At 37.8% G+C, this 72,089-nt stretch overlaps 5 protein-coding genes across 6 annotated transcripts; 3 read left to right on the forward strand and 2 right to left on the reverse strand.

The window, feature by feature from the left end:
• Positions 1-39,970: 39,970 nt before the first annotated feature.
• Positions 39,971-41,123, reverse strand: LOC113279417 (uncharacterized mitochondrial protein AtMg00810-like). The gene is made up of 2 exons (XM_026528111.1): positions 40,850-41,123; positions 39,971-40,677 (listed from the first exon to the last, which is right to left on the reverse strand). The coding sequence occupies exons 1-2, from the start codon at positions 41,121-41,123 to the stop codon at positions 39,971-39,973; spliced, it is 981 nt and encodes a 326-aa protein (XP_026383896.1).
• Positions 41,124-46,612: 5,489 nt separating this feature from the next.
• On the forward strand, positions 46,613-48,734 carry LOC113282365 (L-type lectin-domain containing receptor kinase S.1-like). Its single transcript, XM_026531346.1, has one exon. The coding sequence runs from the start codon at positions 46,630-46,632 to the stop codon at positions 47,452-47,454; it is 825 nt and encodes a 274-aa protein (XP_026387131.1). The 5' UTR covers positions 46,613-46,629; the 3' UTR covers positions 47,455-48,734.
• On the forward strand, positions 47,809-48,576 carry LOC113279418 (L-type lectin-domain containing receptor kinase S.1-like). The gene has a single exon (XM_026528112.1). It carries the CDS (start codon positions 47,809-47,811, stop codon positions 48,574-48,576), a length of 768 nt encoding a protein of 255 aa, XP_026383897.1.
• A 379-nt stretch (positions 48,735-49,113) lies between the features above and the next one.
• On the forward strand, positions 49,114-51,296 carry LOC113282366 (inorganic phosphate transporter 2-1, chloroplastic-like). Its single transcript, XM_026531347.1, has 3 exons — positions 49,114-49,926; positions 50,032-50,223; positions 50,319-51,296. The coding sequence occupies exons 1-3, from the start codon at positions 49,183-49,185 to the stop codon at positions 51,138-51,140; spliced, it is 1,758 nt and encodes a 585-aa protein (XP_026387132.1). The 5' UTR covers positions 49,114-49,182; the 3' UTR covers positions 51,141-51,296.
• A 438-nt stretch (positions 51,297-51,734) lies between these two features.
• LOC113282367 (CDPK-related kinase 1-like) lies at positions 51,735-54,190 on the reverse strand. 2 transcript variants are annotated; one of them, XR_003326849.1, is made up of 4 exons: positions 53,776-54,190; positions 53,531-53,628; positions 53,204-53,338; positions 51,735-52,192 (listed from the first exon to the last, which is right to left on the reverse strand). XR_003326849.1 is itself a non-coding variant. In XM_026531348.1 (4 exons), the coding sequence occupies exons 2-4, from the start codon at positions 53,655-53,657 to the stop codon at positions 52,008-52,010; spliced, it is 447 nt and encodes a 148-aa protein (XP_026387133.1). In that variant the 5' UTR covers positions 53,658-53,671; positions 53,776-54,190; the 3' UTR covers positions 51,735-52,007. The 2 variants fall into 2 exon arrangements, 1 of the variants encoding a protein (XP_026387133.1); XM_026531348.1 differs by having other exon boundaries at positions 53,531-53,671.
• Positions 54,191-72,089: the final 17,899 nt, after the last annotated feature.

Raw genomic sequence — 72,089 nt, forward strand, 5'->3', positions numbered from 1 at the left:
CGAAGCCTTGGGAGAACATGAACATAATCATGTCGTCCGTCTCAAGGAATTCTCAAAATCTCTGAAAGGCAGGGCATACACCTGATATAACAACATTACACCAGGGACCATCAATAATTGGTTAACGCATTTTACAGGAAATACTTCTTCGTGTCAGAACATGTCACCCTCTCCGACCTTGGAAGAATGTTTCAAAGGGTCAGTGAAAATCCCAATGATTATGTGAAAAGGTTCAGAGTCCAAGCCCTGGATTGTCACGACCCAAACGTCACGGAACAACAACTGGTGGACTTGTGCATCAATGGCATGCTTCCGGTCTACAGGGCCTTGCTAGAAAACCTTCGATTCCAGACTTTCTCAGAGCTTCACGAAGCTGCGAAGAGGTCGGAAACCACTGCACCCGCTTTTTTGGAAAGAGCAAAGTCTACAAAGACTGAAGATTCAAAAGACACTCGAGGAAGCAGGCGTCTGATCAACAAGCAGTATAACCTGCAACCTTCAACAAATGCTGTCGCGGAAGGGAGTAAGCGAAAAGAAGAACCACAACACAAGCAGACTTCCTCCACCCCTTCAAAGACACACAAGAAAGAGAATTCGAAAATCCCTCCTCAGCATACGGAAGATCCAGAAGTACCTGATTTTCCCTGTTCAATGGAAGAAGTTAATGAACTACTCGATGCCTGGATTCAAGACGGTGCAATCAAATTGACTTATGTCCAGAAGGAACCAACTGAAGAGGCCATGGAAAATCCTCGGTATTGTCGCTTCCATAGATACGTCAGCCATCCCACGAGTGATTGCAAAATTTTGAAGCGTATATTCAAAGAAAAGGTCGAATCAGGAGAGCTCAACCTGGGGACTGATGGGGTGCAAAAAAAAACCCTCCCGGTCAGAACTTTTACCATCTCCGAACCTCTTGTCAAGGAAACGGTCCAATCTCTGATCGAACGTGTCTGCGAGTTGTTGTATCTTTCGAAGCTCAAAAGAAAGACATGTTTGCTGCACTGAACCACATCGTGTCCGGAAGACGTCCGCTGATCCAAGAGACTACCACCGGACCTTCAGCCACCGACACTGAAATGTATGACCGGGGACTGCTCACCACAGTGCACATTAAAGGAAATGAGTTCAAGAGGGCGTTCATCGATGTTGGTACCGCTGTCAACATTATCCCTTTGAAAACTCTCAGAGCTGCTGGTATTACTCGACAGGAAGCCACCCACGCTCCCATAGCAATCAGGGACCACGAAGGAATCTCCAGAAACGCATACGGCTTCATCACTCTCAAAGTTACGGAAAGATTGATCTGCACTGAGGCTAAGTTTTTCATAATCCGGGAAGACCCTGGATACGACATGATCATTGGGAGAACTTGGATTCATGTTGAAAGGACAACGATTCCTTCAACACATCTTGTCATCGACAAGGATTCCGAGACGGAAGACGAAGCAGAGGATGCACCACCGTTTGAGCATCTGGAAGAAGTAACAACTCTGATGGGGCTTACGCAAGAACTCGGAGAAAATCCGCACTCCTTTGTCAGAAGGTTTCGAGCTCAGGCAAGTCTTATTCCTCCTCTTGTTCCAATATTACCAATGTTTAAATACGCTACTATGGTCCAGGGACTTCTCCCCATGAATAATTTAGCAGTCATCAAAAGCTACGAGTGGGTAACTTCACCTCAGCAATATTACACGCAATGGTTGAGTTCAGTACTTCTTCAAGTCGGTCACTCCATCGAGAGGTTTATTGCTGAAGACTTGGCAAAGCATGATCAACACTATGCTGGATACTCTCTTCCGCGTGAGTGTCCATACGGGCCACAATCGTGGAATTCCATCAAACAGGGAATTCCGAATCAGCGGAAGATATTCAAGGTACGATCGACCAAGCCCAACAAGTTTCATGAAGGGGACCTGGTTCTCAAAGCAGTTCAGCGCGGTCTTCATTCTACAAGAACTCCAATTGGGAAGGACCATTCATGGTCGTTGATTCTGTGGCCGGAGGATACTACAAATTGACCAACACATATGGCAGAACCCTACCAGTAATTCACGAAAATTGGCTCAAGGCGTTTATCTGAAATTATTGGATATTTAAGGTATTGGGCGTTTGAAGCACTCATGGCGTTGGGATTTAACATTTAGGATTTTCTTTCATTTGTATTTCAATTCCTCCAAAACATTTGCAATACTTGCAATCAGTATTTGAATTCAGCAATTTATCAAAATTCAGTTCATATTTCGTAAAAGAAAATCTCTATCAAATCTACAAGAAAATCCTTAACCATCAGTCAATCCAAAACCATCTAAATATCAAAACCCAAGTATAAACCTCACATCTCTCAGAAGTTCAGAAGTTTAAGAGATCAGCAAGAAAAGGCTTTCGCTCATTAGCATCCTTCAAGATTTGCAAAGCCGCCCTCTCCTTGTTCAACTCCTCGGTCAGCTTGGCAATATTGTCCTCCTTCTCCTTCACAACATCGTTTGGAAAGGGTACGTTCTTCTCACATGAATCCTTGATAACGTTTATTTGCTTACGAAGCCATCTCACGTTGAGGCCAAGTCTTTCTGAATTCTCCAAGTTAAACTCCCAATCAAAGAGTATATCTGGAGTCACGGTATTCCTGGGTCTCTTATGCATATCACTCACGACACGCAAGATAACGCCTACTTGCATGGTTAAAGCATAAGTAAGCCCAGGGTTCCTGTCAACGATCATGTGGTCGAACTTCTTCCATATCATCTCGTACAAGTGTGCATATCCAATGGGAACGCTGAATCCACCGACCAGTTCATGATACGGGAGTGAAGTGTTAAAGGGAGGATCGAAAGCAACCCATGCAGTTGGATATTCATACACTATTATACAGTTCTCAATCACTGGAGCGGATTCCACGACCAAAGCAATAGTTCCTTCGGTATTCTCCGCTGCTATCTCGGTTTCTTCTATCACCGAGGCAACAACCATATGGTTTTTCATAACATCATCAGCGACCTTCTCATGGCCTCGAAGTGCATGGATAGCCGTCTCTTCATCAATAACTTCGGAAGGGTTAGAGTTATCATCATTGGCTCCAGTATCCTCAACTTCGGTATTTAGCACCTAATACGAAGATTACATGAGGTTAGATTCACGAATACAAAGGAAATTATGAATCATGATTGAAGCATCATCAGTATCATCAATCTCACGTCAAACTGACAACACGAGATCATCAACTCATCAATTGAGCAACTACTCTCAATTGAGCAATTTCAATCACTCAGAGCTTATTGCATTCAGAATTCACACACCCACAATATTTGATTACCATTGATTCCACACATTTCTCAGCTTCCCTCCTACAGATCAACACATCCTCTCTTGTGACCGAATTTACTCTGGAACGGTCATTGTCTTGATTTAGGCCGGAGTACTACAGATTGATCTCTCGAATCTAAAGCACCCCCTTTGCAGCGGTGCATCTTTGTGAGGTTTAACATTTTGCTCGGTCCGAGGAGTCTCCTCATTACGGTCGTCTCCTCAATTCCTTAAAAACCAGCAAATCGTTTTTCCCCATATATAGTATCTTTATTAACTCCTTGATGAATACACTAAGTTTCAACTATATGAAATCATCGAAACAAAGTTGATATGTTCTCTTTTAGTCATGAAGTATCTCTATGAGAATTTCATTATGATCATGTTAGTGTTATAGCATTGCTCGGTCGAACTCACAAGCGTTGCTATCTCAAGCTAGTTTGTCAAGTTTACTTGATCAAAACTATAGTCTTGATTTCTAGTTTACCTATAGGAGTTTCGGACTAGGATATATTGTATAGTTGAGCTTTAGACTTCACAATGCTTACAAATGAAGACAAAGATCTACTGAAGAACTCAGAGGAACTTCATCAACAAAAGGTATGTGGAGACTAAAACTTATCTATCCTCAGAAGTCTATTATATTCTTACTTATCTCCTATTGAGACAAAAGTCGTATACGATATAGTCTTTCGTATCATACACATTTGATATTTCGAGCAGAGCATAACTCGCTTATCCGTTTCTCGAAATACGTGATGGTAGCTTTCTGTCTTATCTATATTCATCATTGTTCTTGACTTTATGTCAAAAGATGATCATGTGGAAATTGCCTTGAAACATCTTACATGATTTGTGTGAGACAGTCATTTGATGTCGACTTGAAAAGTTTCTTATTGATCATTCGATCACTTGAAAATTACTTATTAGCTAATGGTGTGTGTGAGACATCCATTGTTGTCTTCTAAGAATGTTTCAATGATTGAAATGGGAGTTAAAAGCTAAAACCCATGTCTGGATACATTACGGTTTGTGTACTAAGTGTGTGAACTATATTGATATAATTCAGGACCGGAAACTAAGATTGCGTACCCGTTCGCAAACTGTTTCAAGTGTTATAAGTCAGGGTACTTAAGTTTGCATACCCGTTCGCAAACTGATTTAACTTTTGAAGTTCGGGAACTAAGTTTGCATACCCGTTTGCGAACTTATTCACCTGAGTTTGGTCTGTAACTAAAGTTTTCGTACCCGTTTACAAACTGTTAGTCCATGACCAATGTCCGGAACATAAGTTTGCGTACCCATTTGCAAACTTAAGTGGTTCAAGTTCTAAAATCGGCGAAGTATGGTTTCATACTCATGAACAAATACATTTATATAATAAAGAATGCAACCTTTGCAAACCGTGGCTTAAATGTTCATGAATTGATTCTTTTGAATCATTCCAATTTTACTTCAATTGGATCATATATACTTCTATGTGATTGTTAAAAATTGAAAAACTCTATGAAGAACACAATTAGATTATTTGATTATCATTCATGATTGATTGATCTTCATAGTTTATCTAGATGTGTTCGATGAATGTGGATTAGACAAAAGTGTTCATGTGGCTAACTTTGGTTAACTACTATTGAACCAACCTTATGTACACGTTTAGGTACGGTTACCCATATCTAAATAAAGTATATTTTATTTGTGTGCGACAAGATAAGTCCATCTAACGGTGGAGAGATATTTCTTTGGTTTCAAGCAAAACTTAGTTTGCATCTTAAATCAGGATTTCATCTAACGGTGAATAATGAATGCTTTATTTCTAAGCTAACTAAGTAAACCCTGATTTGAAATCTATATAAAGGAGAAATCTAGCAACTGGGAAACCCAATCCTCACACCTCTTGTGTGATACTAGTTGCGTACTAGAGTCTATTCTCCATTAACCTAGGTTTTTCCTGAAACCATTTAGGTTAACGACTTAAAGACTTCATTGGGATTATGAAGCCAGATCCAACTATTTTCTATGTAGTTGCGTATACTGATCTTACTTTTTCTACTGTATTGAGTACTATCTTCTCTAAGATTGGCTCGAGATTTATCTCCAATAGGTAAGATATAAAAAGTAATCACAAAGCTCTTTCTCTCATTCTTTGTGATTCCACAATAACTTGTTATACTACCATATAGTTAAGTTATTGTGAGATGATTGATATTTCTAGGTTGTTCTTCGGGAATATAAGACTGGATTATCAGTTGGTTCATGTGCACTTTGATTTATCATAAGACATAACAAAACTTCATAGGTATTTCTGTAGGATACAAATTTATCTATCTAAATAGACTTTTCTGTGGGAGAAAGATTGGTTTATAGTTTTCGACTTTGGGTCGTAGCAACTCTTGGTTGTGGGTGAGATCAGCTAAGGTAATAAAGTGCGTAGAGTCCTGCTGGGATTTAAAGGCGTAATGAACGCGATTGTACCTTGATCAGTGGGAGATTGGTTAGGCTCAACTACATTCCAGTCCGAAGTTAATCTTTTAGTAGGCTAGTGTCTGTAGCGGCTTAATACAGTGTGGTATTCAATCTGGACTAGGTCCCGGGGTTTTTCTGCATTTGCGGTTTCCTCGTTAACAAAATTTTTGGTGTCTGTGTTATTTCTTATCCGCATTATATTTGTCTATACAATTGAAATATCACAGATTGTGCGTAGTTCAATCAATTGGTAAATCCAATGTTTGGTTGTTGACTGAAATTGATTGACACTTGAACATTGGTCTTTGGTACCGTTCAAGTTGTTTCTCATAATAATCAGGCTCGTGGATTTTATCTGTTTGATTTGCTGATTACATTGAGCAATTGGGATATAACTCTTGGATACTTTTCCGTAATTGAGTCTGACTGTCTAGTTTATTCTCTTGGAATTGTATTGGAGTTGTCCATACAGATTGACGAACGAAATATTGGGTGTGGTTGTTAGACCCCCGCTTTTTCAATTGGTATCAGAGCAGGAAAACACGCTAACACCTCATAAGTCTGTATTTGTAGCAATCTGACTCTATGGACAAAAGTGTTATCTCCATAAACGTACCGCCAGTCTTTGATAGCTCTAATTACTTATGATGGAAAATTGCTATGCGTGCCTTTCTCCAAGCACGTGATTTTCAATCATGGGTTCGTGTAGTTAATGGCTATAATCCTCCGGTTGTTACAGAAGGCGGTGTAACTGTTCTAAAGGATATTGGTGCATATGATCCTGCCGGGATTCTCGCTGCAAAGCAAAATTCCTGACAGATTAAATGTTATCATCCATGCCTTTACCCCAGATCTTCAGCATCATGTCACTACATGCACTAAGTCTAAAGATGCTTGGGATATCTTAGGAACCGTATTTGAAGGGAATACTTCTGAAAAGGAAGCTAGGCTTCAAAACCTAAATTATGATTGGGAAAACCTTCGTATGGCTGATGAAGATTCGTTTGATAAGTTTAATCACAAAGTGTCTGAAATTGTTAATGCATCTTTTGCATAGGGTAAGACTATTCCTGAAAAGGACATTATGATGAAAATTCTCAGATCATTGCCAGCTAGATACGATTCTAAGAAGCATGCCATCGTTGAAGGAAATTATAACCTTGATACACTTTCCAGAAATACTCTTGTTGGGAAGGTAAAGATTTTTGATCTTGAACTGAGTAAAAGAGAGAAACTTCGCATATCTTGCAATCTTGTTGTTACATCTGAGGCAAAGTCTCTATGTCCTGAATTGATTGATACAAAGGATGAGAATTGCTTTAATTCAACTCTCTCATTGTTTGTACAACAGTTAAAGAAAACTCTAAGACGGAGAAAAAGAAAGTCTCAAAGAAAGAATTTGTCTTCAATCAATGGAAAGGATAGAAAAGTTCACAAAAACTATGATAATGGAAGTTGTTCTATGTGCTCTAGTTATTCTAATAAGGAGGTTAGTGAGTTAACCAAAGAATGTATGAAAACTCTTGAATATTGTCCTGAGGATGAAGTTTGTGAAGGTTCTCTCACCTACTTTGCTGCTAATCACACTTGTCCTTCTAACATCTCTGATTGTTCCATGATAAACGATCTAACTTCCCAAGAAAAGAAAATTGATCTTTTAACCAAAGATTTGTACTCAATGAAGAGTATGTTTCAATTGGAGAAGGACGCATGCATTAAAATTATTGAAAATCTGGGATGTCAACTGAAAAAATTAAGACAAGAAAAAGCGACATCTCGCAACCGTGATTTCAAAAAGAAGAATCGATTATCTTCGATAAACTCTTTTAAAGTCAATCAGCATATTACTCCTGAAAATATGTCATACTCAAATCCTTTTTGTAATGAGAAAGACATAAAATACAATGACACAACATGTCATTTGTGTCCCTTGTGTAACAACCAGGATCACCCAGAAACGGTGTGCACAAAGGTTCTTGAAAAATCTTTTTCCACTAATTTACGTTATCATAAGGAGAAAAGAAAATCTCATAAGAATTTTACATCACTTTCGAAAGAGATAGTCAGAACCATTCATAGTTTATAAAAATCGATAAACAGGGCTTTCGGAACATTGCAGGAAAAGAAAACATTTACCCTTGATCGTCTCCCCATAAAAAGAAATCAGAAACAAGGATTAACAAAATCTTCCTCTTCTCGTGAGAATCCTCCCGATCCTCCATTGAATGGGAGAAATTACAATCTGTAATAGGTTCTGAGATTTTTCTTATTTTTCCCTTGAACAAGGACTATAATCTTCAAGAGGGTTGTGAAAAGATTTCCATTATTTTCTGATGACTTTTCTCTGTATCTCGTTCTGGAACTCTATTTTTCTGAGCCAAGAACCGTTTCTGTGCTTAAACGGTTTTCCTAATAAAGTCCTTTTGGGGATATCCAAAATTCTGTTAGGGGTTTTGGTCAAAGGTTCCTTTAGGAATTTATTCCATATCTTCTTCCCTTTAAATTGGAAGATTTCATTCCTCTAAGCAAGCATTTCATTTATAATTTTCTATCATGTCCTCATCAAGTCTTTCCAGTAAAGAAGATGATGTCTGGACTGTTCTCTTTCCCTCTAAAAAAGTTCGTTTTGGTTCCTCCGATAATGAGATGTGTCAAGACAAACGTCATTCCGCGTACGATGTGAATCCCACTGTCTCTCATTTTGAAAAACTCTCATTAACCATGAATATTGTCTTGGAACAAGTACGTGCCTTGAAGAGCGAACTCGAATCTTCAAACAAAAGACTTGGGGACAAGATGGATAATCTTGAATCCAGGATTGATCTAATCGAAGATGAGCTTGATGATTATGGGGAATATGAGAAGAGTCTTCAAAGTAAGTGAAATACTTTTTTGCTTGCTTAAACAATGTCTAGGAAACTTCCTATGAGAATTTATTCTTGTGTTTTTTAAGAAGGATAACTAGGGTTTGGAATAGCAATTATTGTGATTACACATATCTATTTTCAACATTTTTCATCTTGCAATGTTTTTAGATTTATTTATTTAAATCCTAAGTTATTTAGAAGATGATTTTGCAGTATTAATCTTTATTGGTTTTATATATTGCAAAAAATAATTTTGTATGGGATATGTGGTTTACGTCCGTGAACTATGATTATTCCATATAAGCTCAAAAGTTAAGTCTATTGCGTGATTATGCAAATATTAATGGAAAATAGAATGGATTTTTGGATTATATGTCAAAGGTTAAGTCTATGGTATCATTATGCAAATTTTGATGAAAAATAGAATGAATCTTTGAATATTCCGCAGTATGATCTTTCCCTGATCCACTTTATGTGAAACTACTGTATGGCTCTGTAAGTTTCTTATGATGAGCATTTCCGATTGAATTAATCTATAAGTTTTTCTTGTGGATTAATTTATTCGAGTTTTCTGGATACTAATTCATGTTTCACGTGATTTGTTAATGCCCAAAGAAATCCTTCTTTTCTTATGAAAGTAAGGTCGCTCTTGTTGTTCCTTTTGGGAATGACATTTTATGGGGGAGAGTTCTTAGTTGAACTTGTGCTTAATTGCCAAATCTTTGTAGGGAGTGCGGTTGTGGAATATTATAGGAGTTATCTTGTATATTTATTAACTCCTTGGTGAATACACTAAGTTTCGACTATGTGAAATCATTGAAACAAAGTTGATATGTTCTCTTTTAGTCATGAATTATCTCTATGAGAATTTCATTATGATCCCGTAATTTTTTGTACCTTTGCCAATTTATATTGACAAAAGGGGGAGAATTATTTTGTAGTTTACACTACATATATATGGTATACGGATCATTATGTAAGGGGGAGTGGTTTTCATTGTGAGATGAAGTATTGACTAAGGGGGAGTAATACATATCACCATAGTATTATTGTCAAAGTTATGGTACAATTGAACTTTGGTATTGTGTAATAATACTATGACACTGTATAAAAATATGAAAACAATCTTGTTATAGCTACGGATTTTCAACAACAATGATGATGGGTCGAACACATTCAGAGTCACTGGAATACTTGGAGCGGCAAAGAATTCAAGTAATGTTGAAGAACCAAGGAAATTAATAAGCATGATGGATGAGAAGCTACAAAGTCTTATTTATTTTGTAATCCATATGTATTGATAGTTTTGTCACTAAAATTGACAAAGAGGGAGATTGTTAAGTTTAGTTGATCAAAACTATAGTCTTGATTTCTAGTCTACCTATAAAATTTTTGGACTATGATAGATTGTATAGTTGAGCTTTAGACTTCACGACGCTTACAACTGAAGACGAAGATCTATTGAAGAACTCGTAGGAACTTCATCAACAAAAGGTATGTGGAGACTAAACTTATCTATGCTCAGAAGTTTATTCTATTCTTACTTATCTCTTATTGAGACAAAAGTCGTATCCCACATAGTCTTTCGTATCATACACATTTGATACTTCGAGCTGAGTAAAACTCGCTTATTTGTTTCTCGAAATACGTGTTGGTAGCTTTCTGTCTTAGCTACATTCATCATTATTCTTGACTTTATGTCAAAAGATGATCTTGTGGAAATTGCCTTGAAACGTCTTACATGATTTGTGTGAGACAGTCATTTGATGTCAACTTGGAAAGTTTTGTATTGATCACTCGATCACTTGAAAATTGCTTATTAGCAAATGGTGTGTGTGAGACATCCATTTTCGTCTTCTAAGAATGTTTCAATGATTTAAATGGGAGTTAAGTGCTAAAACCCATGTCTGGATACATTACTGTTTGTGTACTAAGTGTGCGAACTGTTTGATATAATTCAATACTGGAAACCAAGTTTGCATACCCGTTCGCAAACTGTTTCAATTGTTAAGTCATGGTACTTAAGTTTGCATACCCGTTCGCAAACTGAATTAATTGTTGAAGTCCGAGAACTAAATTTGCATACCCGTTTGCGAACTTATTCACCTGAGTTTGGTCCATAACTAAAGTTTGCGTACCCGTTTGCAAACTTAAGTGGTTCAAGTTCTAAAATCGGCAAAGTATCATTTCATACTCATGACAAAATACATTTATATAATAAGGAATGCAATCTTTGCAAACCGTGGCTTAAATGTTCATGAATTGATTCTTTTGAATCATTCTGATTTTGCTTCAATTGGATAATATATACTTCTATGTGATTGTTAACAATTGAACAACTCTATGAAGAACACAATTAGATTCTATGGTTATCATTCATGATTGATTGATCTTCATAGTTGATCTAGATGTGTTAGATGAATGTGGATTAGACAAAAGTGTTCATATGGCTAACTTTGGTTAATTACTATTGAACCAACCTTATGTAAACGTTTAGGTACGGTTACCCATATCTAAATGAAGTATATTTCATTTGTGTGTGACAAGCTAAGTCTGTCTAATGGTGGAGAGATATTTCTTTGGTTTCAAGCAAAACTTAGTTTGTAACTTAAATTAGGATTTCATCTAACGGTGAATAATGAATGATTTGTTTTTAAGCTAACTAAGCAAACCCTAATTTGACAGTTATATAAAGGAGAACTAGATTTGGCTTTCACATCCACTTGAGTAGCTTTCCCATTCTGATTCAGATTTGCTCGTAATGCATGAGTTTCATGGACAGCTTGAGCATCTTTACACTTTATCAATTTTTCTTGAGCTGCACGATACTCAACTTCTGAACTGGCAAGCTCCTTCTCCAACTGTGTAGCAATGTCATCACATCTATTGCTTGTTTCAGCTGGAACATCATTTATGTTATCCTTCTTAGACCCCACGTTCAAAGAATTTGCCTCTTTCTCATCAGTTTTTCCGGTTTTAGCCTGCCAAACTTGTTTTGTGGGATGATTAACCGCGGGAACAATCTGTTTTTCCTTACCAGCAGGCTTCTTGTTAATCTTCTTTTTACATTCAGTTTCATCATGACCAACAATGGAACAATGTAAACAAAACTTTGGGCACTTAGAAATATCTACGTATTGCCAAAAAATTCTTACCACCGACGTTAATTTAATTTAATTGTTGGATGTTTAAATACTTTTGATGTATGTTGCTGCTTTTAATGATTAATGAAGTAAAATAAGATGTGATTGTAAAAAAGTTTAAATAGAGCTTATGAATTATAGAGAAAAGTGGTATGATCAAAACAATGTTTTTTTTTTTTGAAACAAAAGAATGATTATATTAAACATAAAGCAATATAAAGGATAGCAGTCTACAACATTTAGTATCCCTTAACATGTCCGAGTATACTTCTGGGATATTATCAAAATACTGAAACGAAGTTTTAGATCTTCTATCCTTATTTGCTAGCTTATGAGCAGCAATGTTCGTTGTTCTTTTAATATAGTTGATAGAGCTACTATTTACATTGTCTAAGAGGTGCTTTATTTCTATAAGTAGACCCTGATTTTACCACTGTACATACAGGGTTGCACCTTTGAAAGAGTTAACTACATTTATACAGTCTAGTTCGAAAACAACATTTTGAAGCTTTAAAGTGTTTGCCTAGATGATTGCTTCTTTGAGTGCAAGGCATTCAGTGAATTCCGCGTTCAGTCCTCCATTGCCATGGATGCCTCTGATTCCCCTGCAGGTACCTGTGGAATCTCTTATTATTATCCCAATACCATATGCATTATTCTCAGTATCAAAAGAAGCATCAACATTGATTTTAAGATGATTAGTCGGTGGTGGTTGCCATATTGGAGTCTGATTAATTGCTTAAGACTAAGCTGATGCAGAACTGATTCCATAGAGTTAAGACTTTGATTGACTAAGTAGTTTATGTTTTGTAGCGATCTCAAGACATTTGGTTTCTTGTTTCGAAACACTTTGTTGCATCTATTCTTCCATATCTCCCAAGTAATAATCATTACTCTAATAATCCAGTTGTTCCAAGAATTGGATTCCATATTGGTTGATTTAGAGAACCAATCCAATATGTAACTGTGATATTAGATGATTGTATGCTGCTGACATTTATATTCATAGAAAACCAAATTGCTCTAGCAGTGTCACAACCTAAGATGAGATGCTCTAGGGTTTTTGGAAAGTTGTTACACATCGGGACAGGTTGTAGTTATGTCTTTGAAAAAGTGGGGGTACAACAACCACACCCAACAATTCGATTAGCAATCTGTATGGACAAACTCCAATATACTTTCTAGAGAATCAACTAGACAGTCAGACTCAATCTAGATAAAAGTATATCAAAGAGTTTATATCTCAATTTCTCGATTTGATCTTTACTCAAGCAAATAGAAATCTGCGAGTCTTTATCAAAGAGATATAACTTGGATGGTACCAAAGACCAATATCCAAGTGTTAATCAATTTAAATCAACAACCAAAAGGTCGGATATTCTAATTGATTGAACAACGCACAACCTGTGATATTTCAATTATATAACAAAATATAATGCGGAAAAGAAATAACACAGACACCAGAATTTTGTTAACGAGGAAACCGCAAATGCAGAAAAACCTCGGGACCTAGTCCAGATTGAACATACACTGTATTAAGCCGCTATAGACACTAGCCTACTCCAAATTAACTTCGGTCTGGACTGTAGTTGAACCCCAATCAATCTCACACTGATCCAAGGTACAGTGATGCTCCTACGCATCTGATCCCAGCAAGATGCTACGTACTTGATTCCCTTAGCTGATCTCACCCACAACTAAGAGTTGCTACAACCCAAAGTCGAAGACTTTGATAAACAAATCTGTATCACACAGAAAAGTCTACGGTAATAGATAAATCCGTCTCCCACAAATATACCTACGATTTTTGTTCCGTCTTTTGATAAATCAAGGTGAACAGGAACCAATCAATAAACCGGTCTTATATTCCCGAAGAACAACCTAGTATTATTGATCACCTCACAATAATCTTAATCGACTCTAGCTATGCAACTAGTATCACACATAAGGTGTGGGGATTAGGTTTCCCAGTTACTAGATTTCTCCCTTATATAGTTTTCAAATCAGGGTTTCAATGTTAGCTTGGTAACAAAGCATTCAATATTCACCATTAGATGAAAACCTGATTAGATTCAAGATAATATTTCTCAACCGTTGGATCGAAAACTTAGCTTGTTACACACAAATGAAATGTCCAATTTTGGGTTTACGAACCGTTCCCAAACATTAACATTTGTTGGTTCAACAATAGTTAACCAAATGGTTAGCCATGTGATTATTTTCATATCAACCATATTCTTCTTCACCATAACTAGTTCAAATGACTCAAATGAACTAGTTAGAGAGTTGTTCAATTGCTTAGATCTTATGTAACTACACAAGACACAATCGAAGCAAAAACGGTTTGATTCACTCGAATCGGTTCATGAACTTTATAGCCACGGTTTGCAAAAGTATTCCTTAGTTTAAATAAACATGAGTTCAAGAACAACCGATTTTAGATATAACCTGCTCAAGTTCGCGGATTGGGTTCGTGGACTTAAGCTCATGGAAGGAGTTCACAAACTCCAGCAGAAATTCTCGGGTCGAGAACTTCCGCCAGTTCGCGGACTTGGCTCACGCCACTTCCATTTCTCTTGATCAACAAAGTTCGCAAACTTTGCTTCAAGGAATAAGGACTTATACATATATGTGTTTCCACAATAATGCTTATATCCTACCAATGGTTATGTAATCTAAACTCTCATTTTAATCATTGAAACATTCTCAGAGGACGGATATAGCCGTTATTCACAGACCATTTTTCGTCAGAGCAATTTTCAAAGTGATTGAAACATAACATGACTTTCTTCACTAGGTAAAGATGAATTAGGCTAAAGCGGAAGCTTACCAACACATATTTCTAGAAATAGATAGGCGAGATAAACTTGGCTCGAAATATCAAATGTGCATAATGAAAGTCTATATATCAAAACGACTTTTGTCTCAAGAGTAGGAGATAGAATAGATAGACTTTTGAGTGACATATAAGTTCAAGTCTCCACATACCTTTTAGTAGATGAAGATCCACCAGTTCCTTGAGTAGTCCTTCATCTTGTATGATGATTTCCATGGAGTTCTTGAGTTCAACTGCACTTTCTATCCTAGTCCGATACCTTTAGCTATATAGGATAGAAATCAAGACTTATAGTTTTGAGCACTAACATTGACAAACATGCTTGAGATAGCAACGCATGCGAGTTCGACCGAGCAATGCTCTAACAATCTCCCCATTTGTCATTTTTAGTGGCAAAACTATTAATACATATGGAATACAAAAAATAAATAAATTAACTTTTGTAGCTCCTATTCCACATGCCTAATCTTCAACATTACTCGAAATCTTCGTCACTTCCAAGTACTCCAATGATCCCAAAGGTTGTAAGTTTAGGATCATCGTTGTTGAAAATCCATATCTATAACAATAAGAAAACAATAGTTCTCAATCATTGTTATACAGTGTCATAGTATCATTACACAACGTCAAAGTCCAATTGTATCACAACTTCAACAACAATACTATGGTGATATGTATCACCTCCCCTTAGTCAATACCCCATCTCACATGGAAACCACTCCCCCTTACATAATGACCCGAAAACCATATGTATTTGTAGTGTGAACTACATATTAATTCTCCCCCTTTTTGTTAATAAAATTGGCAAAGGTACAAGAACGAGATCCTAATAAAATTTCCGAAAGAGACATTTCTTGACCAAAAGAAAGCAAAAAATATCAACTTGTTCTTTAGATGCAATCATAAAGCCAAATCTAAATGCATTCATCAAGGAGTTTATAGAGATACAAGATAACCCCTATAATATTCCACAACCGCACTCCCCACAAAGATATGGCAATTAAGCACAATTTCAAAAGAACTCTCCCCCATTAAATGTCATTCCCGAAAGAACAACAAGAGCGACCTTAATTTCGAAAGAAAAGAAGGATTTCTTTGGACATAACAAATCACATACAAGTATGAATTTGAATCCAACAAGTTCAATTAAATTAACCACATGAGAACCCATGATTAATTTAATCGACAAGTGCTCAAACATAAGTGAACTTATGGAGACTTAAAAGATACAATTAGATTAATCACAAGAGAACCCATAATTAATCTAATTGAAATACACAACCAAATTAATCACACTTCATGGAATCATGGTGTCTACAATTCCAGCAATATAAATAAGTCTCTGAATCATGATTTCATCATCATCAGTATCATCAATCTCAGTCTCATCGACAACACGAGATCATAAACTCATCAATTGAGCAACTACTCTCAATTGAGCAATTTCAATCACTCAGAGCTTATCGTATTCGGAATTCACACACCCATAATCTTTGATTACCATTGATTCCACACATTTCTCAGCTTCCCTCCTACAGATCAACCCATCCTCTATTGTGACCGAATTTACTCTGGAACGGTCATTGTCTTGATTTAGGCCAGAGTACTACAGATTGATCTCTCTAATCTAAAGCACCCCCTTTTCAGCGGTGCATCTGTGTGAGTTTTCACATTTCGCTCAGTTCGAGGAGTCTCCTCTGTACGGTCGTCTCCTCAATTCCTTAAAAACCAGCGAATCATTTTTCCCAATCTACAGTTGTATAAACTTTTAGAGAATCATACAGTTGTTTATCTTTCTTACAAAGATTACTTGCAACGTTAAGACTCTTTTGAAAAGACATACATGCTTGATGTATATGATCGTATGGATCACAACATGAGCCTATGCTTTTAAGATTGTATGACTGGTTCCTTGTCATATCAGTTTTCTCAACATCCTGCCATTGATTACTATCTGACTTATGACTTTTCTTGAGAGAGGAACAACTGAGATTTTCCAAATTCTCAAAGGGAGTATTTCCAGATATCAAATCCTTAAGAATTTCAATTTCTGCAACATGGAGCACCTCTTAGAGAACCATGGAAAAGGCAAGACATCGCATGGCCATCGTCATCAACCTCCTTATCCTGCTGCTATGCAGAGGATTCCACTCCCCAAAGGTTACGTTTCTCCAACTTTCACCTTGTATGATGGAACTGGCAATGCTCGGGAACATGTCTCTCTTTTTCTCGAAGCCTTGGGAGAACATGAACATAATCATGTCGTCCGTCTCAAGGAATTCTCAAAATCTCTGAAAGGCAGGGCATACACCTGGTATAACAGCATCACACCAGGGACCATCAACAATTGGGGAGAAATGGTTAACGCATTTTACAGGAAATACTTGTTCGTGTCAGAACAAGTCACCCTCTCCGACCTTGGAAGAATGTTTCAGAGGGTCAGTGAAAATCCCAATGATTATGTGAAAAGGTTCAGAGTCCAAGCCCTGGATTGTCATGACCCAAACGTCACGGAGCAACAACTGGTGGACTTGTGCATCAATGGCATGCTCCCGGTATACATGACCTTGCTAGAAAACCTTCTATTCCAGACTTTCTCAGAGCTTCACGAAGCTACGAAGAGGTCGGCAACCACTGCACCCGCTCTTTTGGAAAGAGCAAAGTCTACAAAGACTGAAGATTCAAAATACACTCGAGGAAGCAGGCGTCTGATCAACAAGCAGTATAACCTGTAACCTTCAACAAATGTTGTCGCGGAAGGGAGTAAGCGAAAAGCAGAACCACAACACAAGCATACTTCCTCCACCCCTTCAAAGACACACAAGAAGGAGAATTCGAAAATCCCTCCTCAACATACGGAAGATCCAGAAGCACCTGATTTTCCCTGTTCAATGGAAGAAGTTAATGAACTACTCGATGCCTGGATTCAAGACGGCGCAATCAAATTGCCTTATGTCAAGAAGGAACCAACTGAAGAGGCCATGGAAAATCCTCGGTATTGTCGCTTCCATAGATACGTCAGCCATCCCACGAGTGATTGCAAAATTTTGAAGCGCATATTCAAAGAAAAGGTCGAATCAGGAGAGCTCAACCTGGGGAAGGGGGTGCACAAAAACCCCCTCCCAGTCAGAACTTTTACCATCTCCGAACCTCCTGTCAAGGAAACGGTCCAATCTCTGATCGAACATGTCTGCGAGCTGTTGCTTTCGAAAGCTCAAAGGAAAGACATGTTTGCTGCACTGAACCACATCGTGTCCGGAAGACGTCCGCTGATCCAAGAGACACCGGACCTTCAGCCACGACACAGAAATGTATGACTGGGGACTGCTCACCACAGTGCACATTAAAGGAAATGAGTTCAAGAGGGCGTTCATCGATGTTGGTACCGCCGTCAACATCATCCCTTTGAAAACTCTCAGAGCTGCTGGTATTACTCGACGGGAAGCCACCCACGCTCCCATAGCAATCAGGGACCACGAAGGAATCTCCAGAAACGCATACGGCTTCATCACTCTCAAAGTTACGGAAAGATCGATCTGCACTGAGGCCAAGTTTTTCATAATCCGGGAAGACCCTGGATACGACATGGTCCTTGGGAGAACTTGGATTCATGCTGAAAGGACAACGATGCCTTCAACACATCCTGTCATCGACAAGGATTCCGAGTCGGAAGACGAAGCAGAGGACGCACCACCGTTTGAGCATCTGGAAGAAGTAAAAACTCTGATGGGACACAGGAACTTGGAGATAATCCGCACACCTTTGTCAGAAGGTTTCGAGCTCAGGCAAGTCTTATTCCTCCTCTTGCTCCAATATTACCAATGTTCAAATACGCTACTATGGTCCAGGACTTCTCCCCATGAATAATTTAGCAGTCATCAAAAGCTACGAGTGGGTAACTTCACCTCAGCAATATTACACTCAATGGTTGGGTTCAGAACTTCTTCAAATCGGTCACTCCATCGAGAGGTTTATTGCTGAAGACTTGGCTAAGCATGATCAACACTATGCTGGATACTCTCTTCCGCGCGAGTGTCCATACGGGCCACAATCGAGGAATTCCATCAAACAGGGAATTCCGAATCAGCGGAAGATATTCAAGGCACGATCGACCAAGCCTAACAAGTTTCATGAAGGGGACCTGGTTCTCAAAGCAGTTCAGCGCGGTCTTCATTCTACAAGGAACTCCAATTGGGAAGGACCATTCATGGTCGCTGAATCCGTGGCCGGAGGATACTACAAATTGACCAACACAGATGGCAGAACCCTACCAGTAATTCACGAAAATTGGCTCAAGGCGTTTATCTGAAATTATTGGATTTAAGGTATTGGGCGTTTGAAGCACTCATGGTGTTGGGATTTAACATTTAGGATTTTCTTTCATTTGTATTTCAATTCCTCCAAAACATTTGCAATACTTGCAATCAGTATTTGAATTCAGCAATTTATCAAAATTCAGTTCATATTTCGTAAAAGAAAATCTCTATCAAATCTACAAGAAAATCCTCAACCATCAGTCAATCCAAAACCATCTAAATATCAAAACCCAAGTATAAACCTCACATCTCTCAGAAGTTCAGAAGTTCAAGAGATCAGCAAGAAAAGGCTTTCGCTCATCAGCATCCTTCAAGATTTGCAAAGCCGCCCTCTCCTTGTTCAACTCCTCGGTCAGCTTGGCAATCTTGTCCTCCTTCTCCTTCACAGCATCGTTTGGAAAGGGTATGTTCTTCTCACATGAATCCTTGATAACGTTTATTTGCTTACGAAGCCATTTCACGTTGAGGCCAAGTCTTTCTGAATTCTCCAAGTTAAACTCCCAATCAAAGAGTATATCTGGAGTCACGGTATTCCTGGGTCTCGTATGCATATCACTCACGACACGCAAGATAACGCCTACTTGCATGGTTAAAGCATAAGCACGCCCAGGGATCCTGTCAACGGTCATGTGGCCAAACTTCTTCCATACCGTCTCATACAAGCGTGCATATCCAATGGGAACGCTGAATTCACCGATCAATTCATGACACGGGAGTGAAGTGTTAAAGGGAGGATCGAAAGAGACCCTGCAGTTGGATATTCATACACTATTATACGGTTCTCGGTCACTGGAGTGGCTCCCACGACTAAAGCAACAGTTCCTTCAGTATTCTCCGTTGCTGTCTCGGTTTCTTCTATCACTGAGGAAACAACCATCTGGGTTTCCATAACAGCAGTAGCGACCTTCTCATGGCCTTGAAATGCAGGGATGGTTGTCTCTTCATCAATAACTCCGGAATGGTTAGAGTTATCATCGTTGGATCCAGTATCCTCAACTTCGGTATTTAGCACCTAATACGAAGATTACATGAGGTCAGAGTCACGAATCCAAAGGAAATTATGAAACACAGTATACCAGCAAGGAAACATCATCAAGGTTCATCATACTACATTCAAGGCACGAGCAAATAACATGGAAGTCATGAAAACACATTTTACGATGAGTCCGTCGGAAGAAACTGAACTCTGCCCTGTACTAGGAGACTAACTGGGAGAAATCTACAAGGAATACGAGGATGAGTCATATTCCATTCTCTTTGTATGGATGTCCTCTATGACATGTAAAAATTTCATGACAATCCGATGAACTAGCGAGTAGATGTGGCCAAAATATCAAGTGACGCGCAATCTGAAAAAGTTCTGGAAGTCTCCTAGAAGTTTACTATTTCGCCTTTTTCAGGCTCTGAACGTGCTCAAAACTTAAAAAGCTTCTTTGCTAAAGCTTGGAATTTTTTCGGGATTGAATTTTCACATGTAGATCATCAAAATCCGACTCCAGTCGAAGATTCTACAGCGTTTCTATTAAAAAGCTGGGTTCTGAATTTTCTGACGACAAAATTCGACTAAGTTTTCACATATTCACATGGGTTCTCATTCATTCATTTACAAGTCAGCACTTTTATACTTATATGAAGAATGTACAGGATATATACTTACTTTAGGAGTCTCCAAAGTGTCCAAGGGGTTGGAATTGTCCACATCAACGACAAGAGGAACATCACTTCCACCCGGTTCCGAATCTTGGGAATTACCTCCATTCCTATTCCCAGAGGATGATTGAGTTCCAGAATTCTCCATCTCCATGAATACATCCTCCTGTACACGTCCTTTAAAATCAATATTTTCATCTATGAAGCACCCCATTTGAACATGTGAAGAAATACTTACAGTTTCTTCGTCACTCAAATCAGCGATTGCTTGTTCAGTAACAGAAAATTGAAGACCTTCAAGACTTGATGGAGTAAAATTCTGCAACAAAATTAACAACGTTGGCTTCATGATTCTAATGCTAATAGCAATCAAAGTCTCGGTGAGAAATATTGGGAACTCACCAAAGCACCAACTGGGGACTTTACGGTATTAGGTAACAACTTATAACCTTTATGCTTGCCTTCTCCGCCATGAATAACCGCCTCAGTCTCTGAGAAATCTACACCGATTCGAGGTCGTATATTACGATTGCCCTGTGGTGAAATCCAGTAATATAATCAGAATACAGTTCTTATAATTTCGTGAAGATTATATGAAGAAACATACCTGAGAGCATCCTGGAGACGACTTTCGTTTATCACCAGAAAGATACTTCAATCTTGGTCGACTGGAAATCATCTCAGCCGAAGGAAGATCCTTGAATGGAGGTTTGGGAAATCTTACAAAGCCACGCAAACGCCCAAGTTGCTGGTCCCAGAATTCTACATAACCTGGGGTTACATAGGTGAATCTATCAGAACCAGGAAACCAGTAGCTACTCCCTTCCACGTGAGTATGATCCAAATGAGTCCTGAGTTGCTCAACTGATGGCTTCCTTCTCCGTATGGTTGGAACACACTGATCCATACCCATTTGTCGAGCTTCTCTATCAATATTATACTCCTCCACTGAAAGCTCTCCAAACGTGACTGATAGCAAATGACCAGGAGTGCAACTCAACATGAAAGATCTTTCGCCATCACTCAGATGCGCACCAGACGTCAAACTCGTGCCTTCTCCAGTATTGAAAGTCATCGGCTGAGAAACATAATCAGGGACTGACACCCACGGGAGAAAATTGAACTCTGATTCTTCATCTAACACATCAATAAAACGTATTTTAGAACGAGGCTGCTTGGTGGACCAACGCATGATCCTAGCATTATCTTTCTCAGGGAAATTATGGCGCGCATCAGTATTCGGTCCTTGCAGAACATTACGTGGAGTAGGTGCATAATTCTTAAAATGCTCCCACATCAAATCTTGAAGAAACATCGTGTTGGCATAACACTCAATCTTCATAGAGGCGTTCGACACACTGGAGTCTATAATCAAGGAGTACAGGTTGTAATACAAGGAGCCTAAGAATAAACTACCTATCGGAAGTTGCTCACCTTGATCCATCTTAATAGCAAAGGGAATCACAAAAGGCTTCAACAAGTTTCCACTGTCTTCAAAAACGTCTCTGGACAACCATAAACATAAGAAAGCATCAATGGGTAACATACCGTCGATGGGTTTATCAGAAACCTCGTCTTTGGGCCACCAGTGTGTCAACCAGGAAGCATAGCATCCTTTACTGCCAGCCTTATTCGCTTTCTCCATTGCAGCTGTCAAGACATGAGAAACGACGGTCTCCTCATCTGAAAGATCCCCAGGAAGATTGCCCGTGATCGGGAGATGCACCAGAGCCGCCACGTCTTCCAAAGTAATGGTAAACTCTCCCCATCTACATATGAAAGTGTGAGTGGGAATGCACCAGCGAGCAAACAGAGCCACAATACCACTTGCGTCATGATAAATGAACAACTCTCCAGAAGCTTGAATAGCTCTCGTCACCTGCGCTTGGTCGAGCATAGTCCTCACATGAGGAAAACCCAACATATGCCTCGCCCAGCCGGCAAATTTCTCCAAAGGTCGTCGAGAAAGCTTAAACTCTATGATTGATGAGGCGAAGACCCCTCGTTCAAGACAAAATCGAATCACTGTCTTAGGAGTCACCATTTTCTTCCGAGTAACAGTTCTGGGATTTATCAAAAGACGATACACTAATGTTGCTCAGCTCCTGGGATATCTTTTTCAAAGAATGCATCATCTATGTTCGGGACATTCTTAAGCCCAGGGATTTCTTCTTCGTCTCCCCCAACGGAAGTTTCATCCATGCATGTCTCATCTCTATAGATACCATCATCAACGCACATCTCTTCCCTCGAGGCGTCGTCAGCTTGGGAATTGGACATATTTGCTAAGCAGCTAAAAAGCGTCACACTACATTCTACTTCAGTATGCCGTCCAGGTATAAATCAAGGAAATACAAGCAAAAATGGTAACTCTTAACTCTTACCTTTTATACTTCCACTAACAATAGTGATAGTAATGCTAGAGTTAACACCCCAAAATCGTTCGTCTCTTCGAAAACTGCAAAAACGAACGAAACTGATTTTTCATGAAATCACGGACACAATTTTCATAATGTGAACATTCACACAACTGACCTATGAAGTTTACAACAATAAAATATTTCATCATAAATATATTGTCTATCTTCGAAGGTTCCTCAAAACCCACGCTTTGATTTTTCGAAAAAAGCAGCAATTAATGCAACTTGTATACATAAATTCTCAAGAATTTTATCTAATGAAAACAAATTCATGCAAATAAAATATACCATCATATTTTACACAATATCTGTCACGGCTGCATATATATAAAAAAAAACTTTATTTTCCTTCGTATCGTCGTTATTTGTCTTTAAAACGAAGGTTTATTTCAAAAAATGTTGTGAAAGCTCACATCTCATACATATGATAAAGTTTTGTATTTACATGAAAGCTCATAAGCAAAATTTTATCAATGGACACAAGTTCATCATACATATTTTCTTTCGTGTCATCGTTATTTGTCTTTAAAACGAAGGATTATTCCGATTTCATGAAAATTCACTTCTTTTATGATAGAACCTTGGTACACATGAAATCTCATAAACTAAGTTTATCACTGAACCTAGGTTCATATACTAAAAAAAAAATCTCTCCTAAATCAGGGATTATAGTTAGTTTACAAAACTAACTATCGAACGAACATACGTTTACAAAAACTAGGGTTTTTCATAAAACTCACACCAATTGCATACACGTGTACATGATATCAACATGATCACTTCATGAAATTCATGTAAACAACAGCAAAAAAAAAAAAAATTCTCACCTGGTCGGCGCCGGCCGGAAACTGGTCGGACGGTGGCGGCGCCGGTCGGTGCCGATCGGAGCTCCGGCAAAAACTCATGATGCTCGGACGTGATGAAAATGAAGGCGTGATGGAGCTCTGGGAGTGAAATAAAAAAAAAGGATTAATCCCTTTTATATCAATTTTATTTCCAAAACCTAATTTTCTAAGGATTTCCTTATTAGGCCCGACCCGCGAATCCTAACCGACCACGGACTCGTCGTCCAAACCAGCGGTTCAACACCAATTTATGTTCATCAAAATACATTCCAATCATGACATTGAATCCTTCATCAAGTCGTGGTTTTCCCATGCTCTTTAAATCCGGTAACGTCTCAACTTACAACTAAGTTCAATTACTGGTATTATTATTTATGGCCGGAAAATCACCATTTAATGCTGACTGAGGAACACAGATTTCCTCAGTAAGCAGGGGACTTAATGTAGATGGTGGATTTTCGACAAAGGCTAAATTCGTAAACTCATAATTATACGAATCTCTGATTCAACAATCAGACGTGAGTATCGAGACACGGGTCTCTCATCGAATTCTCAACGGAGAGTACTTTCTCTCAGAGTACATGTAGATATGTAGTCTCATGACTGGACAATGGCATATCTCATGAATACTGAATACTTTCAGTGATCATTTCTATATAGCATCACGAGATGGACGGCTCCTAGACAGCTTGCTCTGCTAGTATAGAGCGATAACGTCTTCAGGAACAAACAACAAGTTTACCCTGACTATATAAAGGATATGACTTACCGGCAAGCTCGTATCAGGATAATTAATGCTCTCTTGCTCTGCTAATATATAGCCACAAAGTTAATTATTCCTAATTACAATCGCTCCTATTCCATGGTCGAATCCACGACTGGTCCCATGGAATGACAATAAAAATTGTTCTGATTCTATGATCGAATCCACAGCTTGATCTCATAGAATATCAATAACTATATTATCTCATTACTCCGATTTCATGATCGAATCCACAACTGGTCTCATAAATGGTAATAGATAAATCTTAATTACTCCAATTCTATGGTCGAATCTACGATCCCATGGAATGGTAATGCTCACTTTATTATTCTGAATTCGTAGTCGAATCCTCAGCTGATCCTATGAATTAATAATAAACATCTTATTACTCAGTTTTGTGAATTATTCTCCACTGAATTCCACAATTAGTAATAAATAATCAACAACCGGGCGTCTGAGCTACCTCTAAGTAAGCCCCGATTCAAATGGTGAAGGTGTATTCAACGATGATACACTAACAGTCACCGCACGAACGAGTATTTCAAAAATACAACGAAACGATGAACCTATGCAAAATAGAGAAGAAAATAATAAATAATTAAAAATATTGACCAGTGAGCACAAACACACGACCGACCGACCGTGTCGTGGTCAATCCCACGCCAGTTTTATATTTTTAATGCATTTTTATTATTTTCCATGATTTGATGAAAATTCTCTCATTTTATCAAATCTCCTTCGTCTTGAGGAAGCTCCTCGGTTTCATGGTACTTCCATAAATCCATAAAAATAATATAAAATTAAGGAAAGAAGTGTGAGGCGTGACCATTGGCCAACCGACCATGCCTTGGTCCCAACCGGCCCCACACCCACGGTTCCTTATTATTTTATTATTATTATTTCTCTAATTTCATGAAAAAACTCCTTGATTTCATGGTATTTTTGCACAAATCATCAAATAATAATAAAATAAAATAAATTATGAAAACTTGTGGGACCGGGCCTTGGCCGGCCAGCCATGCCCTAGACGGTCCCACATGCCCCTTTGTTTTATTATTTTATTATTAGTTTTCCTTAAATTCATCAAATTCCTTGATTTCATGGTATTTCTCTCAAATTAGGAAAAAATCCCTCAAATCACCAAAATACCTAAAAATATTAAAAAAAATTAGAAAAACTCGTGGGACCGGGTCCTAGCCGGACGGCTAGGGGTGTAAATAATACCCGAAAATACTCGGCCTGCCTGTACCCGCCTGAGCCTGCCTGTACCCGAAGTAGCCCAAAGCCTGTTATGGCTCGTCGCGGGCCGCCTGACCTGGCCTAGATTAATTTATTGGGCGGGCTCGGGCTTTGCACTTAATTATGATGCTCGGCCTGATACCCGGCCTGAGAGCCTTCTTTATGCCATCAATCATTTAGTATCTTCTTAAAAAGACTTAAAAGTTACCATTTTATAATTGTCAATTAGTATCTAGAAAAATAAAATATATAGTTGTTTTTACTTATAATTAACCTTTTCAAAACATTAATGGTAATATATTTTCTTATTTAGAAAGTTTATTATACTCTAATTAATTATTTATTATAGGCTAAAATAAGAAATTTGTCATTGTAATTTAAATATAAAGTAATACTTTCACTTATGATATGCAATGTTAGAAAGAAAATGATATTGTATTAAAAATAAATAAATTTAATACCATCCATTTGAAAATTTAAATTTTTTTAACAAAAAAATATTCTCAAAATAATGGCCTGTCCGGCCCGATCTGGCCTGCCCGTATAAAAAACGGGCTTTGGGCGAACTTTGGGTAGCGAATTATCTACTTTTACTCGGCTTGCCCAGCCTGAATCTTTTTACGGGCTCGCAAATATTAAGCCTGGCCTGCCCCGGCCTGTCTTAGTTTTTGGGCCGGGCGGTCTGGCCTGCCCGAATTTACACCCCTACGGACGGCCATGCCTTCCACGGTCCCACACGCCCTTGTTTTTTATTATTTTAATATTTTTTGCTTCCTTGAACTCATGAAAACTCCTTCAATTCATGGAAACTCCCCAAATTCATCAAATTTCTCAAAATTCATGAATTTTCATAAAATCATTATAAAATTAGGAAAACTCGTGGGACCGGGCCCTCGCCGGCCGTTCATGCCTTCCAGGGTCCCACACGCCCTTGTTTTATTATTTTAATATTTTTTTCTTCCTTGAACTCATGAAAACTCCTTCAATTCATGGAAACTCCCAAAATTCATCAAATTTCTCAAAATTCATGAATTTTTCATGAAATCATCAAAATATTATAAAATTAAGGAAAAGGCACCACGGGACCGTGGTCACGACCGGCCGACCATGCCTTGACCACGGCGGTCCCACGCCTCCTCATTCTTTATTTTATAATTATTTTTCATCATCTCATGGTGTTTTCCTCAGTTTCGTCGAAACCCTAATTTTGGCATATTTTCTCGAATGGATGCTCAATTGCACGCCAGAAAATATCAAAATTCTCAGAACTGAGACGCGGACGCCTTGGGGACACGAGCACGCTATCTTGACCGAACAAGATTGGCTCTTTGGCTCACGGAAGCCGGTCCCATCAATTTTCACAGTTTTGACCTAATTTGCACAATTGCTCGTATTAGGTCCAAAACTCTCCCAGACACTTTGGATTTTCATGAAGTGATCGTCAGGCGGTCAAGGGACAACCCAAGGACGATTTCATGACTCCGTGATTGGTCCCTCGCCTCGTCATAATTAATTAGGTTTACTCACCTAAGGCTCAGACGAGCATTTTCGAATAAATGATTAAACCAGCATTTAATCATTCTTTCACCAACAAATCGTCCACAAACAGTGAGACGAAGATGTTTGTGACTTCTTTATCTTGCCTATCGGAGAACTCTCACGATCTCAAGCCAATCAATAAGATTGTACTTGTACGATAGAAGATGCAAAATCAGATCACACAACTACGATAAAAGTAGTATCGGTCTGGCTTCACAATCCCAATGAAGTATTTAAGTCGTTAACCTGGTTTTAGAGAAGAAAACCAAAGGTTAGAGGAGAATCGACTCTAGCGAGCGCACTAGTATCGCACAGACGTGTGGGGATTAGTTTTTCCCAATGCTAGATGTCTCCTTTATATAGTCTTCAAATCAGGGTTTTGCCTTAGGTACAAAGCAATCACTATTCACCGTTAGATGAAAACCTGATTTAGATTCAAACTAATATTTCTCAACCGTTAGATCGAAAACTTAGCTTGTCACACTCACTTGAGATATACGTTTACTGGGTTTGTGAAAACTGTGCCCAAACGTGTATGTATATGTTGGTTCAACATAGTAACCCAAAAGGTTAACCATATGAGCATTTCATATTAACCTTGTTCTTCTTCACCATAACTAGTTCAATTGACTCAAATGAACTAGTTAGAGAGTTGTTCAATTGCAATGAAATCTTATGTAACTACACAAGACACAATTGAAACAAAGATTATTCAACTCGATTTGAATCGACTCATTAACTTTATAGTCACGGTTTGCATACTGCATTCCTTAGTAATTTAAGTTTCACGTTCAGAGCACATCTTTATATCATAACTCACTCAAGTTCGCAAACAAGTTCGCGGACTTAAGGCAACCGGCAGAGTTTCCAAACTCAGCAGAAAATCTCGGCGAAGAGACTTCCGCAAGTTCGCGGACTAAGTTCGCGGACTGATTTCGCAGAATAAACACGCAAACGAGTTTTTGGAAATCCCAGAAGAAATTCTCGGTAAGAGAACTTCCGTCAGTTCGCGGACTGAGTTCGCAAACTGAGTTCGCGTACTTGGCAAAGCCAATTCCTCCGGTTTCTCTCAATCAACAAAGTTCGCAAATTTCGGATTAAGGAATAGGACTTATGCACATATGTGTTTCCACACAATGCTTATATCCATCATTGGTTATATAGACCTAAACTCTCATTCCAACCATTGAAACATTCTTAGAGGACGTTATATAGTTGTTACACTATTTCTCGTCAAAGAAATTTTCAAAGTGATTGGAACATTATGACTTTCGTCACTAGGTGAAGATAAACCTGATCAAAGCGAAACGCTTTACCAACACATGATTTCGAGATATAGATAGGTGAGATATACTCGCCTCGAAATATCAAATGTGTATGATCCAGTCTATATAGCGTACGACTTTTGTGTCATAAGAAGTATGAGATAGAGTAGATAGACTTTTGAGTGATTGATAAGTTCAAGTCTCCACGTACCTTTTTGTTAATGAAGTTCCACGGTTCCTTGAGTAAATCTTCGTCGTTGTATGATAAATCGCCATGAAGTCCTTGAGCTCAACTCCCCTCTTTATCCTAGTCCGAGACTTAGCTATGTAGACTAGAAGTCAAGACTCATAGTTTTGATCACTAACATTGACAAACATGCTTGATATAGCAACGCATGCGAGGTCGACCGAGCTATGCTCTAATAATCTCCCCCTTTGTCAATTTTAGTGACAAAACTATTAATGCATATGGAATACAAAAAAGATAAACTTTAGTGGCTCCTATTCCACAGTCTAATCTTCAACGTTCCCTGAAATCTTCGTCCTTCCAAGTACTCCAATGATCCCAAAGGTTGTAAGTTTAGCATCACCGTTGTTGAAGATCCGTAGCTATAACAATGAGAGAAATCGAGATTCTCGATCATCATTATACAGTGACATAATATTATTATGTAACATCAAAGTCCAATTGCATCACGACTTTAACAATAATACTATGGTGATATGTATCACTCCCCCTTAGTCAATACTCCATCTCACATGGAAACCACTCCCCCTTACACAATGATCCGAAATCCATATGTAAATGTAGTAGAACTACACATTAATTCTCCCTCTTTTTGTCAATAAAATTGGCAAAGCTACAAGAACGGGATCTTAATGAAATTTCCGAGAAGAGACGTTTCATAGACTAAAAGAAAAAAATACATACCAACTTAATTTAGATGCAATCATAAAGTCGAAGATAAATGCATTCATCAAGGAGTTTTAAGATACAAGATAACCCCTATAAAATTCCACAGCCGCACACCCCGCAAGATATTACCATTAAGCACAAGTTCAAAAGAACTCTCCCCCATTTGATGTCATTCCCGAAAGAACAACAAGAGCGACCTTAATTTCGAAGAAAAGAAGGATTTTGAAGCACTAAAGAGATACTAAAAAGAAAACAACAACAATCCTACCGAAACTTAACTGGAAAGTATCTACTGGAGTTTCAGACTCAATTGCCCAAAGATAAGGATAAACATAGGGGCAAGAGTCATCGAAACGGTTTAATGAACCAAAACAACACCAATAGACTGCCACAACTGTTGAAAAGTTGCAGTGTCTAAGGGTTTGGTGAGAATATAAGCCAATTGTTGTTCGGAAGGCACAAATTCCATACCAATGAACCATTTTCATAAAGATCACGAATAAAATGACACCGTATGTCAATGTGATTTGTTCTTGAGTGCTCAACAGGATTCTCAGTAATTCGAATCGCACTGGAGTTATCACAAAATATCTTCATTATTCCAACTCCATAATCAGCAAGCATTTGTTTCATCCGTAGGAGTTGAGTACAACATGATTCGGCAACAATATATTCTGCTTCACATGTAGACAGGTATTGAGAGTTTTGCTTCTTGCTATGCCACGCTACAAGATTGAAACCCACATAGTAGAAGCCCCCCGATGTACTTTTTCTGTCTTCTACACATCCTTCCCAATCAGCACCAGAATAAGCAGAAAGGTCAGTATTAGTATCAAAAGTGTACGAGAGACCATACCCAACAGTATGATTTATATATCGTATGATTCTTTTTGCAGCTGCAAGATGAGATTCTTTTGGATCCGCCTGAAACCTGGCACAACAACCAACGCTGAAAGAAATATCAGGTCTAGTAGTTGTAAGATACAAAAGACTACCTATAATGGATCGATATAGTTTTTGATCCACTTTTGCTCCTTTCTTATCCATGTGCAATTTACTAGTAGTAGGCATGGGAGTCAACTTAGGAGACGACTTATCCAGACCGAATCTTGACATAAGATTACGTGCGTACTTCTCTTGGGATAAGTAAATTCCCTCCTTATTTTGTTGAATCTGTAATCCTAAGAAGAATTTTAATTCGCCAACATTTCTCATTTCAAATTCTTTAGCAAGAGAGACTTGAAAGTCTTTTGCGAATTTTTCAGAAGTTGATCCATAGATGATATCATCTACATAGATTTGAGCAATGACAACATCTTTCCCACTCCATTTGGTAAACAATGTTATATCAGCTCCTCCTCTTGAAAATCCTTTTCTAATAAGAGAGGCAGTAAGTTTCTCAAACCAGGCTCTTGGTACTTTCTTCAATCCATATAACTTCTTTTTGAGCTTTAGCACATGATCTGGGAAATCAGGATTTTCGAATCCCTTAGGTTGAGCGACATAGACTTCCTCTTTTAAAATTCCATTCAGGTACGCTGATTTTATGTCCATCTGAAACAACTTAACCTTGAGGAAGCAGGCATGGGCCAATAAAATTAGAATGGACTCAAGACGTGCCACAGGTGCAAAGGTTTCGTCAAAATCGATTCCTTCAATCTGTGAATATCCTTGAGCGACAAGTCTGGCTTTATTTCTGACAATTATTCCAAATTCATCTGACTTGTTCTTGAATATCCATTTGGTACCGAAAATATTGACATTTGGAGGACAAGGTACACGATCCCAGACATCTCGTCTTTCAAATTGATTTAACTCTTCATGCATCGCATTTACCCAAAAGGGATCTTTCAGAGCTTCATCAATATTCCTTGGTTCCACTGCGAAAGATAACAACCAAAATTACATATATTTTGAAGTTGACCTCTTGTTTTGGTTGTAGAATCCCTTTCCCCAATGATATTGTTGGGGTCATGATTCCTTTGAACCCAGAGATGTCGTGGAGGGACACGTTCTTGTTCATCAGGAATGGCTTGATCAGTGCTCTTCTCCTCGTCACTAGAAATGTCAGGATCAGTAATAGTTGGGATAACTTCAACTGATTCTGGAATTTCTTTGGCTTTCTCAATTGTCTCTGTTGGAGGCAACTCAGCAGGAGAACTATCTTGACGAAAATTACTTCGTCGATGATAACATTAGAAGATTCCATCATGACTTGTGTTCTGATATTAAAAACTCGAAAACCACGACTATCAGAAGCATAGCCAAGAAAGATACCTTCGTCACTTTTGGTGTCGAATTTCCCTTTCTGTTCTCGAGCTTTCAGAATATAACACTTACTTCCAAACACCCTGAGATAGTGTAGGTTGGGTTTCCTTCCATACCATAACTCATAAAGAGTGTTAAAAGTTTTAGACCGCAAATACACACGGTTGATCAAGTAACATGCTGCAAAGACAGCTTCTCCCCAAAATCTTAATGGTAAGTTTTTGTTGTGGAGCATTACCCTGGCCATTTCCTGGATGTTCTTATTCTTTGTTTCAGCAAATCCATTAGCTTGAGGAGTAATCGGTGGTGAGTATTGTTGAATGATCCCCAGTTCGTCACATAAATCAAATACCTTGGTGTCTTTGAATTCAGTGCCACGATCGCTTCTAATTTTCTTTAGTTTGCGACCTTGTTCGTTCTGGATCCTTTTAACAATAATCTTGAATTCACCAAGGGTTTCATTCTTATGGGATAGGAATGCAACCCAAGTAAATATGGTGTAATCATCTACCATAACTAAAGCATACTTCTTACCGGCAACAGTGGGTTGTTGAATTGGTCCGAAGAGATCCATATGAATTAAATCAAGTGGAGCTTTAGTGAGAATATCTCGAGATGATTTGTGGTGAACTTTTGTTTGCTTACCCTTTTGACAGGAACCACATACACCTTCAATCTTTGCATTGATTTTGAGAATGCCTCTAACAAGTTCTTTGTTAATGATCTTAGTTAGAAGGCGATAATTGATGTGACCAAAACGCTCATGCCAAAGATGTGTAGATTCCACCTTAGTCAAATTGCAGTGGTTGCTAAACTGAGTATCAAGAAGATAACAACTGTTTTTACCACGAGTTCCTTGGAAGATCACTTTCCCAGATTTGTCAACAATGTCACATCCATTCGCATTGAAGATAACTCGATGGCCCTTGTCGCAAATTTGACTAATAGAAAGAAGATTAGCAGTCATACCTTTAACGTATACCACATCATGGATTTCTGGAACACCGTGTAGGTTTTGTTCCTGTTTTTCTAATGTAGCAACAACTTCCATCTCTGAACGTTACAGGACCTCCTTCATAGTCAACAGAAAAAATAAACCATGTGAGGTCTCCTGTCATATGTCGACTACATCCACTATCAAGAAACCATTGAAAGGGAGATGTAGATCTTAAAGCAAAGGCACCCATACTACTAATACTTCTCGATTTAGATTTTCCTGGTAGTGTTGTATGAAATTTTAGAGAATCATACAGTTGTTTAGCTTTCTTACAAAGATTACTTGCAACGTTGACTCTTTTGAAAAGACATACATGCTTGTTGTATATGATCGGATGGATCACAACATGAGCATATGCTTTGAAGATTGTCTGACTGGTTCCTTGTCATATCAGTTTTCTCAACATCCTGCCATTGATTACTATCTGACTTATGACTTTTCTTGAGAGAGGAACAACTGAGATTTTTCAAATTCTCAAAGGGAGTATTTCCAGATATCAAATCCTTAAGAATTGCAATTTATGCAACAAGACCATAATTGATCTGGATTTGTTCATCCAACCCTTTTTGAAGAGACATCAGTTTGTCAGACCTTTTCTTGCGGGTTTTTTTTAAACCTGGTGAAGCGTCAATTGAGACTTTATGGTCCATATAGTCAGATCGCTACAAACACAGACTTTTGAGGTCTTTAAACATGTTTGCCTGCTCTGATACCAATTGAAAAAGCGGGGGTCTAACAACACCACCCAATATTTCGCTTAGCAATCTGTATGGACTAACTCCAAAACACTTTCTAGAGAATCAACTAGACAATCAGACTCAATCTAGATAAAAAGTATCTCAAGGAGTTAATATCTCAATCTCTCGATTTGATCTTTACTCAAGCAAATAGAAATCTGCGAGTCTTTATCAAAGAGAGATAACTTGGACGGTACCAAAGACTAATGTCCAAGGATCAATCAATATCAATCAACAACCAAAGATCGGATTTCTAATTGATGATCTTTAACGCACAACCTGTATTATTTCAATTATATAACAAATATAATGCGGAAATAGAAATAACACAGACACCAGAATTTTGTTAACGAGGAAACCGCAAATACAGAAAAACCCCGGGACCTAGTCCAGATTGAATACACAATGTATTAAGCCGCTACAGACACTAGCCTACTCCAAGCTAACTTCGGAGTGGACTATAGTTGAACCCCAATCAGTCTCCCACTAATTCAAGGTACAGTTGTACTCCCTACGCCTCTGATCCCAGCAGGATACTACGCACTTGATTTAGCTGATCTCACCCACAACTAAGAGTTGCTGCAACCCAAAATCGCAGACTTGATAATAAAGAAATCTGTCTCACACAGAAAAGTCTATCAAAGGATAAATCTGTCTCCCACAGAAGAACCCTAGGTTTTTGTTCCGTCTTATGATATGAAATCAAGGTGAACAGAAACCAATTGATAATCCGTTCTTATATTCCCGAAGAACAACCTAGATTAATCAATCACCTCACAATAGTCTTACTTGTATAAACAAGAGGATGTCGAGGAATCACATACAATGAGACGAAGATGTTTGTGACTTCTTAATCTTGCCTATCGGAGAACTCTCATGATCTCAAGCCAATCAATAATATTGTACTCGTACGATAGAAGATGCAAGATCAGATCACACAACTACGATAAAAGTAGTATCGGTCTGGCTTCACAATCCCAATGAAGTATTTAAGTCGTTAACCTGGTTTTAGAGAAGAAAACCAAAGGTTAGAGGAGAATCGACTCTAGCGAGCGCACTAGTATCACACAAACGTGTGGGGATTAGTTTTTCCCAATGCTAGATGTCTCCTTTATATAGTCTTCAAATCAGGGTTTTGCCTTAGGTACAAAGCAATCACTATTCACCGTTGGATGAAAACCTGATTTAGATTCAAACTAATATTTCTCAACCGTTAGATCGAAAACTTATCTTGTCACACACATTTCAGATATACGTTTACTGGGTTTGTGAAAACCGTGCCCAAACGTGTACGTGTATGTTGGTTCAACATAGTAACCCAAAAGGTTAACCATATGAGCATTTCATATTAACCTTGTTCTTCTTCACCATAACTAGTTCAATTGACTCAAATGAACTAGTTAGAGAGTTGTTCAATTGCAATGAGATCTTATGTAACTATACAAGACACAATTGAAACAAAGATGATTCGATTCGATTTGAATCGGCTCATGAACTTTATAGCAACGGTTTGCATACTGCATTCCTTAGTAATTTAAGTTTCATGTTCAGAGCACATCTTTAGATCATAACCCACTCAAGTTCGCAAACAAGTTCGCGGACTTAAGGAAACCGGCAGAGTTTCCAAACTCAGCAGAAAATCTAGGCAAAGAGACTTCCGCCAGTTTGCAGACTAGGTTCGTGGACTGAGTTCGCGGACTAAACACGCAAACGAGTTTTTGGAAATCCCAGCAGAAATTCTTGGTAAGAGAACTTCCGTCAGTTCGCGGACTGGGTTTGCAAACTGAGTTCGCGGACTTGGCAAAGCCAATTCCTCCGGTTTCTCTCAAGCAACAAAGTTCGCAAACTTAGGATTAAGGAATAGGACTTATACACATATGTGTTTCCACATAATGCTTATATCCATCATTGGTTATATATACCTAAACTCTCATTCCAACCATTGAAACATTCTTAGAGGACGTTATGTAGTTGTTACCCTATTTCTCGTCAAAGCGATTTTCAAAGTGATTGAAACATTATGACTTTCGTCACTAGGTGAAGATAAACCTGATCAAAGCGAAACGCTTTACCAACATATGATTTCGATATATAGATAGGCGAGATATACTCGGCTCGAAATATCAAATGTGTATGATCCAGTCTATATAGCATACGACTTTTGTCTCATAAGAAGTAGGAGATAGAGTAGATATACTTTTGAGTGATAGATAAGTTCAAGTCTCCACATACCTTTTTGTTGATGAATTTCCACGGTTCCTTTATTAGATCTTCGTCGTTGTATGATGAATCTCCATGAAGTCCTTGAGCTCAACTACACTTTGTTATCCTAGTCCGAGACTTAGCTGTGTAGACTAGAAATCAAGACTCGTAGTTTTGATCACTAACATTAACAAACATGCTTGATATAGCAACGCATGCGAGGTCGACCGAGCTATGCTCTAACACACACAAATGAAATGTCCAATTTTGGGTTTACGAACCATTCCCAAACATTAACATTTGTTGGTTCAACAATAGTTAACCAAATGGTTAGCTATATGATTATTTTCATATCAACCATATTCTTCTTCACCATAACTAGTTCAAATGACTCAAATGAACTAGTTAGAGAGTTGTTCAATTGCTTAGATCTTATGTAACTACACAAGATACAATCGAAGCAAAAACGGTTTGATTCACTCGAATCGGTTCATGAACTTTATAGCCATGGTTTGCAAAAGCATTCCTTAGTTTAAATAAATATGAGTTCAAGAACAACCGGTTTTAGATATAACCTGCTCAAGTTCGCGGACTTAAGCTCATGGAAGGAGTTCACAAACTCCACCAGAAATTCTCGGTTGAGAAATTCCGCCAGTTCGCGGACTTGGCTCACGCCACTTCCATTTCTCTTGATCAACAAATTTCACAAACTTCGGTTCAAGGAATAAGGACTTATACATATATGTGTTTCCACAATAATGCTTATATCATCCAATGGTTATATAATCTAAACTCTCATTTCAATTATTGGAACATTCTTAGAGGACGTTGATATTCTATAGTTGTTATTCACAAACTATTTTTCGTCAAAGTAAGCAATTTCCAAAGTGATTGAAACTTGTCATGACTTTCGTCACTAGGTAAAGATGAACTTGGTTAAAGCGAAAGCTTACCAACACATATTTCGAGAAATAGATAGGCGAGATAAACTCGGCTCGAAATAGCAAATGTGCATAATGAAAGTCTATATATCAAAACGACTTTTATCTCAAGAGTGGGAGATAGAATAGATAGACTTTTGAGTGACAGATAAGTTCAAGTCTCCACATACCTTTTATTCGATGGAGATCCACCAGTTCCTTGAGTAGTCCTTCGTCTTGTATGATGATTGCCATGGAGTTATTGAGCTCAACTACACTTTCTATTCTAGTCCGAGACATTTAGCTGTATAAGCTAGAAATCAAGACTTATAGTTTTGATCACTAACATTGACAAACATGCTTGAGATAGCAACACATGCGAGTTCGACCGAGCAATGCTCTAACAGTCTTCCTTGTAAAAAATTAGCTTGACTAGTGTTGGTACTATGTTTCTTAGATATTTCCAAATGAAATGTTTGACCCTATGAGGGGTGTTTATCTTCCATAGTTGTTTCCACATTACTTTAGGCACTATCTGAGATTGTCGACTTCTTGGAGTTAGAGCATTGTATGTTGATTTTACAGTAAATGCACCTCTTCTATCTGGTTCCCAGATCAAAGTATCTTGACCATGCTGAACTAGCTGCATCTTCAGGATAAGATTTGCAGTATCTGCGTCGAACACAACTTTAACTAGATTATTGTTCCATCTTTTTGGATTTTGTAACACGAGATCACATACATAAACAAATCTAGCCGGCTCTGCAAAATAATTATTTGGAGTAGGTGGTTGATCTAACCCCTTAACCCATTTATCGTACCAAACTAGAATTTTAGTGCCACATCTAACATCCCACCTATGAAACTTTCTAACTATACGGAGGCACTGCTCTATCCCTTTCCAAATCCATGAAGAATTAGAGTGTTCTTCTTGAAGATGTAGGAAATCACAATAAGGTGAATATTTGGGCTTCAGAAGTTTAACCCACAGCTGTTCTGATTTTGTACATAGTCTCCAATCTAATTTTGCTAATAGAGCCATGTTAAATTGTTCTAAGTTTCTAAATCCTAAGCCACCTTCATGTTTTGAATTACATAGTGAATTCCAAGCAATTATGTTGATACCTTTATTTGATCTACGTCCCCACCAAAATTTTCTTTGTATAGCATCAAGTTGCTTCAAGGTATACTTAGGCAGTCTAAAATTACTCATATAATGCGATGAAATTGAGTTTAAAACTGATTTAACCATGGTAGTTCTGGATGGTTGGTTTAGGAGTTTAGAATTCCAGCCACTCAGTCTGCTGTTAAAAGCATCACTAATTGATTCAAAAGATGAAGTTTTAGATTTACCAAGCAGAATCGACAGACCCAAATACTTATCAGATTTACATAGTTGTCTGACTCCTAGTTTGTTGATTATTTCCAGTTTTTGTTGATGTGAAAGGTCTCATGTAATGAATGTTGTTGATTTAGAAAAGTTTATCATCTAACCTGATATAGCTCCGAAATTGCTTAATATATCAAGAACAGAAGAAATACTTCTTTGATCAACTTGAAAGAAGAGCAAACAATCATCTGCGAAAAGTAAATGATTAATTGGAGGAGATTCTTTTGCCACCTTGATACCCTTAATTAAGTTATTCTGCTCAGCTAGGAAGAGACTTCTTGAAAAATACTCCATAGCTATAATAAACAAATATGGGGATAATGGATCCCCCTACTAAAGACCATGTGAGGGATGATACTAATCACAAGAGCTACCGTTCAACTTTATAGAAATTTGAACTGTTGATATGCACTGCTGGATCAGTTCACGCCACTCTGTGCAAAAGCCTAAAGACTGAAGCATATGATCTATAAAAGACCATTCCAGTCGATCGAAGGCCTTTGACATATCTAATTTAAGAGCTATATACCCTTTCTTAGACTTTGATTTCTTCATTGAATTGACTAACTCAAGCGCTATGATGATGTTATCATTTATATATCTTTTAGGAACATATGCAACCTAAGTAGGGGATATGAATTTTTCCATCAGTGTCTTCATCCTATTAACAAACAGTTTTCATATAACTTTATAGGAGTTATTACACAGTCCTATTGGCCTATAGTCATTTGGTGTTGATGGGTATTGGGTTTTCGGAATAAGACAGATGGAAGTATGGTTTAGATGAGATGGTAATTTCCGAGTTTTAAAAAATTCCTGCACCATATTGGTAATGTCATCCCCTACTGTATTCTACTGGGTTTGAAAGAAACCTGCGGGAAAACCATCTGGTCCCGGAGAATTCCAACAAGGCATGCTTTTTACCACATTGTAGATTTCATCCTTGGTGGGAATTAACATGAGACTGTCATTATCTGAAGGAGTAATTAGCTTATGAATATGATCAAATGAAGAATCTGAAAACAAAGGATTGGTGGTGGTAGCTATTCTTGAAAAATGACTAGTAAGCAGGTTAACTAGGTCATTACTAGTATGATACCATCTACCATGTGAGTCTTTTAAAGAAACAATGTTGTTTCTGGCTCTCTTTCTGTTAGCAAAACCATGAAAATAAGAAGTATTATTGTCTGCTTTCCTGACCCAGTGATCACAGGATTTTTTCTGCCAGAATTCTGCCTGAATGCCTTTCCAATGATTTATTTTGTTGATGATGTCTTCAATGTGGTTGTTAGTTTGATCATCAAATGGCAATGATTGCAGATAAAAAGTTGACCTTTTAACCTCTGTAATTGATTCTCTAAGTCGAGTTTTGATATTGTTTGTGTTTAGAAAAGAGACATAAGAGTTTAGAGAAGAGGTACGTCTATTGATTTTCAATGTACAAAGTTAATACAACTGGAATACATATTTATACAATTCTCAATACTTGTTACGCAAGTATTTCCTAACTTTAGGTTTCCTAGAATACAAAAACTATTCCATGTATATCTCATTCTAGAACATTCTTGGTGGCTTGAGTATTACGTCACAAATGTATCTCTAACACCCTCCCGCAATCGAAATGGGTCATCTTGAACCGTAAGCTTGGTTCTTAGAGTTATAAAATGATCTTTAAACAAGGGTTTTGTGAATATATCTGCTACTTGATCCTTGGAGGAAATAAATCGAACATCCAGCTGTTTGGAAGCAACTTGATCACGAACAAAATGATAGTCTATCTCTATGTGTTTTGTTCGAGCATGAAATATAGGATTGACTGTAAGATAAGTAGCTCCAAGATTATCACACCACAAGACAGACGGAGATTTAGTTGTCACTTATAATTCTGTCAGAAGAGCTTGAATCCACATGATTTCTGCAGTGACAATTGCAAGACCTCGATACTCAGCTTCAGTACTGGTTTACGAGAAACAGTCTTTTGTTTTCGAGCACTCCAAGAAATGATATTACCACCTAAGAATATACAATAACCACTTGTAGATCTACGATCATCCAAAGAACCAGCCCAATCAGAGTCTGTATAAGCAGTGAAAGACAACTGTATGTTGGTTGCTAGTTTAAGACATATACCAAATATAGATGTGTGTTTTAAATAATGTAATATACGTTTGACTAAACCCCAGTGAAATTCAGTTGGATTATGCATGAACTGACATGCTTTGTTAACAGCATAAGCCAAATACGGACGAGTGAATGTCAAGTACTGTAAAGCTCCAACAATGCTTCTGTATTCGGTTGCATCAGTAAGTGAAACACTATGATCGGATGGCATATCTCCAGATGTGCTTAGTGGAGTTTGTATAGGTTTAACACCATCCATTTTGACTCTAACAAGAAGATCATGAATATATTTTCTTTGTGTAAGAAATAATCCAGAAGACGTACACGTTGCTTCAATTCCAAGAAAATAAGATAAAGGACCAAGATCTTTGATTGTAAGTTCATTCTGTAATGAATTGCGAATAGATGCCAAACCTGATGAACTTGAGCCAGTAAGAATGATATCATCGACATGGAAGAGTAAGAAAGCATTCCCTGTATCATCACGTCTAATAAATAAAGAAGAATCACACTTGGAAAGTGACAAAACCATTGTGCAACAAGAAATAACTAAGACGATGATACCAGGCACGTGGATCCTGTTTCAATCCATAAAGAGAACGATGCAATGTGCACATATATGCAAGAAAATTAGGATTGATATAACCTGGGGGTTGTTTCATATAAACTTCCTCTTCAAGATTTCCATGTAAAAATGCATCCTGAACATCAAATTGGTTAAGAGACCAATTATTTGAAATTTCCAAGGTAAGAATGATACGTATAATGCAAGGCTTCAGAACTGGACTATAAGTTATACCATAATCAACACCTTCTTTTTGATTGTATCCTTTAGCAACTAAACGAGCTTTATATCTTTCAATGGTTCCATCAGCTTTACGTTTAATGCGAAACACCCATTTACAGCCAATAAGATTCATTGATGGATGATAAGGTACCAAAGTCCACGTACCATTTTGAAGCAATGCATTGTATTATGTATCTGATGCATGATGCCACTTTGGATCTGCTTGAGCTTGTGAATAACAAGTTGGTTCAAAATCAACAACAAGAGCATACTTAGAATTTGGCTTGAAGATACCATCTTTAGATCTAGTTATCATTGGATGATTAATAGAAGTATCAGATGTATCAGGTGTTAGTGTTATAGATAAAGAAGAAGTAACATCATTGATAGAAGCATTGGGTGCAGCATTAGTTGAGACAGAAATATTAGCTGGAGAACTGGATGATAATTCCTCTTGAGATGTTGGATTAACAACAATTTGTGAAGAAAGTAATTCATCACCACTAGAACTTGGTTGTTGTTGTGCAACAACAGTAGGCATGCTCATAGAAAATGGAATGATGTTTAGTGGAGTAGAAATTACCTGATTAGTGGATGTAGGAGATGATGTGATCGACGCAGCAAAAGGAAAGACAGTCTCATTGAACACAACATGTCGACTAACATAAACACGACCAGTAGGAATATGAAGACATCTATACCCTTTATGTGAAGGACTATACCCTATGAAAACACAAGGAGAAGATAATGATTCCATCTTATGGGACCTATAGGGACGTAGATGAGGATAGCACAAACAACCAAACACACGCAGAGAGTTATAGTCTGGAGATGTACCAAAAAGAGCTTCATAAGGAGAAATCTTTTCAAGAGTAGAAGATGAAGAACGATTTATTAGATAACATGTGGTAAAAAATGCATCATACTAGTAAGAGGAAGGGACATATGCCATAGATAAAAGAGTAAGACCAGTTTCACGGATATGACGATGTCTTCTTTCTACTAAACCATTTTGTTCAGACGTATGTGGACAGGAGAATCGATGAAAAATACCTTGTTGTTGAAGGTAAGAAGTGAGTTTACGATACTCAGCAGCATTGTTTGACGGAAATTTTTTGATTTTTCTATTGAAAAGGTTTTCCACATGCTTTTGAAACACAAGAAAGATAGAAGATACTTCTGATTTATGAGACATAGGAAACATCCAAGTAAAACGACTGTGTGCATCAATAAAAATAATTAGGCCGACCGAGCGAAGCGAGGGAGGACTCTATATATGGTGACTTTGTGTCAAATGGGACATGACTTTTTTTTTCCAATTTCACAAAAAAGATTGGATTTGGTTCACGATGAAAAGACCTCACTGCCCCTCTTTGATTTTTTTCCTTCTTTAAATATACGTAAATAATTAATAATGTTGAGGACATTTCTGTAAAACGAAAAAAAGCAAAAACACGGAATACAGTTAGGGATCGTGGGGTCGAATCCCGGCCAGTTCCAATATTTCATTTTTCCTCCCTTTTTATTCTTCTCTTCTTCCTATCTATTCTTTCCCCCAAACAGGATTCGAACAGCAGCAGAAATCTCTCTCCAATCCTTTCTTCTTCGTCGAAATCAAAATCCAGTTTCATCTCCATCGATTCACACCCTAAATCTCCATTAATCTTTACTCAATTTCGACTTTAGAGTACAGAGTTTGGATTTGGTTGATTAAATATTCAATATTCTCTAACCTGTAACCCTTCAAAAATGGGTGAACTGTAATCACTTCTGCAGTCGATTATTTTACAGAGAAACGTCAACCTGATGTATTTGGTTGAATTAGGGTTTCTGCGATTTTGATGAGGTCCTAATTTTTTTTTCTAAGTTGAATATTGCAATCAGTTTGTTCGGTTTGAGGTAAGATTAATGCAAATGATAATTAGCAATCAATTTTTGAGTTTCATATTCTTTTGTCTTCTAATACTGTAGATTTTGTAATTTAGACAGTAAGTGGGAATTGGTGTGTATTTTTGCTAGTGATTTGTCTTTATTACGATTCATCTGCATTCATGGGTTTAAGCTACGTTATGTGATACTCGTCTCGTACCTACTGGTTCGACTTTAGCTGCAATTAAAAATGAAAGCAGTTATGGTGCAATGTAAAACAAGGATAAGGAATTTATGAAGCATCGGTAAAGAGAATAGAGTTGTGGGTGTTACATGGGCTAATAAGAGAGACTGTGTACATTGGTTCGCTCCATCTGAATGGACATAACGTAGATTTAGAACTCAATTGCTTCCATTGTTGCCAATTACTGAAATTTAGGATTTGAAAAATTGCAACAGAACTGGCAAGTAAAATGGTCTTTGCCTGCACTGCAATGGAAACTTAATTTGTAGTATGTATTTCTATAGTTCGGGATTCACTATGGAAGTGGATGTAGCTGGAGTAGGAACTAAAGGGTACTAGCCTGATGCTGTGAAGAAGCTGAGTGCAGCTGTTGCAGGGAGCTTGAACTGAGCTGTGGAGCTGGTGATTGTAACAGAATGTGTTGGGTCTGAAATGGTGTTGTTGATTGCTGCAAAGGGAAGTTGTATTTCAGTTGTTATTCAAGTGGTGGTGGCTGACCTGCAGGTGATGGCACTGATGGTGAAACTGAGGGCTGGGAGTTGGTTTGCAGGTGACAATGGCTTGTGGCAATGTTGGTGTTTCTGTTGCAGTGTATGGAATGTGGATGAACGCTGGGAGTGCAGGGAAAGATGAAATGGAGTGATACATATGAGAGTGTTGCCATGGGACTAAAGTTGTGATGCAAGTTTAAGAACTGAATGGTATTGCAATGAATTGAGCAATGTGCTTCTAAAATGCATTGATGAATTAGATGTATGTTAGGACTGTACAAGGAGGGAGATGTGGCTGGCAGAGTTCGTGCAGAAAAAATGCAAAAACAGCTAGAAAATGGTGGCTCGGTTGCATGGTTTCTGGGCTGCGATTGGTGGAGATTAAGATGTGAATGGCCGTGATTGATTGAATCATAAAGGGTGTGTGAGTTGGTTTCGAGGATTGGAAGCAAGGCAGTAGAGATATGAGTCGTAATCCGGGTGCATTTTTCGCAAGAATTCTGAAAACCACAGAAACTGTGCAAAACGCAGCAAGAATGGCGAGCTGGTGAGCCTAGCCTGGGATTCTGGACTTCAGAGATTAGAGTGTAGATTTTAAAGTTTCATTGAATTGCTAAGGAGGTATATGTTGGATGCAAGAGTTGGCCGTGGGATATATGAGCTGTTGCAAGGGTGTTGGTTGTCGAGTTCTAAGTCACGTTTTCAATTCGATTTCTTCGGTCGGCCGTCCCACCGTGGCAGCGGTCATCTAGTTTAATATCGATATCCTTCATCAGAAAAAAAAAATGAGACGGTCCCCATACATCAGAGACAATTAAATCCAAAGGATTCAAATATTTGGTTGTACTAGAAGGAAACGACAACTTATGACTACGATGCTCATGACAGGAAGAGCAAAAACTTATAGTATTACTAGAAACAGGAAGAGAAAACTTAGAAATAATATGATGCATAGTTTCATCATAGGATGACCTATCCAAGAGTGCCAATTATGTAGACTAGTGCGTTCACCAACACAAGCTTTTGGGGAGATTGCTGATGAATCAAGTTCATAGAGACCACCTTCCCTACAGCCGCGTAGAAGTACTTTCCGCGTACATCGATCCTTCACAAGGCAAAAATCAGGATGAAACTCAAATAGTACATTGTTATCAGTTGTCAAACGAGATACAAATAACAAATTATGAGAAATCTGAGGAGTATAGATTGTGTTTTTAAGATATAACTTACGATCAGGGGTTCCTAGAATAGAAGAACCAACATGAGAAATCGGAACAGAAGCACCATTACCCAATCTGATCTGGTCAGGACCATTGTATTCTGATGGAAGCTGTAATCGAGAGAAATCATTGGTAATATGATCAGTCGCTCCACTGTCAGGAGCCCAAGGAGCATAAGATGGTGACCTTGGTGCTTGAGCAAGATAGGCACGAGGAGCAGCAGCAGTCTGACCAGGCGTGTTTGATGGACGACGAGGAGGTTGTGGTCGAAAAGTGCGATCAAAACGCTTCCAGCAGAGATGAGCATCTTTATCACATAGTTGAAAAGGAATTTTATCACGAGTATTAGCAAATTGTTGTCCAGTACCACTTCTTTGTTGAGAGTTTGAGTTCAACATCGGTGTTCTTGCAGAAGCAACAATATTAGCAACAGGTTGAAAAAGCAGAGATTTGCTCTGTTGCTCCACACGTATCTCAAAGGTGAGAAGATAAGTGATAAAGTCTTCAAGCTTCATAGTATCCATGAAGGTAGTAAGGGAAGTAAAAATAGCATCATAAGAAGAACCCAAATCAGCCAGAATACAATGACGTAATTCAGTGTTGGTAACTATAGTATCAGCAACAGCTAAACTATTAACAATATCACGAGCACGATCAACATATTCTCTCATAGAAAGAGAACCCTTCTTCAAAGCACGTAGTTCACACTGAAGATGATGAATATGGGCATCAGACTTAGAAGCAAATAAAGACTCAAGAGAAGACCAAACTGCCTGTGAGGTGGTAAGACGATGAACTTTGCGTAAAACAACAGGAGTAAGAGACGAAAATATCCAACCAAGAAGAATTCTATCTTGTTTCATCCAAGTAGTATATTCGGGATTAGGGTTTGTTGTGTTTTCAAGAGTTGCAACAGAGCAGGGTTTTTCACCATTGAAAAAATCATCAAGTTCGTATCCTTGTAGATAAGGTAAGAACTGAGCACGCCAAAGAGAGTAATTTGTTTCATCAAGCTTAACAGTGATGATGTGATGTGGTTGTGAAAAACAGAAGAAGACATCATAGATTGAGAAGAATTCAGAACAGTTGAAATTGTGGAGATTGTAGAAGATACGAAAGTCATGGAGAATCAAACAAGGATGATACCAAGTCGAGTTTTGATATTGTTTGTGTTTAGAAAAGAGACAGAAGAGTTTAGAGAAGAGGTACTTCTATTGATTTTCAATGTACAAAGTTAATACAACTGGAATACATATTTATACAGTTCTCAATACTTGTTACGCAAGTATTTCCTAACTTTAAGTTTCCTAGAATACAAAAATTATTCCATGTATATCTCATTCTAGAACATTCTTGGTGGCTTGAGTATTACGTCACAGATATATCTCTAACACTCTATGTATCCATATTTTTGTTTTTTCCATTTGAACAAATTTTTCCTTGTAATGGTAAGTTTTTCCTTCAAATGGCAATGATCAAAACAATGTAATGCTTGAAATTATGGAGGTTTTATTGAAACTTTGATGAACAAGTGAGAAACAGGATTTTCGTTGAAAATCTCCTCGCATTTCCATTCTTATCCTTGACCTTGAAGGCGACTATACTAATTTGACTAATATGTATTATATGCATTGCGTTCAATGTTGAAACAAGACCAACGAAAAATCAACTAATTTGGTAGGTAACTAAAAGTCTAAAACCACACCCCATGCAGCAGTAAACTCTCTCTCTCTCTCTCTATATATATATATATATATATATATATATATATATATATATATATATATAAAAGAAACTCTGCTTCAATTTCATGAAATGTTACTCCAAATCCTTGTCTTTCTCATCCTTCTCACCACCTCCAGCTCCATTAATGCACTTGATTTCCTCTTCAACTCATTCAGCACATCTGATCTCACATTAATCCAGGATGCAAAAGTCGATTCTTCTGTTATTCGATTAAAAAATGATACTAACCAGTTCTCAATTGGTAGAGCCTTTTATCCAATTCCAATACCCGTAAAACCAAACACTAATAACAATACGCAAATCTCATCATTCTCGACTTCTTTCATATTCTCTATTCTTCCGCAAATTACATCAAGTCCTGGTTTTGGTTTAGCTTTTGTTCTCTCAAATTCAACTTCACCACCAGGTGCAATCTCAGGTCAATACTTCGGAAATTCAACAGTCCCTACAGTATCTCCATTATTGGCTATTGAATTTGATACAGGAAGAAACCCCGAATTCAATGATCCAGATGAAAATCATGTTGGTATTGATCTAAACAACATCGAATCAGCAAAAACCCAGACTGCTGGTTACTATAATTCATCAAATGGTGATAAATTTGTACCTGTGAATATGAGAAATGGACAAAATATTCGAGCTTGGATTGAATTTGATGGAACCCAGCTCGAGATTAATGTTACTATTGCTCCTGTTGGGGTTTCGAAGCCGTCGAAACCATTACTGACTTACAGAGATCCGATCATCGCTAATCATGTCTCAGATCAAATGTTTATTGGTTTTTCAGCTTCTAAAGTAACTTGGATTGAACCTCAAAGAATCCTAGCATGGAGTTTTAGCGATGCCGGATCGATCGCTAGAGATATTAATGTTACGGGGTTACCGGTTTTCTGACCGGATTCATCGAGCTCTTCTGCCATTTCAGCTGGAGCAATAGCCGGAATTGTAATTGGTTCTTTTCTTGGCACATCACTCTGTTTCCTCTGTTTGTATTGGATTTGGTTTCGAAAAAATGGGAAATTTCACAGTGGAGAAGAAGAAGATAATGAGATTGAGGAATGGGAGTTAGAATACTGGCCACATAGATTCTCATACGAAGAGTTAAACGAATCGACAAAAGGGTTTTCGAGTGACGGATTACTTGGGTTTGGTGGATTTGGTAAAGTATATAAAGGAACTCTACAAAATGGTACTGAAGTTGCAGTGAAATGTGTGTCTCATGATTCAAAACAAGGATTAAGAGAATTCATGGCAGAGATTTCGAGTATGGGTAGATTGCAGCATAAGAATTTAGTTCATATCAAGGGTTGGTGCCGCAAAGGAAGCCAGTTGATGTTAGTGTATGATTATTTACCTAATGGAAGTTTAAACGATTGGATATTCGATAAGCCGAAACAAGTTCTGAATTGGATTGGACGAAAACAGGTTATGATCGATGTTGCCGAAGGTCTGCATTATCTGCTCTATGGTTGGGATCAAGTTGTGTTGCATCGCGATATTAAGTCGAGTAATATACTACTGGACGCAGAAATGCGAGGACGATTAGGCGATTTCGGGTTGGCAAAGCTGTATCAACATGGCCAAGTTCCAGGTACTACAAGAGTAGTAGGTACATTGGGTTATTTAGCACCAGAGTTGGCAGTTTTAGCATCACCAACTCAAGCTAGTGATGTGTATAGTTTCGGTGTTGTGATTCTAGAGATTGTTTGTGGCAGAAGACCTATTGTTACTTGGACTGAAGATGAATTGTTATTGATAGATTTTGTTAGAGAATTATATGAACAAGGAGAATTGAGTAAATGTGTTGATGTAAGGATTGCAGGAGAATATAAAACTGATGAGATTGAAAATGTTTTGAAATTAGGATTAGCTTGTTGTCATCCTGTTCCTAAACAAAGACCTACTATGAAAGAAGTTGTTGCTGTTTTATTAGGTGAAGGTTCTTCATCAGTGGCTCAACCAGGACATTTGTTGTCACATCTTTCAAGAAGTGGTGGTAGTGGTGAAGATGTTTGATTTGCATTCATTCTTTAATGACTCCGGCCGGAGATTTTGGCTTCTATTCTTAATGTAACCATAAAATAATACCTATTTTTTCTTGATTCTAATGTGCTAATCTCAGTTATATGCAAACAATGAAGAATCTTGAATGGATTATTGATCCATTTTTTTTTTCCTGAGGTTTTACTGTATTGTATATGATCTAAGACTGATGAAAGTTCATGGTCCCTGCATACACTTGATGAAAGCCCAAGTACAACCATATAATCCTTTGGATAGAGTGGGATATAGTTGGATGATTGTTCTCTTCCCCTGCTGATATTTTCATTGTGTTTAGATCTTAGACTTGTGTGGATACGATTATTTGAAGAAGAATTCCACACAAACCAAATCCACCACTCAGTTCCAATCTAAAACAAAAACGAAACTTTTTTATTAATGGAATCAAAAAGAATTCCGTCCAAAAAAAATAAAAAATAAGAATCAAAATGTACAGAAATTCACTGATTTTTTCTCATTTGGTTGAGATTCCTTGGCCCACAACTAATCTAATCCATAGACTAATACCAAGAATACAGCCATTTTTGTTTACGTGCAACTACAGTTCTTACTACCAAAAAGATGACTCCATCTCTTTGCTTCTCTCCCACAAGAAACTTAGCAAGAGGAGGAGGAGGAAAACGTGAAGCTTTTCTTCCTTTACTTCACAACTCTCATCTCTACTTATGTAGACATAATTCTTCTTCATTTTTTAGTGATACTCACATCTTCAAAAGAGAAGATAAGCATGGTTGCAGTACACTACTTTTCAAAGCACAACCGCCGAAGTCTTTCTTTCTAAATCTTAGACCAAGAAATCTTAAATTTATCAACCCATCGGCAACTCTATCGTCTTTTGCTGAAGCCGGAGATGAAGGAGAAGAACTGCAAGAAACAAATAATCGATCCGGAATGGCCAAGGCTTTTAATATTTCATCTAATACAGCGTATGCGATTTCAATATGCATTGCTGTTGCAGCTCTTACTCTTCCATTTTTGATGAAGACGTTATCGCTGAACTTGAGTCTGAAGACCAAGGTGCTGTCATATGTAACACTTTTATTTGGGTTTTACATGGCTTGGAATATTGGAGCAAATGATGTTGCAAATGCTATGGGAACTTCGGTGGGGTCAGGTGCACTAACTTTGCGGCAAGCAGTAATGACGGCAGCGGTACTTGAATTCTCGGGGGCATTATTAATGGGGACTCATGTTTCAAGTACGATGCAGAAAGGTATAGTTGTTGCTAGTGTTTTTCAAGGGAAGGATTCATTGTTGTTCATTGGCTTGCTTTCTTCTCTGGCTGCATCTGGTACTTGGTTGCAGGTGCATCTCCAAAACCCATAAACAGTACTTAGTTTCCTTATTGTTTGATTACAGTTTCCGACCACTGTTCAACTGCAATGTCTGAATTTTTCATTTGTATTTCAGATTGCATCATACTATGGTTGGCCGGTCTCCACCACACATTGCATTGTAGGAGCAATGGTAGGGTTTGGTCTTGTATATGGGGGGGTTGGTGCTGTCTTTTGGAGCTCACTAGCTCGTGTGGTTTCATCGTGGGTTATTTCCCCTGTAATTGGAGCAGTTGCTTCATTTCTCGTCTACAAATGCATCCGCAGGGTATGTTATTTTCTTGATCTAGGCATCTATGCAGTAAGACAAAGCATTTGAAACTTCAGAAACTTTACTTCTATTTGTCATTTTTATCCCTATAGTTCGTATATAGCGCGCCAAATCCAGGACAAGCCGCCGCCGCTGCTGCACCCATTGCTGTCTTTGTAGGTGTTACAGGGACTTCCTTTGTAGCTTTTCCACTTAGCAAAATTTGGCTTGTGGCCATTGCCCAGGCCCTGGCTTGTGGAACTATAGGTGCAGTGTTAGTTAGCAAGGTTATCCACAAGCAACTTGGCCACCTCCTGGAAAAATCTGAATTATCAGCAGAAGAACCAGATAAGCTTGATAACAGTAGCAACATTGGGCTCCTCAGCGAAGTTGCAGGGCCAACTGGAACTCAACTCAAGATTGTCTATGGAGTCTTCGGATACATGCAAGTTCTATCAGCCTGCTTCATGTCCTTTGCTCATGGAGGGAACGACGTCGCGAATGCAATAGGTCCATTGGCTGCTGCATTATCTATTCTTCAAGGAAATGCCAGTGGAGCTGAGATTGTAATTCCTATTGATGTTCTTGCTTGGGGAGGATTTGGAATTGTTGCAGGGTTGATGATGTGGGGATATAGGGTCATGGCAACAATTGGAAATAAAATTACGGAGCTGACACCAACTAGGGGATTTGCTGCCGAATTTGCAGCGGCTTTAGTAGTTCTATTTGCGTCAAGATTGGGACTTCCAATCTCGGCTACACATACTCTCGTGGGCGCAGTGATGGGTGTTGGGTTTGCAAGGGGATTGAACAGTGTGAGATCCGAGACGGTTAAAGAAATTGTCACTTCTTGGGCTGTTACCCTTCCGGTTGGTGCAGCTCTAGCTGTTTTATACACATGGATCTTGTCGAAACTTTTAGCAAATCTACTTTGATATGTACATTAAATGAAGATTAAAACCAAAACAGGGAGACAACAAGAAAATAATTGTCTCTTTTTGAATTTTGTAGAAAGATTTTCTCTTTTTACAAGTATAAACTAATACAACCGTTGTCACGGTGAAAGGGCACCGAAGAACTTGAGGGCCAATGTATCACATCTTATGTTACTGGTGCTCTCTCACAAATAAAATAGTAAAATGCACTTAAGTTTGGCTTCATTCGTCAATAACCTTTACAAGGGCAACAGAATCAACTAGGCAGAGTTCTCTATGATGAATTAAGGTACCTACCAGACTGCTACTACGGGGATTTAGAACTATGATTTCGTTCCCAGGCTATCAGCAAGGGTACCTTACATACTTCATGCCTACTTCCCTTGTCCATGAAAAATATGCCCAAAAATCACATATCATTGCAGACTTCAAACACCACGGAAGCTCTTGAACCAGAAAACTCAAGGTTTTTAAAGCCATTTCAGTACCTAGAGATAAAGTGATCTAAAGGAGATAATGAGCATGCAAAAGTGCCACAGGTGCTCTAATTATGGAATGACAATCTCCACAGCTAAAAACCTCAAATATTGCAACTTTTCGACAAACGATTCCAAACTCCCGGAATTATGCCAATCATCCAAAATTCAATGGTTTCTTAAAACACTTAGTTCAATCACTAAAGATTCATGCATAGATAACATAACTTGTATCCAACAAACGAAACTAAAATGGACAGAAAGGGGGGAAAAAAGTAGCTGGAATTTTACATCCACCTAGCTAACCTAGTCAAATTAGGAATGAGATGTGCCAACCCACTATCAGCCGATCCAGTCAAACTTGTTAGCATATTACATCCAGCTAGCTAACCTACTTCCGTAGTTCCTCCTTGAATATGCCGTCTTCGGTCTTATCCCAAAATGGACGCCTCCCGCAAAGCAGAATATATGTTATTACGCCGACACTCCATACATCGGACTCGGGCCCTGATTTGCGTTTCAATACTTCTGGTGCAACATAGTAGGCACTACCAACAATATCTTGGAATTTCCTCCCTGAGATCAGCAACGAAGCATACAACATGTTGAGCCATGAGAACAAAGAGAAATCCAATCCTTGCATCCAGTGCAAGAACTATCACAAATTGAAAATGAAACAGATAGCAATAACATGCTTCAATTGCAACATATTCCCATTCGCCACATGCAAAGTAATTATAAAAAATTGTTTGCATTTTCCAAGATGCACAAAAAAAGTACAGATCTTTCTCAACTGATTACCGTTTTCATTTGAATTCGAAAGCCTACATAACACCAATCAATTCGAAAAGCAGGGAGACCCTAGGTGGAAATTATTATGATAACAGAGGCAGTGACTGTCATAGTATTCTAATCGAGTGCATAACAGAAGAAAAGTTGCTTATAAAAAAATTTGTAAATAGAAGCATTGAGGGCAAAATTTGACAAAGTAGCAATGCCACCTAGAAGAGACCTACTAATCCAGATGGTAAGACTGCTGTATGCACTCATAATATTTTCACGATGAAAAGTGTACGTACTCATTAGCTTTGGACTTTGAACTCACACAAGATATAACAATCCAGAAAACAATTAGAAGAGGAAATAGATCGCTTCTGAAATGTGAGTTTCTGCAAGCCGTAAAGGTAGTCTACCAAAATTGGATGTCAAAAGGATATGAATAAATTTCCCTCGGTGCAATCAACTCAAGTTCACCTAAAATCATTCTATGTTGACTTTGGTTTAGCATCCTTATAAACATATTCTGAATGTTTGACAACCTAGACAACCTAGAATCTGATTAATGGGCCACAACTAAGAATCTACATTTTATCAGAAGTAGTCTGGAAACAACTTGATGAATAACAGGTCAACATGGTCTAAAAGATGGAACAAATGACGTTCATTTAATCGAGTAGGGACTGATTCTACAAAAGAGTAAAGGTTGGTGATTTGAACTAGCATAATGTTGGTCTTCTAGAAGCACTGAGAAATGAAACTTCAACACAAAAGGCTCAGGATAACAAAATAAAAGGTCGATATTCATACTTTGTTTCTCTGCATTTTCTTTTAACTCAATCTGATACGCTTGCAGATCATCGAGTGTGTTCTTGCAGTCCTGGATATGCTGGTTTATCTCCTCTTTGAACTTGTCCTGTATGAGCTTCAGGAGCTCTTGTTGCTCTGCAAAATAATGAAAGCTATCAACCCTCATAGTGTATACAAAATAAATTTCGTTTACTGTCCTAAGGAGCACTGGAATTACTCTCAGTGCCTAACTCAAAAATCAATAAATCACCTTCAGGTTGACTGCAGGGGTTTCCAAACATCTAGTCTGTAACTACAAATACAGTAACAACAGAGATAGATGTATACCTGTGCAGCTTGAAAACGTTGAGACCGTAACGATGAGTTGTAGACTTATCCAAATCTTTAGGCAAGTTAAAAATCTGAATGGCTTCAGATGGGCATTTCTATTCCAACATCGAAACAAAGAAAACATAACCAATCAGTCACCTGAATAACCACAAAACAAAAAAGAAGGAAAAAAAAAAGAAATTTAACAAACTTTTGCTGTATTATACTCGTAAAAGATTGAAATTGGGAAATCTAACACATACCTTCATCAGCCAAAATGAATCAAGGTTAATTGAGCAACTATTTTGAACATAGATTGAATTGAGTAATTCTGAAACCCTAATTTGATTTCCAATTTGAGTTTTGTCTTGAATCAATTCTCTATAGATTAAAGTATCTCAACTGAAAGCCTAATGATGAAGATGAAAACCAAACTAATTTACCATCAATTGAACCACCATCTTCATCAATAGAACCTCAAATTAGCTCACTGAAGTTTCCCAATTTCAATCTTAAGAGGGAATTAACTTGAGAAAGAGTAAATAGATCTGGTTGCGGCGACAGTGATGGTGGTAGTGGTGCGGCGAGGTGGAGTGACGTTTCTCTGTTGGAGTATGTCTGTTGGAGTTTAGGGACGAGAGTTTCTCTGTGAGTTTTGGGACGAAGGAGAAAAACAAAACAATGAACTGAAGTAGAAGGAAGAGGAAGGAAAAAGAAAAAGGAAAAGAAAATGAGGTGGACGGGATTCGATCCCACGACCTTTGTGTCAATATGACAAAGATTCCAACCATTAGAGGGGCATTATTGGTTTTTCAGCCCTAACCATTACCAATCTTTTTATTTTAATTTGATGACTTGGGATTTACAAAAAGAACCCTGATTTTGGGCATACCTAAATCTTCCTAGGCGTACAAAGCACTAGTCCTAACTTGGGTGACCTTATAAGGGGTGCCCTATGGGGTAGTTCAATTACCTATATGCCCTTAAATCCTTTAAATTACTAATCTATCCCTATCCCTAACACAAAAACCTATAATCAATAAACCTTAAATCAGTTTCATAACCCCTTCTTCCTCCTCCTCCACAGCAGCCGAACCCTTCTTCTTCTTCCTTTTTTTTCATCGTATCATCGCGGAAATTTAATCTTCGATTCGTGAAAATTTAGTCGACGATTAAACTCATCTATATAGTGGGTCGTCGTAAGCCAGTATCTCGTTCAAATCGATCGATTGAACAACCTATTGACGAAGAAGAAGATTTAGAGAGTGAAGAACAAACTCAAAATCAACCACAAAATCAACCGGAAGATGTGATTGAAGAAGAACCAACTCCGGAAATGAGAATAAGAAGGTTAGTTCTACAAACCCATCTCGTATTTGATGTTTTTGATTTGTTAGGTCGATTTAATTCGTCAAAATCATGTTTCTGCGGTGGTGACAGTGTATAGTTCGGCGCAAAACAAATCTTAGATGTGCGCCGAGCTGTTCTTGAAACTGAACCCTGAAAGTGCATATGAACGGCTCGGCGTAAATCTGAAATCCGTTTCGAGCCGAACTTAATGACACATAGACTTATATTTAGGATCGTCTTATTCGACGATTTAGTTTTGTGTCGAATATGTTTTGTGAATTTCAGAAATTTTGCATGTGCGTAGGATCGGCTTGTATGGTAGTATTAGTTTTGTGTCGAATAAATGTTGTTTGAATTTCAGAATTTTCGCATGTGCTTAGGATTGGCTTGTATGGTCGTATTAGTTTTGCGCCGATTAATGTTGTTTGAAATTCATGAATTCTTCATGTGTAGGATCGGCTTATTTGTATGACACCATTTTGCGCCGAATAAATGTTTCAATTCATAAGTCTAGATTCGGCTTATTCGATAGTATTAGGGTTGCGCCGAATATCATTGTTAAAATTCCATAAATTTTACAAGTGTATAGGATCGGCTTATTTATATGATATCATGTTGCGCCGAATACATGTTTGAGTTCATAATCATAGGTTCGGCTTATTCGACAGTATCGGTTGTAAGCCGAATATATAGGATCTGCTTATAATAGTTTTGTGGTATGAGCCGATCCACTCTCTATGTAAGCTAATAAAAATTTCAAGACATGATTCGGCTCATATGTGTTATTTCGGGTAAGCCGAGCTTTCTTATTTGTTGAAAAGTTTTTGGTTTTTCAAATCCATATTTCATATAGTTTGTATCCCTTTGTTGTTCAAAGCATACTTCTAACTTTCATACTTGTGTCAGGCCTAATGCAGCTAATAAGAGGAAGAAGATAGAGGTAACACCTTCTACTTCTAAAACTCCCGATCCTCGAGGAGGAGGTAAGAAAAGATTGGGAGCGGGAGGTAGAGGAGACATTTTAGAAGAAGAATCTGAACAAGGAAGAGTTGGAAGACAAGAAGAAGTTGATGATATTCAAGAAGAACATGAAGAAGTTCATCAAGAAACACAACCCCAAGGAAAACCCAAGAAAGACAAGAAAGGTAAGAAGGTGGCAGCACCCGAGAAAGAGAAGGACGATGATGATCGACGGATCACTGGTTTACACATTCCTGATGAACATGACGTAATTACACCTCGATCATATGGTTTGCCTCATGGTCTTCCGGAAGATGGAGGAAATGTGTTGATTGGTTATGCCGATTCTTGGGCGAAGAAAATTTATGAGACTCCTGATCACAACCGTGCAGTCTGAGTATTGAGACACCAGAGGGCAGCGGAATGGAGTCTTGATGAAGAGGTTCCTGAGGTGATTGCTTACGTACAACGCAGTTCTTTATGGCCTATCATCAATTATGGACATAAGGAATATGATAGTGTGTCGGCCTCTGCCTTTACCGAGCGCTTTTGTCCAGAAACTTACACATTTCAATTACCTTTTGGAGAGATGACAATCACTCCTGATGAGGCTAGTAAGATTACAGGCCTTAAAGCAAGGGCTGTAAGTGTGGATGCTGGTTTTTATGACATGAGTTGGGATGAGCTATACAATTTGTACAGGAAAGTCTTGGTTGGGGTTCACACAAAACTGAGTTGGAGTTTTGTCGATCAGTTAAAGATGTCGATACCGTTTGCATACCAGGTGGCAGAAATAAGAAGAATAAGAAGATCAAGTTGACTAACTTGAAAAAGGAGTTTGAGAACACAAAGGAAAGAGTAACACAAGGTTTGTTGATAATGGATCCCGTCAAAGTGAAGCAAACCGGAACTGCCTACTTGCTTTATACTCTTGGTAGAGACATCTTTCCCGACACTACCGGAAACAAGGTAAATGCTAATTATCTCCAATTGGTAAAGAATCTTGAAACTTGTAACAAGTTTGCTTGGGGAACGGCTACGCTCGCTTACCTGCTGGACCAACTTGCCACCGCGTCTAGGTTGACAAGTACAAACATCGGAGGGAACTTCACTTTGCTCCAGGTAACTTTTGGGAGTTCAGAGTATGGTTCGGCTTATAACCATAAAATCTTTTAAGCCGAACTTTTTACTTACTTGGTTCGGCTTATAATACTTGATCCATATAAGCCGAACAGTTCTCTGAGTTTGCAAACTTTATTCTTACTTTGATGTTTCCAAGTAAAACTTGTTTCTATCAATTCAATTCCTTTGATTTTTTAATGTGGTTCTTTGGATGTAGGTGTGGATATATGACCATTTCCCAATTTTGAACTTGGCCAAAGTATTTGAGAAAGATTGATTATGTTGATACAGAGCCAACTGCAGCACGTACGCGTAAGGACTCCAAGAAAAGGAACAAAAAGAAGTTGGTGGCAAGTTTGAGAGAGACGTTAGACCGTCTTGGTGTTGATGATGTCACTTTTCAACCATATGAGAAGGAAGATGAAGAAGATGAAGTTGTTGAAGATGAGGATATGCCGGTAGGTATGTATCATGGGCCATTGTGGTATCCCGGTGGTTATGTTATATACGATCCTAGGCGAGTACTCCGTCAATTAGGATGCGTCCAAAAGGTTCCTTTGTTTGACGAGAAATTCAGGTTGTTACCAAAGAGTAGTAAGGGAACTAAAAGCACCACTTCATCTTGGGAACCAAAGTATGATCCTGATCCCACCGTTGAGTTTTGGAATAATTTAGACAATCACACATTAGATGCGTCTAAGTTAACACCTTTACTTGATGACCCATGTGAAGAGGATCTGGGCTATATGGATTGGTATAACCAAATTTCTCATCCCTTCATTATCAATAAGAAAAGGCAAAAGATAGTTGATAAGGGGAAGGGAAGCCAATCAAGATCACCAACAAGTCTACTTCCGAATATGTAGTCAAGGCTTTCAAGATTATGGTAAGAATGACTTCACTTTATACTATATTCATATATTAGTTATGGTAAAAATATCTTCAACCTCACGGTTATAAGTTGTTGACAAATGAAAAAATAGGTTGCCGCGGGTAGGGAGATGTTGAAAAAATGAAGGCCAAACTTGGTTGCAAAACACCAATGACCGTGGAAGAAAAAAATTACCTCGTCAACAAGTGGGATGAAATCATCAACAAAGGACAAGGACCCGAGGAACCCGAACAAAGGCCTACCACTAAGAGGTCTCGACAAGTTGGTGAAGGTACAAGCCAAAGTGGTGCTACCGGCCAACCCGGTAATGATGCGTCGGAAGATGAAGACCAAGGTGGAAAAAGAGGTGGTCGTGCAACTAAGAAGAGGGGTCGTGGTTAAATGCCCTTTTATGTTTGCAAGTTCCTTTTAATGTTTTTCTTAAGTTTTAAGTACACTTTTATGGTGTTGCAAACACCTTTGCTTTTAGGTGCTGAATTTTGTTTTTAATGGTGCTGGGATTGGGTTATGGACACCTTCAATTTCATGTTTTAATGAATAGCTTAACAGTTAATTAGCTACTTACTACCTGCAATTTATAAAGTTCGGCTTATCCTCAAATTTGAGTTATGCGCCGAATATATAAAGTTCGGCTTATCCTGTAATGTTAGTTACGCGCCGAATCATTTGTCCTTCAGGTTCGGCTTTCTCTATAATTTGAGTTATAAGTCGAGCCTTAAAAATAATTATTGGTGTAATCCAGTATATAGTTCGGCTTAAATCTCACCAATATGGTGATCCGAACCTATAAAAATTTTCAAAATTTAAAAAAAAAAATAGTCGTTACTTATATAGGTTCGGCTTATGTTCTAAAATTTCTATAAGCCGAACTTTTACTTTTTTCACGAAAATCTAGGAACGACTCTTTTTTTTTGAAAGATATAGCCATTGTAAAACTATATTCTATATATAGCTACATGTTTTTCATATTCTTAACCACATATGCGCAAAAAATGGCACCCCCAACTCCTAAGTTTACTCTAGAAGAAGATTTATCTCTTTGCACTAATTATGTAGCATACTATCCAAAGAAGGGTGAAGAACGACGAGTAAATGGTCTGATGAGTATGTACTACTTGGTTAGAATTCATGAAGCCTTCAGCACGGAAATAGGTAATCCTCACAACCGGGATAGTGCGTCCTTGTTTTGCCGAATTGAAAGTATTAAGAAAAAAGTCACAGACTTCATAGCTTTAGTTCGGATGTGAGTCGATATCGACTCAAATGTGAAACAAACTCTGAGATTGAAGTTCGAGCTCTAGAGGAATGGCAACGATGGAAGGGAAAGAATTTCAAATACAAAGATCACTACCACATTCTTAGAAGGTTTCTCATTACCCGTTTAGCATATTAGAAATTAATTGCAAGCCTACTATGTAGCAGGGATGTAATCCACAATTTCTATGAATTTGAAAAGTCTATTTGGAATGATATAATAATTATTGTGTTCATGAATCATGAAAGGTTCGGCTTTCTTTAAAAATATACTACAAGCCGAACCTAGCAAAGTAATTCGGGTTTTTTAAAGTTTTTAGGTTAGGCTTGCAGTGAAATAATATTATTAGCCGAACCTGACAAAAAAACTCTGGTATTTTTTTGTTGTCAGGTTCGGCTTGCAGTGAAATATTATTATAAGCCTAACCTGACAAAAAAACTCTGGTTTTTTTCTTTCTTTCCAGGTTCGGCTTATAATACTCGTTATGTGATAAGCCGAACCTTCTCCTGTGTTCATGGTTCCAGTTTGCAGAAAACGACACGTTCCATAACTAAAAAGTAAATCATTCAAGTATTTCGTTTTTATGGGTACATGTAACTGCAATTCTAGTCAAAATATCATCCTCATCATACACGAAAATCAAAAGACACAAAATAAACGGATATATCCATGAAACATTTTTTTTATGGAGATCCTAAACGAATCTCATCCTCTTCACTGACCTTTTTCTCATCATCTTCACTGACCTCTTTCTCATCCTCTTCACTGGCCTCATTCTCATCATCTTCACTGACCTCTTGCTTATCATCTTCATCCTCATCACTTGAAAACGTAATTACTTGTCCACTTGGAGGCTGCACATGCAAATATTTCCAAAGATCTATTTCCGTCACATAATTTGCACACCAATCCATCGCAAAATTATTTTCAAATCTAGGCCAAAAGGCTGCACTCATCAAGGGTGGTAATGGGAAACCGGGTATAAGTTTGAGTCCGATAAAATGACAATTTTGAACAAATCCAAGAACAAGTCTTCTATTCTTTACACCATCATTCCAAGGTTTTGTTGGAGGCGCGTAAGTAAAGCTACTACCCGCCCATGCGAAACAATGTACGACGCAATTGAATGTCTCCGCTATTAAAAACCCACAAATGAGCATTGCCATCCAATGTTCTTCGGCAATGATAAAATCCCCATGAAAACGACGTTCGAATGCAACGTACTCCGCTGCCACCACCCTGCATCTTTTCTTGGACCTGTTCTCATCATTGTCTTATAGAATTCTTTGTTTTTACGTACGGTTTGTAACAATCGTTGCCGAATATAATTCACTTCATTTTCAGGGGGAAACAGATTATTCCCTTCCATAAAAGGACCAAGTTGTTCCGCCGTGACGTAATAATCACATTTTCCATCACCTTGCAAGTCGTCCATTGCTATAGTATGCTCATGAATTATTAGCATAGATCTTCCAAGTAGTTATCGTATATAAAATTGATAGGCCTCATATACTTACCGGACTTATCTCTTTTGGGTCCTCTCATCCTACCAATTTCATGTACGGTCCTTTTCTCCTTTATCTTAGTTTGTGAAGGATACATCTTAGACTTCCCCTTGACATCCTCTTTACTATCCTTTGCTTGTGATGGAAAATCATTATCATTCACCTCTTTGTTACTTGTTTCCGCTTTTTGAATACTCGGACGACCTCGTTTTTTTGGAACTTTGACTTCTTCCTCCTTCATCAACTTCTCAATTTCTTTCTTTGCCTTTTCAAACCTTGCATCATGGTAGTCAACACCGGATGGATCCCTTTTATTAGCCAATAGTTCCTTGTTGGCTTGTCTAGTTTGAAAATTATTCATTTTCTTACTCTTCCTACCTTTCGGGTCACTCTTCTCTGGTTCCAAAATATTTTCTTGAGTGAAAGGATACATGACCGGCATCATGTTGTCCCATAGGAATTTCTTTTGAGGTCGGGACATATTCCTATACATCTCCGCCAATTTTTTCCCATTTGTCGTGTCCCATATCTCTAGATCATCCTTGTCGTCTTCGGTTGGGAGAGGATCGAAGCTTAATTGTTTCCAAAAATGATCAATATCCTCAAATGGTATGATACCATCCTTGTACCGAAGTAGGTCGCGGCGGCATGGAAGTCCCATAGATGTCTTCATTGTACAAACACACTCTTCCTCCAAGGTGGTGCCTAATGTCTTAATCAAATCCACTTCTTTCATCAACAAGTCGATGCATAGATGGGAGACTCTATAAGTTAATTCTCGTAGCCAATTAGTACCTTAATTCTTGTGTCTAAAAATAAGGTCATGATCGAACGCGTCTTTAATTCTCACAACATCACTTTTGAAATATTCATCAATTTCATCAAAAACCGTGGCAAAAGTGTCAACACAACCAAAAAGGTTCTTCTTCAAACGATAATGAGCCGACTCTACCATACTTGTGGCTTGGTTGTCGAAGTGTTTGTGCCGATTTGTGAAACAACTCATGAACCTTTATTTATTAGGTTCCAACACATGTTTGACTAAGTAAGTAATGACATCGGGGTAGACGGTCTTCCAATGCTTAATAAGCATTTTAAAATTTTCTTCATAGACATCCTCGGTGATTGACCATATCAAAGCTTCCCATTCGCCTTGTAAAGAAGCCCACAACATCTCATTATGTTCATATGCTTTTAAGAATTCCTTCTTTTTCTTTACTCATGTCTCCAACGGTAGCTTAGCAATATTCTCTAATTCTTTCAACTTAAGTGGTTGAATTATCGGTTGGCATTTTTTCCTCACATTGCACCATATGTGAAACGTACAAAGAAAATTGAATGCATCCGGAAATAACTTCTTAATAGCATACATCAACGATGAATCTTGATCGGAAACGAACACTTTAGGAAGAGCACCCTCCCGGAAGATTAACTTCAATTGTTCTAACCCCCAAACATAACTCTCTTTCTTCTCGTTTTTCATGAAACAAAAAGCCACGGTGAACGGTGCCTTTGTCGAAGTATGCCCCACAATGTTCATCAACGGCATCTCATATTTATTAGTCTTGTACGTGCAATCCAATATAATAACTTGTGGGAAGCATAGAGCCAATTGGGCGCATTCCGAGTGGGAAAGGAAAAGGTGTGTGACTTGACCGAAGTCATCCAACTTCTTTTGGCAAGCGTAGTTATTCTTCATCCCTAACCACATTACTTGTTGCATCACCATCCTACCTTGCAAATTGAGTCTTCTAATCTTTTGTCTTGCATTGTAGATATTTTGCATAGTCGACTTGTTATTCTTGTTGTCCGCCTTCAATTTGCTAAGAATCCTAGAAGGTGGAAAATGTGCTCGTGTCATTTTATCCACTTCTAGCATCTCGTCGGGTTTGAGTCGCGCTACTTTCGCATGTCCATGAAGGTCTTTGGGACGTGGGTGGTTATGACGACAATCCATATCTTTATTCATCATCCAATATTGATCTTCTTTATTCATGGTCTTATTCTTGAGGTTGAAAACGATCTTGAAAGGGCAATTTATTTTCTTCGTCTTCGTCATATTCTTTCTCCCGGTCTTCCCAACATATATGGTACCCTTTTTAACCTTGCTAGCGCCGGTTCCACTACGCTCACAAATCATTTCAAACTGATCCCATCGGATTTGTTGTCCTTTAACTAGTACAAAATTTACCTTCATCACATGTTCCTCAAGCCAATCAAGAACTTTGGGTTTAGTTTTCCATGTCTACGTTCATTCCAAAACAAATAATTTGTAAGAAAAACTTTGGAATATTCCGATAACATTAAGGTGCTCAAAAAGTTCTTATGTACCAAATCATTTTGGAAGTGATCCTTGGTATCCTCGTGAATCATGTCTACTGGATCAGGTTGATTTTCCATGGGTCCAACCACGATCTACAAAGAATATCACAAGGTTAAATACTAGAAAAGAATTATAATAACAAGGTTCGGCTCATTCGACAATCATATTATGTGCCGAATCATGAACATTTACAGGTTTCGGCTTATACGATATTCTAAATATGTGCCGAACCACACTCAGTATTTTAACCCAAAAATTAACAAATTTATGTTCGGATCATACGATAATGAAATTATGTGTCGAACCTTAAACATTTAGAGGTTTCAGCTTATACGTTATTATCAATATAAGACGAACCATTAATTTTCTTATTCCGGGCTATGCAAGATGTTGTTCGGCTTACTATGAAACTTTCATATAAGCCGAACTAGTGTGTAGCAAAAGGGTGAGAATTGAAAATTATAGGTTCGGCGCATGCTGTAAACAGATTCAGTGAGCCGAACCGTTCACATTTGGTTGATCCGGCTCATAGATGTGAGCCGAAACTCAACCTGGTTCGCGGAACCATGAAGCAAGAATCCAAACTTTTGATAATTTGTAGCTATAAAAGTGATATTGAGCATAAGATAGAAGTGTACCTGTGTATTAGAAGCATTGGGTTCCTCATATATGTGCTCATCATCTGGATTTGGCTCATAAAATCATCATCTTGAGTTTGTTTTTGAGTTTGAGCTTGAGTTTGAGTTTGTGTAAAATCATTCTCATAAACTAAGAAATCATCCATTTGGGAATCATTGTTGTAGTTGATATGTATTTTCCTAGGTTTTTTATATGAATTATGACCCTCCTCATCCTCCATTGAATCAAGAATTAAAATTTTCTCACTTTCTCCTTCTCTTTCTCTCCTTCTTAACCAAAACTTTGATTATTTTTTTTCCCCCAAATTTTTTCATCTAAACAACCTTTATAATTCTGAAAATTATCGTAATCACTAAACAAAATATTTAATCACTAATCCAGATTCTTAACGCTAATACGTAAAGGGTAGATTTGCCATAAAAAAAATTGGGTTATGGGGATATCTGATTGTGTTATTTCACAACCTTTTTTGTCTTCATTCAATATGCCTAGAAAGATTTCAGTATGCCCAAAATCAGGGTTCTACAAAAAAAGTGGCCATATAAGGTCCTCCCTCGCTTCGCTCGGTCGGCCCAATTATGTATGCAATGAAGTATAAAAATTGAATTTCTTTAGATTCAATGAAAATCTAAAGAAAACGCTTCTTTTCTTTTGTAAAAGATGAAAACAAACTAAAAAATAAACATGAAAGTTTGTTGCTTCTTCAGTTGTGTTGCTCTTGCTTTCTATGGCACATTATTATTCCTGATACAACAAATTACAAAACAAAGATAAGTCTGATTTCCATATCCATAATCACTCAAATTCTAAAAGACCGATCTGCAACAATATCCTTTACTTTGAATCCATTTTATTTAACCATGGCATTCCAACTTCCTAGCCGAAAACCGGAAACATGGCTTATTTTCCCGAAAGTCAGGATGGGTTAGATAAGGAATGAATTCCAACTCATGAAAGTATGACAGATTTTACGCCGGCTTGCCAGCCTCGACACAACCTGCTCATTTTATTCTAGTTTGGGTACATGCTGTGCAAATACACACGCGGAGCAACAATCCTTGGCGCTTTCCACACCGTGTTCATTTTGGTACAGGGAGTGAACACGCTCCTATAACGGGTTTATGTATTCACAACCATTACAGTAGCATACCCACTTAATTCATGCCTGAGCTGCAGGGCTACTAAGTGGTGATCCCCCCCCCCCCACCCCATATTCTACTATGATGTTTTACACGTTCTCTGGTTGAAGGGTAATCACTTTGTTCAAGTTCAGGTAACATTCCTTTGTCACATAAATCGCTGCTTTCCATGCATTTTTGTCCAACGCCGGTTCTTTTGGTAAGTTCCACCGGCTCAGGTCCCATTTGGCTAATTCATCCCAGCTTAGTTTCGGTCGTCCTCTGGGATTCATTTTTCCTTCCCCACGCTTGATGCGTCCTATGCGAACAGGTGCATCTGGCGGCTTCCACTGGGATGCCCAAACCAGCGCAGTTGATGCTGGCCAAACATCTCTTCTATAGGTTCAAAAGTATAACTTCCTAGCCAACACATATAAAAAAGACCTTGACATTATGACTTCCACCTTTTATATCCATACGCATAAAAATATTACTTCCTTTTGAAGTACAACCTATAAGTCTTTTACTGAATGTGATCGTCTATGGACAGAGTCGAAACAATACAACAATTCAGTTCACACTTTGTGTGATCGTCTATGGATACGAGATCGAGACAATACAACAACAAGATCACTTGTGTGATTGACTATGGATACAAGATCGAGATACGACAACAAAGTGTGTACTTGATAATAGGTTCCGAAATAACCGAAACTCTATAGGATCAATATCAAGTATTACGGAGTTAACGTACTTGTGTATTTTACCTAATTATAATAATGATTATAATGCGGAAAACAAGGTAAAAGACACAACAAGATTTTGTTAACGAGGAAACCGCAAATGCATAAAAACCCCGGACCTAGTCCAGTTTTGAATACTCTCAGAATTAAACCGTTATACAAAATCAAATACCAACTTCGTATAGTTGAGACCAAGCAGACTACCCCTAGATACTTAGTTCCCTCAGTATCCCTGCGCCTTCGACTTCTAAAGTCACGCACGTGAATAGTAAGTCCTTTGGATCGTATTCCAAACAAAAAAGGAAGAATTTGTTTGGTAACCACTCTAATCAATCTTGCTAGAAGATATTAATGAGTCGTTGACAAAGGCTCTTATGTTTAATCTCATATACTCCTTTGTCTGGTTAGATAAACATATGACTACCGAAACAATCAACTTTAGATTCACACTCAATCAATATAGATCTCAAAGAGAAACTTTAGAGAGTTGTCGATCGCGCGCAACTAATCAATCAAGTCTATCAAAGATAAACGGATTCTAGTTGGATCCCAGCCGATCAAGGTTTGTGCACTAAATCCACAAGATACGAAAACTAATAAGAATTCTTACTTCGTCTTCAATTCTTTTATTGCCTTCAAAGACCTTCACAACAATAATCTTCTTGTGATCAATCACACACAGAACAGAGTCTATTAACAATAGATTATCACAATATGTCTTTAGATCTAACAACAGTTCTAAAGATCCCATCGTTACTTTGATCTAGTCAATAAAATCAATAATCGAAAACTACAATAACAATTCAATTATCTAGTTTCCCACCAACGGTACTCATAGAGCTTTTTGATCCCACAGAAGTCTTTAAACGAGCGGTCGTAAGATATTTCACCTAATTAGGATACGTTTATCTCTGATTAGACGACTCCACCAGAAACAACAAGAAATGAAGTTTTTGTGGCTCTTAGGATGGTTTGTGTTAGAGCACTACTCGGTCGAACTCGCATGCGTTGCTATATCAAGCATGTTTGTCAATATTAGTGATCAAAACTATATGTCTTGATTTCTAGTTTACTTATGACTAAGTCTCGTTCTAGGATAGTTAAGTGCAGTTGAGCTCCAGACTCCATGGCGATCATCTTATGAAGACGAAGAACTACTCGAGGAATAAGTGGAACTTCATCCGACAAAAAGGTATGTGGAGACTTGAACTTATTTGTCACTCAAAAGTCTGTTCTATCTCCTACTCTTGAGACAAAGTCGTATAAGTATGATAGTTTTCATACATACACATTTGTTATTTCGAGCCGAGTTTACTCGCGTATCTTTTTCTCTAAATATGTGTTGGTGAGCTTTTGCTTTAACCATTTTAATCTTTACCCGTGACGCATGTCATGAAGACGTTTCAATCTTGAAATAGCTTTGATGACGATAGTCGTGAATAACGATTGTTATAACATTATAGAAGAATGTTTCAATGATTGAAATGTAAATTTGATATTACCAACTATGGATATAAGCATATATAGTGTGTTCGCACATTAGTGTATAAATCCACGTGCCAGAAACCAAGTGCGTGCATATGTGTGCATACGGTATTGGTGAAGGAGACAGGTTGAGTACGCGTACCTGCGGAAGTTTTCATACCGAAAATTTTTGCTGAGTTTGTAAGTTTGCAAGCTAGTAAACCAGTCACCTTAGGTACGCGTACCCACGGAAGTTTTTGAACCGAAAATTTCTGCTGAGTTTGTAAACTCAAATCCGGTAGCTAAGGTACGCATACCCGTACGCGTACCCAAGCTGGTTATTTCTCAAATCGGTTGTTCATGAACTTAAAACAATAAATTATAAGGAATGCAATCTTTGCAAACCGTGGCTATATTTTTCATGAATTTATTCAAGTGAATCTAACTGATTTTGTTTCAATTGTGTCTATGAATAAAGACCTAAGCAATTGAACAACTCTTGAACTAGTTCTTATGAGTCATTTGAACTAGTTATGAGAAAGATGAATACGGTTAATATGAAAGTGCTCATATGGCTAACCATTGGTTAACTATTTGTGAACCAACTAAGTGTACACGTTTAGGTACGGTTACTCAAACCTAAATGAATACATTTCATTTGTGTGTGACAAGCTAAGTTTTGATCGAACGGTTGAAAGATATTAGCTTGGTTGAATCAGTTTTTTCATCTAACAATGAATATTGAATGCTTTGTTACCAAGGTAACTTGGATTGCAAACCCTGATTTGAAAACTATATAAAGGAGACATCTAGCAATTGGAAAAACTAATCCCCACACCTCCTGTGTGATACTAGTTGGTTTTGCTAGAGTCGATTCTCCTTTAACCTTAGGTTTCTTCTCGAGACCCTGTAGGTTAACGACTGAAAGACTTCATTGGGATTGTGAAGCCAGACGAAACTACTTTCTTGTAGTTGAGCGATCTGATCTTGCCATTTTCTATCGTACGAGTTCAATTGAATAATTGACTTGAGATTATATCTCCGATAGGGCAAGATAAAAAGAAATCACAACATCTTCGTCTCATCGTTTGTGATTCCACAATATCTAGTTTCGCTACCGTAGATTTAGATTATTGTGAGGTGATTGATAATACTAGGCTGTTCTTCAGGAATATAAGTTCGGATTATCAATTAGTTCCTGTTCACCTTGATTTATCAAAAGACGGAACAAAACTTATAGGTTTATCTGTGGGAGACAGATTTATCTATTATCATAGACTTTTCTGTGTGATACCGATTTGTTTATTGAAGTCTTCGACTTTGGGTCGTAGCAACTCTTTTTTATGGGTGAGATCAGCTAAGGGAATCAAGTACGTAGTATCCTGCTGGGATCAGAGACGTAAGGAGCGCAATTGTACCTTGAATCAATGTGAGATTGATTAGGGTTCAACTACAGTCCAGACCGAAGTTAGTTTGTAGTAGGCTGGTGTCTGTAGCGGATTAATACAGTGTGGTGTTCAATATGGACTAGGTCCCGGGGTTTTTCTGCATTTGCGGTTTCCTTGTTAACAAAACTTCTGGTGTCTGTGTTGTTTCTATTTCGCATTATATTTTGTTATATAATTGAAATATTACAGGTTGTGCGTTGAGATCAATCAATTAAAATATCCAACCTTTGGTTGTTGATTTACATTGATTGACACTTGGATATTGGTCTTTGGTACCATCCAAGTTTATCTCTCTAGTATTTGATAAAGACTCGCAGATTTCCATTAACTTGAGTAAAGATCAAATCGAGAGATAGAGATATTAACTCATTGATATACTTTTTATCAATACTGAGTCTGATTGTCTAGTTGATTCTCTTAAAACTATATTAGAGTTAGTCCATACATATTGCTAATCGAAATATTGGGTGAGGTTGTTGTACCCCCGCTTTTTCAGTTTCCTAGAAATGAAAACTTAGGTATTTATAGACCAAGATTGTTTGGGCACCAAGGAATTTCCAAAACCGAAATTATTCTTAAGATATGCAATGAATTCCCAAATTCGGCTTTCCTAATTCCAATGAATGTAGTCCAATATTTTTCCGAAATCTCTCATAGAAAATCTCCAATTAGTAAATGCACATTACTAATTTTTATTCTCTAGAGGTATGCATTAATTGCTGGTAATTAAAGTATATAAAACCAAAAACCTTAATTAAAAGATTCTCAATTTATTTCAGTACAGGATCACCTTGAGTACCAAGGAATATCTTTGAACAACAAATGATAAGATTTAATGCTTAGGTTAAAAGTATGTTGACATCTTTACACAGCAGATCCTAGTTCTGAAAATACACATGTTCATGAAAACATATGCAATTCACGGAAAAACGGATTTGCATCTTAGAATCAATTCTACCACACTTCCAAACAAGTTTAGAATCGGTTCTACCAAATTTCGAATACTACTATGTGATCGGTCATACCAAGTCACAATGGTTAGTTGTGATCGGTCATACCGAGTCACATACATGGGTTCGGATCGCTTATACCAATCACATGGATCGATCTACCTAAACATGGTACCTACTTGTGATCGGTCATACCAGTCACTAGGATCGTTCATACCAATTACAAGGATCGGTCACACAACCTCTTATGATCGGTCAGGCTAATTACCAGAATCGGTCACACCAATTACCAGAATCGGTCACATCAATTACAAGGATCGATCATACCATCTCATGGTGATTATTTAGGATTGGTTACACCAATTACCAGAACCGGTCATACCAAATCATAAGTCTAGGTATTGTGATCGGTTATACCAAGATACATAACCTGAGTTAAGATCGCTTCTACCAACTCACACATATTGGTCATCCAAAGAATATGCAATGAATAGCCGGACCAATATACATATTGATTTCCCTTTCAATTCATGAAACAAGTTCACGAACCTACTTCCTTTAAACAAATGTAAAACATCGTTTCCTAGGATGAAATCTTCACCATAAACCCATAAACATAATCATAAAACTATATACAAGAGTATGTCGATGTCATATCTACGAAGTTCAAAAGATAAGCATTATACTTCGTAATATAATTCCTTAATACTATGACCATACTATTATGGTCATGTCTATCCACTAGAGTATTTATTTATATACAGCTTCGCGTGTTATGTTTTCAACATATTACGACTTGAAAGATACGTTAGGAATGGAAACAAGTTCAAGTCAATATTACTAACCTCAAGTGGAAGGATGATATCAAGTCTTCGGAGTAATATATCTCAACATTCCTAGACTTTCTAGTCTAACCTAAACGAAGTTGACTCTAATATTTAATCAAGCGACTCTAGATGAGTTTTAATACTAAAATATGACATCCAAACTTGACATACCAACGCTTGGTGGGTTCAACCGAGCTATGATCTAACAATCTCCCCCTTTGTCAATTTTAGTAACAAAACTCTATTTACATATGGAGATAAACGAATTATAAAATAACTCATTCTTCATACGCTTGATTCCAAGTTTCAACAACACAATAACCTGTGTATATTCAATCAATAAATGCTGATGTTGACATTTGAATAACAAAGGCTTTAATTTTACTCCCCCTATAGGAAAGCTAGGTAAATATTCAATCCGAACATCTTTGTTATTTACCTTTTGTAGTATGAAATACTACACAACAATATGATACGTTTCTCCCCCTTAGCCAATGCATTACTCTTTCGTTAGATATAACGTTTAAGCACAATTTTCCTTTCCTAGTGATTAAAAATCACTTGTTTACTCCATATATTTTTTCCCCTTTTTTGTCACAAAATGACAAAGGTTTGAGCAAATAAAGGTCAAATCGAAAGGATCTTACAAATCTATAAGACTTGTGTACAACCTATAAGAGTAAGCACGAAGTTTGAACATACCATTTTAGATAACCAATATTAAAACTGAAACTACAAAAGTAATTTAGTTTCAATATGTTATCAAGGAAATAATTTTCCGAAGCAATTTTCCGTATAGTCCAACAAATCGACTAGGATACTTAATTCTATTGTTGAATCGATTGCGTATGTACAATAACTTATTTCGATAAGACCAAAATAAAGATCAGAATTAACTTTATTTTTCTTATCAGACTCTAATCATTCAGACAATAACTTATACATTTCCCTTTAGAAAATACAAACACTATGTTAGTTAACTAGTTTTTCTTGTCAAGGCATTCGATTAGACTTGAATAACCGAATCATCTAATTGATAAGTCTAACTAAGATGTAAATTAACTTAGTTTCTCTTATCTGAAATCAATTGGACTAAACAAATGACCATGTAATTTTGCTAAGCCAAAAACAATAGATACAAACTGTTAGACCATTGCTCGGTCGAACTCGCAAGCGTTGCTATCTCAAGCTTGTTTGTCAAGTTTAGTTGCCAAAACTATAAGTCTTGATTTCTAGTCTACTTATAGCTAAGTATCGGATTATGATAGTAAATGTAGTTGAGCCTTAGGCTCCACGACGTTCATCGATTTAAGACGAAGAATTACTCAAGGGAACTTCATCAACAAATAGGTATGTGGAGACTTGAACTTATCTATCACTCAAAAGTCTATCTATTCTATCTCGTATTTTGAGACAAAATTCGTATTGCTATATAGACTTCAATTATACACATTTGCTATTTCGAGCCGAGTTTATCTCGCTTATCTATTTCTCGAAATATGTGTTGGTAAGCTTTCGCTTTGTCCAAGTTCATCTTTACTCGTGACGAAAGTCATGTTGATTGTTTCAATAACTTGAAAATCGCTTTGATGAAAATAGTTTGTGAATAACGACTATTTTAACATCCTCTAAGAAAGTTTCAATGATTGAAATGAAAGTTTAGAACAAGTAACCATGTTTGGATATAAACATAGTGTGTTCTCACATTTGTGTAAAAGTCCAAAACCGGGAACCTAAAGTATGCGTACCCGTACACTTACCGGCGGTTGTTGGAAACTCGGGAAAGTATGGATACCCGTACGCATACTGCGGAAGTTTCACGTCCGTGAACTTCTGCTGGAGTTTGGAAGTGTGAATTGGTATGCACACCCGTACGCGTACTGGCGTAACCAAACTCGGTCCGACCACTTAGTTATGCGTACCCATTTGCATACTTAAGTAGCTTACTTTCTAAAATCGGTTTGTTCATGAACTAAAAACG

Source organism: Papaver somniferum, chromosome 5 (assembly GCF_003573695.1).
Source record: "Papaver somniferum cultivar HN1 chromosome 5, ASM357369v1, whole genome shotgun sequence".
Classification (NCBI taxonomy): domain Eukaryota; kingdom Viridiplantae; phylum Streptophyta; class Magnoliopsida; order Ranunculales; family Papaveraceae; genus Papaver; species Papaver somniferum.

Excerpts from the sequence above, each read along its gene's own strand:
- LOC113279417 (XM_026528111.1), bottom strand. The coding sequence starts at position 41,123 with ATGAATCTTATTGGCTGTAAATGGGTGTTTCGCATTAAACGTAAAGCT. Across the intron at positions 40,678-40,849 it reads TTATATGAAACAACCCCCAG|GGAATGCTTTCTTACTCTTC; the intron begins GTTATATCAATC and ends GTGATGATACAG.
- LOC113282365 (XM_026531346.1), top strand. The coding sequence starts at position 46,630 with ATGTTACTCCAAATCCTTGTCTTTCTCATCCTTCTCACCACCTCCAGC.
- LOC113279418 (XM_026528112.1), top strand. The coding sequence starts at position 47,809 with ATGGCAGAGATTTCGAGTATGGGTAGATTGCAGCATAAGAATTTAGTT.
- LOC113282366 (XM_026531347.1), top strand. The coding sequence starts at position 49,183 with ATGACTCCATCTCTTTGCTTCTCTCCCACAAGAAACTTAGCAAGAGGA. Across the intron at positions 49,927-50,031 it reads CATCTGGTACTTGGTTGCAG|ATTGCATCATACTATGGTTG; the intron begins GTGCATCTCCAA and ends TTTGTATTTCAG. Across the intron at positions 50,224-50,318 it reads TCTACAAATGCATCCGCAGG|TTCGTATATAGCGCGCCAAA; the intron begins GTATGTTATTTT and ends TTATCCCTATAG.
- LOC113282367 (XM_026531348.1), bottom strand. The coding sequence starts at position 53,657 with ATGTTTTCTTTGTTTCGATGTTGGAATAGAAATGCCCATCTGAAGCCA. Across the intron at positions 53,339-53,530 it reads AACGTTTTCAAGCTGCACAG|AGCAACAAGAGCTCCTGAAG; the intron begins GTATACATCTAT and ends ATTATTTTGCAG. Across the intron at positions 52,193-53,203 it reads AGAAAATGCAGAGAAACAAA|GGAGGAAATTCCAAGATATT; the intron begins GTATGAATATCG and ends TGCTGATCTCAG.